Source organism: Anastrepha ludens, chromosome 4, assembly GCF_028408465.1.
Source record: "Anastrepha ludens isolate Willacy chromosome 4, idAnaLude1.1, whole genome shotgun sequence".
Taxonomy (NCBI): Eukaryota; Metazoa; Arthropoda; class Insecta; order Diptera; family Tephritidae; genus Anastrepha; species Anastrepha ludens.
The window spans coordinates 328,435-400,523 of record NC_071500.1 but is presented as its reverse complement, the minus strand read 5'-3'; the positions used below and the strand labels follow the sequence as shown (position 1 = coordinate 400,523).

Sequence of the window (72,089 nt, the reverse complement as noted above, 5' to 3'; positions counted from 1 at the left end):
AATTACTTGCTGCAGAATAAAGCAAGGCAATTTGTGCACAAAACCCGCGAAAAAAAATGTGATCGTAGCGAAAACCTTAGAAACATATACTAAAATATTCAGAAAGATTTCTATTTTACAATTGGCAATGAAGGGCAATATTGGCGCACAACTATTACCAAATGCCATCAGTTTCACTAGCATTCGCTACTAAAAGGGTACAGTACAAGGCAGGAAATCAATGATTTGGACGTTTATACGATTTCTTTGTAATTTTAGGAGTCGTATCGTCGGGCGGTGAATAAATGCGAGAACAGTGTGCCCAATGTTGGCGTACTTATTTTTACCAACAACCGGAAATCCCACAAAAAAGGTTTCAAATAGGGATATGATATCCGAAAATAATTTTAATGCCAGTGCCTCATCTTAATAAATTTTAGAATAAATAAATCGCACGAATCCGCTCAACAATAAAACACAAAAGGATGTTTCATTTGTAATGGCAGCGTGATTGATCAGTTATATATTCTATATATGGGCTTAATTATGCCCATTGAAATTGATTTGAAAGTTTTTCATAATTTTTATGTTTTCTGAGCTGTTTATAGCGCGGTCTCATCATTAGCTATACTGAAAATCTTCTGCATTACTGATAAAAAGACACTGTGCGCTAAGTTGGTTGATTATGGCTGTTGCAGCCACATGAGTTTTTGCATGACTACCATTCGGTAGCATCTGCGTTCAAAACCCTCGAAACACAGAGCGATAGAAAGTTTATTCTAATAGTGATCGGGCAATGGGAAGCATCCGAGTGTATTTCTGCTATGGAAAAGCTCCTCATAAAACACCATCTGTTGATCAAAGTTTGTAAAACTGTAGGTCCCACAATGTGTGGAAAAACATAAAGACGTGCACTACAAATTGGAGGAGGAGTTCGGCCAAACACCTAACAAAAGGATGTAAGCGCTAATTATATATATACTATATACTATCTACTATATACTATATAAGTCATATCATAAAGTCGACAATTAATTGAAATCTGAAAATATATTGGCCGACCTCACTAGCTCTCTCCAGGCGCCTCTGCTCCGCGCGCGCCTTCTCCAATTTTGTATACCAAGCGAGCATAAGGTTTCCTCCACCTGGTCTTTCCACCGGAGCAATGGTCTTCCTCTTCGTCGGCTCCCTTGGACTTCGCCCTCGAACACCTTCTTTGCTGGAGCTTCTTCATCCATACGCACGACATGCCCTAGCCAACGCAGGCGTTGGATGGCGATGCGTTGAACTACGTCAATGTCGGCGTAGAGCTCATACAGCTCGTGGTTCATTCTTGAACGGTAGTCTTCGCCAACGCGCACAGGACCGAAGATCTTACGAAGCACTTTTCTCTCGAACACCCCAAGAGCGGCTGCATCGCTTTGTGACACTACCCATGACTCTGCGCCATAAAGCAACACGGGTATGATGAGCGTATTGTAAAGTGTTAGTTTGGTCATGCGAGAGAGGGCTCGACTACTCAATTGCTTACTTAGCCCATAGGAACACCTATTAGCAAGAGTGATTCTCCGTTTGATCTCCAGGCTGATATCGTTGTTGCTGTTAACGGCGGTGCCAAGATAAATAAATTCTGGCACAACTTCGAAAGTATAGTTGTCCGCAATGACGTGCGTGCCTACACGCCGTGTGTTCCGCGTTATAGACAACATATACTTCGTTTTACCCTCGTTCACCGCCAGACCCACTCGTGAGGATTCCTTCTCGATAGCAGAAAACGCAGCGGTGACATCTCGCTTACAGCGGCCGATAATGTCAATGTCATCGGCGTACGCAAGGAGCTGGACACATTTGTAGAAAATAGTGCCATTACGATGCACACCTGCTTTTCGGAGCACCCCTTCCATCACGAAGTTGAAGAGGTTGCATGACAGTGGATCGCCTTGTCTGAAACCTCGAACGGTACTGAATGGCTCGGAGAGGTTATTTCCTACCTTGACGGAGCTGGTTGTGTTGCTCAACGTCATTCTGCAAAGCCGTATGAGCTTCGCTGGTATACCGAACTCCGACATGGTGGCGTACAGGCAATCCCTTATCGGGCTATCGAACGCAGCTTTATAGTCGACAAAGAGATGATGGGTGTCGACTTGCTTTTCATGGGTCTTTTCCAGGATTTGGCGTAATGTGAAAATCTGGTCGATGGAGGACTTACTTACTCTGAAAATATATATAATACTTAAATATATAGGTACATATGTATGCATACATGCACAAAAGTTAGTTAAGGCATATTAAAGAGTAGTCAAACAACTTAAGCGTTATCGTTTAAACTATTATGGCTGTTTACTTTTTTTTTAGTTATGTATGTATACTTTAAGAGGGAACAACTTTTGGGAATTCTAGCATTTGCAAAAATAAGGAACGAAGTATTTAAAAAGGACATACCTTCATAGATAATATACTGCTACTTTTATTTTACAAGGATACTAAACAAGAATTTTAACAAGTCAATTGATATGAATGTTTGTATAAACTCGTTTTACTTTAATGTTATGACTGGTTAGCTTTACACATACTTCCATGTTCTACAGCACCAACTTGATCGGAAAGTTCCCGGAATTTATTCACACAAGTCAAAATACAAGTTTGTTTGTGTGATATTATTACCTTCAAAGTACTCCCAATCAACTGCAACGCACTTATGACAGCCGTATTAGGTGAATTCGATGGCTGTTGGATGGTATTCGTTTCGTTCTTAGTAAAAAATTCACGGTTCATAATAATAATTACATTCACGGATAATAATGACTGTCTAACCTTCTGGAAAGAAATCGCGGTGTACATAATCGTTGTAATCCATAAAATTCATGAGCATCGTCTTGAGTAATGATACATTTGATGAATGTGGAGTCGGATTCAGCTTTGGAAATCATGTCTCTGGCGATATCAACACGATCCCTTTTTTGAAATTCAGGTCCTTTGGGACCCTTTTTGATTTTTGAAGCAACACGTCGCAAGTCTAAATCATTAACTACAATGCCCTGAACTAATCCATAAGCAACGTTCACGTCCTCTGCCAGCGGTCCTCTCTGATGGTAAATTTGCGATTATCAATCAACTTTTTTCAATTCATTGTTATTTTCATCAGTTTTTGGAGCATTCATTTCACTCGTAAACGGCTGTTTTCCTTAGATTATCATTACCGAAGCACCATCCAAATACATTTTTCTAACTGTAAAAATTCAAAATTTCATCAAGACGGGTTAACTTTTACAAATGATGCTTTCCATTTCAATTCAACCGGGCTATTCGGGTCATGTTCTTCGATTTCGATGTAACTTAAATATGTTGCTCTCTGGTCGAAATAATGAGACACGTATTTTTTTGTTCGCCCGAAAAAAATTTTTTTTAAGAGTTATCGGCAATTTTGTTTTTCGCCTCAAACTCGATTTTTTTTAATTATATAAGAATATAAATGCCCATAACTTAGTCAAAAATGAACCGATTTTAATAATTCTGGGTTCAAAATGATCGTAATTACTTACACGAGTGATTTCATGTAGAAATAGTTGCAAAAAAGTAGTTGAAATTTTTTTATTTTGCAAAAAACAAAAAGTGCGAAACAGGGTGTTTACTCAAAAATTCATTACTCAAAAACAACTCATTTTAGCTACTAGGCATGCAGCTCAATTAAAGTTTGAGATGTTTTTTTGATTTGGAAAAAGTTATAAAAAAAAAAAAATACACTTTTTGAAATATTGAATTTTGAAAAAATTTAAATTTTTTTTCTTTTTTGCTAAATAAAAACTTTTCAACTACTTTTTTGCAACTATTTCTACATGAAATCACTCGTGTAAGTAATTACGATCATTTTGAACCCAGAATTATTAAAATCGGTTCATTTTTGACTAAGTTATGGGCATTTAAAAAAAATTGTTTCTTATATAATTAAAAAAAATCGAGTTTGAGGCGAAAAACAAAATTGCCGATAACTCTTGAAAAAAATTTTTTTCGGGCGAACAAAAAAATACGTGTCTCATTATTTTGACCAGAGAGCAACATATTTAAGTTACATCGAAATCGAAGAACATGACCCGAATAGCCCGGTTGAATTGAAATGGAAAGCATCAAATGCAAGAGCAATACAATTTTGGTAGGAATGTTAATCACAGTTGTAGCAACATGAACAGATTTTGGGCATCATAACGTATCGCTAATTAATTAGAAATGCAGTCGTCGACTACACTTCGTACCGAATAGTTGTGTTAATTATCGCTGCGTTATTTCTCTCTCAGAGTGTTCTTACTCTCCACGTGCTTAGTGCAATTGACTTTCTTATAATTTTCTTGTTGTGAAGTGCAAAAATACAAATAAAAGTCCCCCACGGGGAACCGATTTGACATACTATCTGATAGTATGTCAATTCCCCCCAAATCGAAACGAAAAAAAAACAACCAGTGCAAATAAAGACCTTTACCCATCCTTACCATCGCCAGTCACCAAAACTGTTAACCAAAATGATCCAAAATTCATCATTATAAAATCCTCTGACGAAAACAACAAAATTTCTAAGTATAGTGTGTTCGCTAAAAAGAAAGCCCTTGACGGAATAAGAAAAGTTCATGAAATGTAAAAATCTTGGTGGTTTATGCCCAATATCTGTGTCCCTCCACGAATCTCTCAACACGTGTAAAGGTACCATTTATGACAAAAACCTAGCCGAAACCGATGAAAAAGAAATTATTGAAGGCCTTAAATCGCAAGGAGTCGTAGATGTCTACAAGTTTACCAAAAAAGTGAATGGAAATCCAATGCCAACAGGACGAATGGTTCTTACATTTGACCTTTATAAAGACCCCCAAGATATCGACGTTGCATGGTATTCCCTAAAAGTAATAGGACTATGAATAAGTTCGTGCGGTTTTACAACAGATGGCGTAACTTGATTATTATTCCATCGATCCACATTTCCAAACATTCATTGGAGAGCTACTGTCGTAAGGCACAAACGTCAGTATAAGTTTTTTATTTGAAGCGTAAACAACAATATTTTTACCACACTTGAAAATGTCGAATTTCGTGCCAAATAATGTGTTTTTGCGGGGAATTCTTCTTCATTATTTTAATATGAAGAAAAAAGCAGCCGAAAGTCATCGTATCTTGGTGGAAGTTTATGGTGAGCATGCTCTATCTGAGCGAACGTGCCAGAAGTGGTTTGCACGCTTTAAAAGTGGTGATTTTGGCTTGGAAGACGAAGAACGCGAGGGTGCGCCGCCAAAGTTCATGGATACCGAATTGGAGGAATTGCTCGAACAAGATCCGGCTCAAACGCAAGAAGAGGTTGCAAAAACTTTGGGAGTTGATCAATCAACCATTTCCAAACGTTTAAAAGCCATGGGAATGATCCGAAAGGTAGGCCATTGGGTGCCGTATGAATTGAAGCCAAGAGACGTTGAACGCCGTTTTATGGCATGCGAACAACTGCTTCAACGGCACAAAAGAAAGGGTTTTTTGCATCGAATTGTGACTGGCGATGAAAAGTGGGTCCATTACGACAATCCAAAACGTCGGGCAACGTATGGATACCCTGGCCATGCTTCAACATCGACGTCGGCGCAGAATATTCATGGCCTGAAGGTTATGCTGTGTATCTGGTGGGACCAGCTGGGTGTTGTGTATTATGAGCTACTGAAACCGAATGAAACGATTACGGGGGATGTCTACCGACGACAATTGATGCGTTTGAGCCGAGCACTGCGAGAAAAACGGCCGCAATACGCCGATAGACACGACAAAGTTATTTTGCAACATGACAATGCTCGGCCACATGTTGCACAAGTGGTCAAAACATACTTAGAAACGCTCAAATGGGATGTCCTACCCCACCCGCCGTATAGTCCAGACCTTGCGCCATCCGATTACTATCTCTTCCGATCGATGCAACATGGCCTGGCTGACCAGCACTTCCGTAATTACGATGAAGTCAAAAAATGGATCGATTCGTGGATTGCGGCAAAACCGACCGAATTTTTCACAAAGGGAATCCGTGAATTGCCAGAAAGATGGGAAAAAGTAGTAGTAAGCGATGGACAATATTTTGAATATTAAATTTGTAACCATTTTACGTCAATAAAGTTTCAAATTTCGAAAAAAAACCGCACGAACTTATTCATAGTCCTATTAGAAGAACATTTCCCAACACCAATGCGTTGTCGTAATTGTCAGCTTCCCGGTCACACTACTAAAAAATGCGACAACAACACCACCTGTGAGGTCTGCAATCTCCCCCCTCATACCTCTGAACTATGCCAACGCAAAATGTGCGCCAACTGCTTTGGTCCACACCCCGCTTCAGCTAGAGACTGTCCTAAATACCTTGAGCAAAAACAAATATTGAAAATTAAAACACAAAATAAGTGTAACTTCAACGAAGCCAAGCGGCTATTCAAGCTACAAAACCCGTTTTCTCTCAATGGAAAACAAACGTATGCATCCGCAATAACCGAACCTTCCCCTGTCCTACTAACCAGTACAACCGCCGAAAATTCACCATCTCATCCTATCTCAAAAACAACAACTTCTGACACTTCTCAAAATACAGCAAATAACATAAACACGAATAAGCCACCCGCACTCCCTTTACCCAAGCACTCACTCAACTCAGAAGATAATACCACAACACACTTCGCATCTCTCTCCCCCAACTTTCTTAAAAATAACAAAAGCACTACAGTACAAGAATCATCATCTCTCGTAACACAGCCGAACACAACTAGCTCACTTACTCCAACATCTCACAGCATACCATCACATAACTTGAGCTCGTTTACAATAAACAACTCAAACATGAGTGCCCGGGCACTCACAGTGCATACGCCTCACCTCAGTGCAAACTCTTTTAATAACTCAATCGAAAATCCAATTGATCACACGATTACAAATACTATCAATTCCTCAGAAACTCTCCCTAATTACCAACTGCCTGATGACTGCATGAATTATGTACATTATCAACTCCACTCTACATCAGTCTCTCAGGTTCAAGTTGATGATATAGACATAGATCACGACGAGCCTACACTATGAGCTGTTTTCATTTAACAGCTTTTATAGTGAATTATAATTAATAATATACATTATGGTACTTAATATTCTACAATGGAATATTAAAGGATATCACAACAACTACCAAGATTTAGAACTCTTAATAAAAGATCGTAGACCCCACGTTATATGAATCCAGGAAACTCACCTTAAACACAATTACCTTCCACATCCACCAAAACAATACTCAGCGCATTTTCATAATTTCCCTCATATAACTAACGCTAAGCAAGGCTGTGGCATACTAGTGCACAATAGTATCGCACATAAAATCTTAAATATCACCTCTAACATCTCAGCAGTCGCCGTAGAAGTTAATCTTCAATATCCGGTAACCATTGTATCTATATACATTCCACCACTCCAAAAGTTTTCGGTCTCCCACTTGGAGGCAATCACCTCTTCAATTAACACACCTGTAGTTCTAGCCGGAGATTACAATAGCTGGAGCCCCCTATGGGGCTCACCTAAAGCCAATCCCAGAGGTATAGTAATAGAAGACTTTATACTGAGTTCAAACCTATGTGTACTTAACAACAATAGCCCAACACACTTCTCTACACACAATACTTTCACACACGTAGACATAACTTTGTCGTCACCCCAATTACTCCCACTTACAACTTGGTACACGCTAAAAGATTTACACAACAGCAACCATTACCCAAGGTTAGGTTAGGTTAGGTGAAGTGGCTGTCCTACGACGCACCTAGGCCAGTTAGAGGCCCCTTGTGATACCACCGGAACTGTCCTATCCTACTCAACTTGGTCCTCTCTAAACCATTGTGTGGCCTTTAAAAAGCTAGCTATACTAGATAGTTTGAGATTTGCAACATCTGCAATGCTGTCCAGAAAAGCGAAACCGAGCAATCTCCACCGCCTTCTATACAGAGCCATGCACCCGCATAGAAGGTGTTCGATTGTCTCTACCTCCTCTATATCTTGACAGCTTCTACAGTAGTCATTAGATGGTGCCCCTAATCTACTGGCATGTCTTCCTATTAGACAGTGCCCAGATAGGACACCTACTACAATCCTTAGATCCCTCCTGCCTAACTTAAGTAGACTCTTAGTGCGACCCATGTTCCATTCGGGCCACGCTAGCCTACTTATAGCGCAGGTGTTTAACTGCCTCCCGTTGGAGTTAGCAGCACTAATGATGTATCTGTCTATCAAAAGTTTACATGTTGCCAAGGGCATAGGTATGTCAAGCCTGTCCTGACTAATTTGGAGCGAGGAGCCTAATCTAGCTAACTCATCTGCCTTACAGTTACCTATAATGTTACTGTGTCCTGGCACCCAGAGTAGATTAATAGAAAAGTACTGTGCAAGTGTTGTTAATAATTTGTAACACTCCTTTACTGTCTTAGACGAGTGTTTGCTTGATAGCAGCGATTTCAGAGCTGCCTGACTATCGGAATAAATGAAGATATCTCTAACAGTGACTACGCTTTTATTTAGCATTAAAAGGCTTTCTGAGATTGCCAGGATTTCGGCCTGGAATACGCTACAATGATCAGGTAAGCGAAAGGATAAATTGGCGAAAATAGTTTCCGAATATACACCACCTCCCACTTGATCATTGAGTTTTGAGCCGTCCGTATATATACTAACCCCGTTTTCGTTGTTTGTTAACCCATTCACCCATTCCTCTCTGGATGGAAAATGGACTGTATAAGGCCTGTCTAGGTATGTATTCACCGAGTCACAAAAGTCGGTGGTATTAGGAATACCTGGAAACATCCCAAGTATGCGCGAGTGTCCCCATTTGTTTGTCTTGAGCATCGATGATTCCCTCAATCTTAGAGCCGCTTTGGCGGCCAGTTGTCTACAATATAGGTCAATTGGTAATAGATGCAACATAACGCTTAGAGCCGAAGTTGGCGTTGTTTTGAGCGCCCCAGTAATACTGAGGCTTGCCGCCCTCTGAATACTATCTAGTTTCTTAATGGAAGTTTTCTTATCAAGGGATGGCCACCAGACCAGGACTCCGTAGGTCATAATTGGTCTGACAATGGCCGTATATAGCCAGTGAACTATTTTGGGGGCTAATCCCCATTTTAAGCCTACAGTTCTCTTACAGGAATAAAGCGCCGTAGCAGCCTTCTTTATTCTTTCCTGAACATTCAGCTCCCATAAAAGCTTCCTGTCAAGGGTTAAACCTAAGTACCTGGCCTTTTCACCGACCAGCAAAAGAGTTCCGTTGAGTGTCAGAGGCCGACAGTCGGGAATTTTATATTTCCTTGTAAACAACACTAGTTCCGTTTTGGCCGCATTCAGGCTCAAACCACATGTTTTGGCCCAAGTATCCACATATTTGAAGTTTCTATGCATTAGACTGCAGAGGGTGTCTGGAAACTTCCCCCTTATTAATATAGCTACATCGTCCGCGTAGGCCACAACCTTAATTCTCCTCTCCTCCAGATCCAACAACAACTTGTTCATTGCTAGATTCCACAGAAGAGGAGAAAGTACCCCGCCTTGAGGAGTGCCTCTACAGACAGATCTGCGCATCACCGAAGAACCCAACGTCGAGTTCACGAACCTGCTCGTAAGCAACTGCTCAATGAAATTCACAAAGGTTCCGGAAATGCGCAGGTCTGACAGCGTGTTCGTTATGACCTTAGGCAGGATATTGTTAAAAGCTCCTTCGATATCTAAAAAGGCTGCCAGTGTATAATCTTTAACTTCAAATGAGCTTTCGATTGATGTGACCAGTGAGTTTAGGGCCGTCTCTGTAGATTTTCCTTTACAGTAGGCATGTTGCGATTTGGACAGACGTGAGTGGGGTATGCTGTTCCTGATAACCGAGTCAATCAGCTTTTCTAATGTTTTCAGTAGAAAAGATGATAGACTAATCGGTCTGAAGTCCTTAGGTTTGGTATGCGAGCTTCTACCTGCCTTCGGGATAAAAATGACCTTAACCTCCCTTCATGCTGAGGGAGTGTGATTTAACTAAAGAGTACTTTTGAAAATGGTTACTAACCACCTTGTGATATGAGCCAGAGGCTGCTGAAGTTGTGCCGGTATTATCCCATCAGGGCCTGGCGATTTATACGGCTTAAAATTTCCTATAGCCCAAGTAATATTAGTTCCATTGATTATGTCTGAGATATCTGAGCTAATCACAAATTCTGATACTCTGGGGTTGCAAGTTCGGGTAGGACCCGAGTTATAGACTTCAGAGCTCCCCGGAAAGTGGGTATCTAATAGTAAACTTAGCGACTCCTTGGTAGAAGTCGTCCAGCCGTTGTCTGGCTTCTGTAAAAAGCCAATAGATGTCGTTGATCTAGCCAAGACCTTTCTTAAGCGAGAAGCTTCCGCTGTAGTTTCTATATCCTCACAGAACGACCTCCATGAAGATCTTTTTGCTTTCCTCAACTCTTTTTTATAGACTTTGAGTTGCTCATAATAGAAGTCCCAATCGTCTTCCAAATTAGAGTATTTCGCCTTATTAAATAGTGTTCTACATACACTCTTATGAAGGCTAAGTTCTGAGGACCACCATGGGGGTTTTGTCTTCCCCTTGTGCCTGACAAGAGGGCAAGACTTATTTAGCGCTTTACAACATGTTCCGGTAAACAAATTGACTAGCTTATCTAATTCTTCCTCGTTTTCTGGATAATAAGGGGGAATTTCGGGAAGATTTCTCTCCAACTCGTAATTATACACCTGCCAGTTGGTCCTCCTGTAATTCCTAAAACTAGTTGGTTGAGGGATTTCTTCTTCTAATATTAATTCAATATAGCGATGGTCTGAGAAGGAGTGCTTCTCTAATACTCTCCATTGAACCACCTTATCTATTAAACAATCTGAGACTAGGGTGATGTCAAGAACTTCCTGACGATTCCTGATTATAAAAGTAGGATCGTTCCCACGATTACATAACAGCAATTTAGTACATAAAATGTAATTGAAAAGTAACTCACCACGTTCGTTGATATCCGAACTTCCCCATACAGAGTGGTGTGCATTCACGTCACCACCCAGTATTAATCTGCATTTGGAGGCTTCGCTGTCCGATATTAAATCCACCAACAGTTGTGGTGGAACGGGTTCTTCGTGGGCCAAGTACATCGATGCCATACGAAATTCGATGTCAACTGCTTCCCAGCTTACCGTCGTGAAGTCTTCATTGCTATATTTTGGGATTAAGAAAACGTTAAGTTTAGATTTAGCTAATACGCATGTCCTACTTTTACCTGCACAGCTGGCAGCGTAAAGCTTATAGTGCGGAGCCCTCAATCCGCATATGCGCCCTTGTCTTACCCATGGCTCCTGAATGAGGACAATATCAGGATTTTCTGCCGCCATTAGTTCAACAAGGGCTGCTGTAGCTGCTTTACTGTGGTGCAGATTTATTTGAAGGAGCCTCATTGGTTACATCTGCGTCTACCTCACCCAGGAGCTCTTTCTCCGATAATAGGTTGGCAAAGTCTTCTGTCAAATCCGCCCCAGAAGAAGCGTGTCCAATACTGTCGACATCGCCTATAGACTCTTTTTCGTGCACGTCCATCTCGCTAGACAAATCTTCATCATCAGCAAGCTGGCCTAACGTGTCGCTTCTGTATGTCCTGATTTTAATCTTACAGAAGCCATAATTGACTTCGCCATCGTTCTTCGCCAATGGCTCTAGTGAGTCCTCAGTCAGCAGTAACATGACTTGCATAGTGGCTCTTTTCGACTCCACCTCGGTGGTTGACTTCTCCTCCCCAATAATTTGCTCGATTTCATTCCCTTCAAACAATTCTTACAAAAACCCTAAGCCAGCTAGATTCAATACAGCTAAGGCTAACTGGGATAAGTACCAAGTCGCTCTTATCTCCAACCATCTACCGGAATTTACGCAAAGGAACACTAATAAAGAAGTAGCGATTATCTCAAAAGCAATTAGAAATGCAGCAAATGTAGCTATACCCACATCCTTCCACCCATATAAATCAAGGCAAGTCCCATGGTGGAGTCCCGCTTTAAGCGATCTCCATAAAGAAAAAGTTAAAGCCTGGAGGGAATATCAACAAATAAGAACTCTCGATTCTTTGATTAATTTTAAAAAAAAGAACGCCCTTTTCAATAGGGAAAAGAAATCGGCCAAACGTAGAAGCTTTGAAAATTTTACGAAAGAAATTAGCCCCAACTCCGCAACAGCAACTATTTGGAAAAGAACAAAAACTCTCACAGGTACATATAACCCCACTAGCATTTCATCTATAAATATAAATAGTTCAAATATAACAAATAGAAGCGACATATCTTTCGAATTCGCCCAACATTTTTCAAAATCTTCTGAAAATTCCAACTTCCCACCGCAATTCATCGCTTCTGCCAGAAACGTTACCACCATGCGCGCAAACGATAATACCGACAATCTAGCAAAACATCTCGAGACCGATATCAATTTCAGTGAACTGGAGTATGCTCTAAAATCGGTGAAAGGTACCACTCCGGGATTTGACAAAATCAATTACGAAATGCTAAAAAAAAATACCGAAACCCACAAAGCTAAGACTACTCCAGCTCTACAATTCCATTTTCGACTCCGGAGTGATTCCACAAAGTTTTAAGACTGCCACAGTCATCCCAATACTCAAACCAAATAAAGAACCAAACGACTTAAGAAACTATAGGCCCATTTCACTAATTCCGTGCATGAGCAAAACCATGGAAAAAATAATCGCTACAAGGTTGATGTGGTATTTAAATACCAAAAAGCTTCTATCTCCATTCCAAGTAGGATTTCAGCCCGGGAAAAGCACCTTAGATGCACTTCTCTTTCTCGATCACCACATATGTAAAAATCTCTCAAAAAAGAATCACATTTCTATCCTTTCCGTAGATTTTGCCAAAGCATTTGACAACATCGGTTGTCACGTGGTCTTGCAAAAACTACAGGAATGGCAAATCGGCCCGAAAATTTTTTAATATGTGAAATCATTTCTGACAAAGAGAAAATTTCGTTGTAAAACAAATGACACCTTTTCCAAAACATTCCCCCTCCACAACGGAATTCCCCAAGGCTCGCCATTGTCGGTCACACTTTTCTTGGTGGCATTCGGCGACATAAGCAGACTTACGAGTAAACACCGTAACATCAAGCACTGCTTATATGCCGACGACCTTTACTTCATTTCCACCCAAACAAAAACCTCAGACATTGAAGAGTCGTTCAATAACGCCTTAAATGCCATACACAACCGGTCACTACCATCGGGCGCCCTAATCTCCTTAAATAAATGCAAACATTTGCATATTTGCAAAAAACGAAATTGTAGGGAAATAAATCTCAAAAATAACAACTATACTATACCTAATGATAATAATATGAAAATATTAGGTGTAACATTTGATTCTAAATATAACTTTAAGTATCATTGTTCTAATATAAGAAACGCACTAGCTACCAGGCTGAATATTATAAAATATCTATCCTCAAAAAAAAGTTATGTGCATACTAACACCTTAATCGATATCACCAAACTAACAATTCTGAGCAAAATTGACTATGGATTACAAATCTATGGCTCCACCTCTAAAAATCACCTCAAGATGATCAAAGGCCCTTACCATTCTGCTGTGAGAAGAAGCCTAAGAGCATTTAGAACTACACCAATAAAGAACTTGCTAACCGAAGGGGGCTTTCAGACAATCGAATCCAGAATAAAATATCTCAGAAGCCGTATAATTTACAAACTCTACTCCTACTCACCAAACGTACTAAGTCGTGAAATCCAACTACTTAACAAACGAAAAACGGCCATAAAAAGAAAATCCGCCTTGTGTGAGATAAAAGAACTTGCAGAATTTCTCAAATTAAGTTTTTCCCCACCAAAACTTACGCCAGCAAAAATCCCACCATGGAAACTTGACAGCAAGATATTTATCAATGAGTTGACACTCCACCATAAAGACAAGACATGTCAATCTAATTTTCAAAAGCTATACTCTAGCATCGTTACTCCACTAAAGCAGGAAGGATGGAGCTTTCTGTTTACCGACGGGTCAAAACAAAAAGACGGTGTATCATTTGCTGTTACAGACGAGAATGGTCTAACACAGTCCCACGGATTACTACCACAATATGCAAACATATTTGACGCAGAACTACAGGGATTAATCTCGGCACTACAAATGGCCGAAGAAACCAACAAATGCTACGTTATATGTACAGACAGTAAATCGGTATTCCTAGCTTCCCAAAAATTTCACATAAGAGACAGCCCATTACAATCGGTGCAACAACTACTTATGAGCGCATCACCAAAAATAAAACTGATGTGGATCCCATCTCACTCAGGCATCTTGGGCAATGAACAAGCAGACCTAGCTGCAAAATCCTCGTTAAAAGACTGTCTTCATGCCATTTGATGTGAAGTCACTAGAAACCTATTACTCTAACGCTCTACGTAAACATCTTAATGAGGAATGGTCAACTTACACACATCCATACAAAGATATAAACCCTCTCGGTGCACAGATCAAACTTCCAACCAACACTTCAACATGGGCCAACAGATGCTTCATACGCCTCAGATTGGGGTACACACTTATAACGCATGAATATATTTTGCAATCGAAATCTCAACCCAAGTGTCACTTCTGCAACAATAACAACCTAACAATTCAGCATATTTTATCAGATTGCCCAAATCTTCACGCTCAACGCTCTCAAGCATTTCAAACACAGAACACACTCCCGCCAATCCTACGACACCCCTCAGAATCTAATATAAGACTAATTGTTAACTTTCTTAAAGATATTGAAATGTTTCACTTAATTTAAACCTTTAGAAATAAGTATTATAACCCCCTCAGAATCTAATATAAGGCAAATTGTTAACTTCCTTAAAGATATTGAAATGTTTCACTTAATTTAAACCTTTAGAAATAAGTATTATAACCATATGACTAAGCCGATAGCCTTGGTAGCTTGTGCTAAAAAGTTATTTTGTAATTTTAATTATAGATAACAAATAAATAATAATAATAATAATTAGAAATGACCTACATAATACTGTAACACGGTTTACTGATTCTTTGAACGTGGTATCCAACATATCACATATGAATGCCATCAAAACATTGCAGATAAGTAAAATAGCGTTTTTAAGGGTACAGGCCAAATTTATCCTAAATAAAATATTTCAAATTAAATTATATAAGAATATATTAAACTTAATTGTAAATTTCGAATATAGTATACTCGTATAAGTTAACATACCACAGCAGTAAGAAACAACAAACATAAATAAAATCAAACAGAGCGGCTCAGGTGCAGGCGTAACAGAAGCACTTGCAGTAGCAAATGCGAGCAGTCCAGAATCGGGGGGTTTCACTGATTTAGCCGAGAAGATGGTCACACGGCAGTCCACGTGATGTGCAGGCAGTTATGAGGCTAATACAATATTTACGTTTTGATATATGTATGTATTGTTAGTTTGCGTTTTCTTATATAAAACTGATCACTTCTGTTTCTTATCAAAGGTTATTTTTAATTCATATGCCCTGTTTTGTGAATTTAGGGCATAAGTAAGGCGTTTTTCAATAGGTGCGCTTCAACTTTTTTCCGATAGGGAGGGCGAACGACGCAATATTTTTTATTTTTCGCTTGTCATTTGTAAACTTCATTAGTATACATTTCATCATGGAACGCTACACACTTGAGCAGTGATTGCAAATCGTGCAAATTTTTTATGAAAATAATCGTTCTGGTGCTGCTACTTTAAGAGCATTACGGCCATTTTACGGTCCATTTAACAAGCCATCCCGTTCGACAATCGACCGTCTAGTGAAAAAATTTGTATCTACGTTTTCGCTACAAAATGTTCCGGTGCCAGTGAGAGCAAGAAGTGCACGAAGTGTTGAAAATATTGCTGCCGCCAGGGCTTCAGTTCAAGAAGACGGAAATGTGTCGCTCACACGACGTTCTCAACAATTGGGCCTTTCTGTGTCGTCATTGTGGCGAATTTTGCGAAAAGATCTTGGCCTACATCCGTACAAGATCAAGCTGACACAAGAACTGAAGCCGTTTGACCATTTGAAGCAACGTCGATTCGTAAATTGGGCTGAAGATCAACTCGAAAATGATCCAGATTTTTTCCAAAAAATCATCTTCAGTGATGAAGCTCACTTTTGGCTCAATGGCTTTGTCAACAAGCAAAATATGCGTTACTGGGCAGAAAGCAATCCACACGTGATTCATGAGGCACCGTTGCATCCCGAAAAAATCACTGTTTGGTGCGGTTTACATGCCGGCGGCGTAATTGGCCCATATTTTTTCGTTGACGAGAACGATCGCCACGTTACTGAGAATGGAAATCGATACCGCGACATGATAAACGATTATTTCTGGCCGCAATTGAATGGTATGGACTTAGACGACATGTGGTTTCAACAGGACGGGGCCACAAGCCACACAGCACACGCTACAATTGATTTGTTGAAGAGTAAGTTCGATAAGCGCATTATTTCCAGAAATGGACCGGTCGAATGGCCGCCGCGCTCGTGTGATTTGACGCCTCTAGACTATTTTCTTTGGGGTTATGTGAAGTCATTGGTCTACAGTAGCAAGCCGGCGACGATTTGTGAGCTCAGGGCCAATATTGAACGCGAAATTGCTGGAATTTCGGCCGATTTATGCAAAAGAGTGGTCGAAAATTGGGTTCAACGATTGGACTTCGTAAAACGTGCACGCGGTGGTCATGCAAAAGAAATCGAATTTCATACTTAAATGTATATGTTCAAACTCGATAATAAAAAAAAATTAAAAAAGTCAAACCGTTTGTGTTTTATTCAAAAAAAAAAGTTGAAGCGCTCTTACCGAAAAACGCTTTATAAATTGCCTGTGATCTCGCAGACATTTTAAGAATAATCTTAGCATAAACAGAATGCACAACTTAGTATGTTTCGTAGATTTAGTGCTTACTGTTAAATTTTTCATTTTCATAGTGTATTTAAAAAAAATTTTCATTTTAAGATTCTCGTGCGACTGTCAAAATACATATTAATTAAGAGATCTAATATTGAATGAAACTATACTAAATGGAAGCTAAATAATTCGCTATTTTTTAAGTAATTACTTTGGACGTTATAAAAAACTAGTCAGGAAAAATTTTCCGTTTTACCTACATAAGGCCTGCGATATTTGGGGACTAGTTTCTTATTTGTCCCAATGATAATGTCGACATATTTCATGACAAAACAGTCTCCGACCTCGTAGTTCTCTGCTATTGCACTGTGCTTCATAAAATATTCAAAACTGTACTCCTCAGATTTTTTGATATGCCGAAAGGCTTTTTCACGAAATTGCTCAAGTTCGCAAGCCTCCCAAAATTCTACCACCAAGTAACAAATGGCACGGAGATCTCTTGGTTGAAGACTGCAAAGAGTTGTTAATAGCATACGAGTATTTAATATTATCGAGATTACTTGCCTGACAGGAGTGGTTGATTGATTCTGCTAGCTTCCGCAAAATGTCTAGCAGTGGATCACACTAAAAAAATATTTCTTTAGCACTCGTGGTTCTAGCATGTCTATAACAACTGTAACGTAATTCTTGGCAGATCTTACCGATTTCTTATAATTTTTTTTACTTTCTTCCTCTATATCAATAATTTCTTCTTAGTGTTCCACCTCGATATAATGATTAACCCAATTACATTTATCTCCATTTCTCTAGGAACATACTAGCTTAAATGCCCTCACCTTTCTTAAAAATTAACCCATCTTTCAGTTCATCCTCCTATAAATGTGGTTGCACGATGCTTTGCTTTATAGTTGTAATTTTCAAATGTGGACACTCACCCAGCAATACCTGGATTAACCTTCTTCTTTACCGGCACTTGAGCCAAAGGATTACAGTTTGCACAATAGTAAACGGAGTTCCCATAAATTGTGTTTTAAATCTTTTCAAAGCATATACAGTAGCCGAAGTTTCGAGTTCAAAACTCTGCAACGCAGCTTCAATTAGTGATGTTGTTGTCGAAGTGTTCGATGCAGAATGCAATCTGCCATCGCGTTGCTTTACTGATAATATTGGAATAAACCCAATGTACTGGTAGTGTCAGCCACTTTGTTCATTTAAGAATGCTAAAGGAAATTGAGCGATATAGGTACGTAGTTAATACCAAATGTTTCAGAATCAAGAGAATTTCATTTTATTAATTCTATATTTCCGTGAACACATTCATGACGAGGAATATTTACGTAGTTACACGAAATTGTTGCAAGAACTACCACTGCCTTTTCTGCCATGAAAAGCTCCTCATAAACGCTATCTGCCGTTCGGAAGCGGCATAAAACTTTGCGTCCCTCCATTTGTGGAACAACATCCTGATATTATAATGACAATGTGCATATATGCATATATTATACTAACAAAGTATCCGACGTCACTCGGTGTGATGAAATAAAAATCTAAAATCAACAAAACAAACCTTATCTTCAGCATAAATTTAAAGAGATATACTTATAATATATTTAGAACTATTTTTATCTTATTTACTTCTTCTTCTTGAACACTTCCAGCAATAATTGTTGCTTAAATTATATTAGCAATCATTTTCTTTACTACTAGTCTTTGTACAAGAGCAGTGGAATGCACATTAAACGCTTTTAGAACGAGTTGTCCTAATATATTCAAAAAATAGCAAATACTTAATGCTCTTCATTTCTTAATACACACATGGGCAAATATTAATGGCAGTATAAGAGTAAAATCTTGAAAGTAGTTCCATTAAAAACTTGCAGCTTCTAGCAGTTATTGATCAAATTTAATGGCAATCTTATCATCACTACTCCTTTAAATATTCAAGTTTTCTGAATGTAGGTACCAAATCTGTCAGATGTTCCAGGCACCCTTTACAAACTCATTTATATGGCCGTCAAGAAGCCAATGCGTCTTCAGAGAGTGACAAATTAAAGCAGATTTTGGAACGTCGACATCGTTGGCCCATTTTTATTTGAACAGTAACCGATGTTTTGTGACTTTTCGATGATGTCAATTGACTACCTCGGCGCTGCGATTTGACGCCGTTAAATTGTTTTGTGTGGTGCCGTGAAGAACCGGTGTTATCTGAACAAGCGATTAACGATTCAAACCCCTAAGACGAGTATCGAGCAATCCATTCGTGAAACAGAGCCAGAAACCGTAATCAGTAAATAGTATTCCTTAAATAATGGGAATGTTTCCCCTTAAGAATAAACTGAAAAAATAGCTTGTTGTTAAGTTTTTGAATTTTCTGAACTAAATCACTATATATGTAATAGGACTATGAATAAGTTCGTGCGGTTTTTTTTCGAAATTTGAAACTTTATTGACGTAAAATGGTTACAAATTTAATATTCAAAATATTGTCCATCGCTTACTACTACTTTTTCCCATCTTTCTGGCAATTCACGGATTCCCTTTGTGAAAAATTCGGTCGGTTTTGCCGCAATCCACGAATCGATCCATTTTTTGACTTCATCGTAATTACGGAAGTGCTGGTCAGCCAGGCCATGTTGCATCGATCGGAAGAGATAGTAATCGGATGGCGCAAGGTCTGGACTATACGGCGGGTGGGGTAGGACATCCCATTTGAGCGTTTCTAAGTATGTTTTGACCACTTGTGCAACATGTGGCCGAGCATTGTCATGTTGCAAAATAACTTTGTCGTGTCTATCGGCGTATTGCGGCCGTTTTTCTCGCAGTGCTCGGCTCAAACGCATCAATTGTCGTCGGTAGACATCCCCCGTAATCGTTTCATTCGGTTTCAGTAGCTCATAATACACAACACCCAGCTGGTCCCACCAGATACACAGCATAACCTTCAGGCCATGAATATTCTGCGCCGACGTCGATGTTGAAGCATGGCCAGGGTATCCATACGTTGCCCGACGTTTTGGATTGTCGTAATGGACCCACTTTTCATCGCCAGTCACAATTCGATGCAAAAAACCCTTTCTTTTGTGCCGTTGAAGCAGTTGTTCGCATGCCATAAAACGGCGTTCAACGTCTCTTGGCTTCAATTCATACGGCATCCAATGGCCTACCTTTCGGATCATTCCCATGGCTTTTAAACGTTTGGAAATGGTTGATTGATCAACTCCCAAAGTTTTTGCAACCTCTTCTTGCGTTTGAGCCGGATCTTGATCGAGCAATTCCTCCAATTCGGTATCTATGAACTTTGGCGGCGCACCCTCGCGTTCTTCGTCTTCCAAGCCAAAATCACCACTTTTAAAGCGTGCAAACCACTTCTGGCACGTTCGCCAGCATGCTCACCATAAACTTCCACCAAGATACGATGACTTTCGGCTGCTTTTTTCTTCATATTAAAATAATGAAGAAGAATTCCCCGCAAAAACACATTATTTGGCACGAAATTCGACATTTTCAAGTGTGGTAAAAATATTGTTGTTTACGCTTCAAATAAAAAACTTATACTGACGTTTGTGCCTTACGACAGTAGCTCTCCAATGAATGTTTGGAAATGTGGATCGATGGAATAATAATCAAGTTACGCCATCTGTTGTAAAACCGCACGAACTTATAAATAGACCTATTATAAAGACCACCCTATACATATAAGCGTTACAAAATAATTTATTTTGGATATTCCAACAAACCAAACCTCGCCATATTTATGACCGGTACGTTTATTTATTTATAATTCCATAACCATATTTTCAAACGTTTTTATTGCAAGTTTTTAACAATCCCCTGGTTTCCTACGAACATATATTTCAAATATATATAATATTATATATAAGTCGGCTAAACACGTTAAAAAGTTTTCGATAATTAGTTCATTGTATAAAAATGGATATACAAGCTGACTACTCTGGGTATAATAGGTATTATGATATTTGTTGTATAAACTCGTCAGTTTAGCAACGCTGCTAGCATTTGAACAACTTTACGTCTATTAACCGATAAATTATGGGCACAACATTTTTTTTTAATTCTTGGATATACAGTCACTCACACCTAACTTTACACAAATCGCTTTTTTTTAAGTATTCTAAATCTCACAATATTTTGCAAAATATGCAGATATTTTATTTATTTTGTTTTATTTCATTTCTCAGTATAAAACACAAACAAGTTTAACATGTATTTTCTAATTTTTAAAATTTTTCTTTTGTTATCAATTACCGCTTGAAGTCTATAGTTCTTATGTATTTGGAACTAGTTTGATCCCACTCTTTAAGAATCATTTTTTTAAGATGAGATTTGTTATGGATGTAATATTATCTTATATTATATTTGTCTTCAAAGCCGACCACGTATTTTCGTTAGCATTCAAATCCGATGATTATGCAGGGTTTCAACTATGTTTGATTATTTGTGACTTATGCTTAGAGTCGTTTTCTTGATAAAAGCGAAAGTCATCTTCAATTTGTAATTTTCTAGCGCTTTGAACCAAATTTTCTTGTAGAAGTTTTAAATAAATATATTTGTTCATTATTTCTTCGATAAAGGTCAAATTTCCAACTCCATTTGATGACGTGCATGCCCAAACCATAATGATGCCTTTTTGGTCACTTCAGTTAACTGTATAGTCCCTGTTGCAGGATTTTTCTTCACTTGGCGCACTAACTACTAAAACTCTTTCTCTGTGGAGCCTGTGGTCCCTTATTTACCACCCGATTGTTATGCATAAAGTGTTGAATAATGTGCTGAACTGTTGACGAACTTAAATGTAAAATTTCAGCTATTTCACGATGCGACACTCCTTTTTTGAAATGCTCGAGAGCTAACTCATACTCATACGTATGTACATACATACAATATAAAAACATACGTATATGATATACTCCATACAGTAGCATATTAATTATAAGTATAAAAATAAAAGATGCTCTCACAGGAAAAAGGTAACAAAAAAAACATATTTTTAGTGGGAATGATATCTCATGGCATTTACAATTCATTGAAGTACATTCTCCGCAATCGTGTGTACCTGGGGTTTTTGAAATGAAATTATTATTAGTTGTTTAATTATACGAAAACTAAATAGTAACAACAATGCTGCTCACAAATAGAAATGCCTACGTTATTTCCCTTCCATTCTTAGTTGCCCTATACTACACTAAATTATTTCAAAACTATTGTATAATATTCCATGCATACATTTCCAAGACCAGTTTTGGCATGTGACTCAACCTAAAATTCGGATTTTTGATCTCAACTGTTTTACTGTGACCGATAATAGAGTCCCACACGAAACCTCTTATGCCGCTTTTGTTATGAAAAACCGACATTTTTATTTAAAAATAAAGGTAGGCAATTTTGTGTCTGATTGTGTAATAAATTTAAAGTTAGCAGAAATCATTATTAGTTATGATTCAAATGATTCTGACTAACGGAAATTAAAGTATACCATACTTATCAATAATTTTTAAAAACTCAATTATAATTCTGATTATAAAAGAGTATAATGAAAATAAGTAATTCATTTAACGAAGTTATAAATATATTCAGAATAATAGAATTCGTTCGACTAATTTGAATACATATAATTGTGTAGCTTACTTATTTTAATACTTGAAAAAACTGAATTATTGGAAATATTTAGGAATAAGGAAAAACCATTTAGTTATTTGACAACTCTGATACTTTTGTATTTGTATACTGTATAAATATATATGTGTGTACTTATGCATAAGTATAAAATATACAGATAGTTTTTGGCAGGCATGCACTCGGAGGCTTGGCATTGATTCTTGATGAATTTATCCACGATATATATTAGAAAATACAAAAGTGCTACCCCAATACCTACATTTTTTTTAAAGAAGCGACTGTTTTGAGTGACTTCAGTACAGAAAATAAACAGACCTATGTGTGCAAAGTTACCTTTTGTGAATCTTCTCTTCATAATTGGCGCGATAACCGCTTAAGCGATTTTGGCCGAGTTTAACAAAGCGTGCCAGTCGTTTCTTTCTCGTGCTAACCGGAGCCAGTTGGACACACCAAGTGAAGTCAATTCCTTATCCACTGATCTTTCCAACGCAAAGGAGGCCTTCCTCTTCCTCTGCTACCGCATCGAATACTTTCAGAGCCGGAGCGTGTGTATCCATTCGGACGACATGACCAGCCAACGTAGCCGCTGGATCTTTATTCGCTGCGCTATGTCTATGTCGTCGTAAAGCTCATACAGCTCATCGTTCAAATCCTGCGATATTCGCCGTTGCCAACGTGCAAAGGTCCAAAAATGTTCCGCATAATCTTTCTCTCAAACACTCCAAGCGTCGCTTTATCGGATGTTGTCATCGTCCACGTTTCTGCGCCATACGTTAGAACGGGCATGATGAGAGCCTTGTAGAGTGTTAGTTTTGTTCGTCGAGAGAGGACTTTACTGCTCAGTTGCCTACTTAGTCCAAAGTAGCGCTTGTTGGCAAGAGAGATTCTACGTTGGATTTCCAGGCTGACATTGTTATCGGTGTTAACGCTGGTTCCGAAATAAACGAAGTCTTTTACGACCTCGAAATCATAACTGTCAACAGTGACGTGGGTGCCGATATGCGATTGCGCCGACTGCTTGTTTGATTACAGGAGGTACTTCGTTTTGTCCTCGTTCACCACAATTTTGTAAATCAATCAGTGAATATTTTGATTTTTAAGGTACAAAAAAAAATAATAAAGATTAAATGACGCGTGTTGCCTTGTAAAAAATGATAATAAAACCTGCGGATGCAGTTCTTTCCTTCCTTTGCACTTGCTTTCGCCTATTCTGACGTCACTGCTTAGGTTGGCGCAATCTTATATTCTATCATTATTGAATGTTATCCGCAGTGCAGACGTACCGCTTTTTATTTAATAAACATGACTGTTAATGTAACGGTATTATATGTTTTATGCATTTATCAGAGTCACATTTGTGTATGTAAGCATTATTTTTCTCATCTCGCTGAAGAATTTTTGTAAATACAATCCTTTCAGTAAGAACTTCATTCATTCACTTACATAAATTAATCAATAAATAAACATGTTCGCCCTCATTTCTTTTTTTTTGTTTGCCTTCAGCTATGAATTGAATTTCAATTTTTTTGCTAATGAAGCGGGAATCCGGACTTGTAGTTAGTATTATATTATATAAAACTCGGTGCTTTACGTCTGATACATACATGTATCGGCATATCAACATATGTAACTTCTTCAATGTGAAACATCACATCAAAAATTATAAACTCAATGCAAGCCCTTATACTACTTCTCATAAAAACTTCAAACAACGCTCCACAAATTGATGGATAAATTTATATTTAATCTTTATTTCATTATATTATATTATATTATTCTTAATTGAAACCAAATTTTTCTAGGGTGGCCATTCTTAAGTTGTGAGAGAGATAAAACATAAAGGTATACGTAAACACATTGGTATGCTAATTTTTTATTCACTATTTTTAGGCTTCTTATTCAAGTTTAAATGAGCATATTCATCCCACCATAATTTGTTGTAGCGAATAATACTACGGGTTTGTGATCTTGCTGTCACCATTACGAAATCTTCTTTTAGTATTATCTAATTTGATTTTTATTTCCCTAAAGTAAAATATGAAAACAAGACAGTAAAGAAATAACGTCACAGAATTACCAGTCGATAGTATTCAGGTTTAATTAACATCCAAGCCAAAATTCAAAATAGAAATAGAATATAAGCAAAACAAACGTATTTTTATTATGTTATTTGTGCTGAAATATATCGTTTAAGAATTTTTTATGGGAGTCGTTCGGCAAAGCCGGTTAGATTAGTTCTTTACAAACCCAATCCAATCCCCCTCCGCCTGTTGCTCGACTCGCTTGTCATGTTGCCCATCAATGCTGTTGCCATAATGAAGGCATACATAAGCATTTGGACAGAGGTGAGACCGTAACCACAAACCATTTAAATCCTTATTCAAAGGTGAGTTCGACTTCATATAAATAATTTCCACGCTTAGAAAGTAGTCACAGTCAATCGTCTACATCCAACGTGTGGATTAGAATTAGACAATAAGCAATGGTAAGTCTCATTCTGTGTTTTTCAAATGTTTGAATACATACATATAATACATATTGTAGGCGTTCAAATTTTTACGGTTAGTTGTGTGTTTTCTTTGCAGAGATTATTTTTAGCGCTAACTTTCGTGGCGGCAGTCACGGCTGATGTGTCACACCTTTTCGCACATAGTGATAATCTGCAGGATGATGGGTATCACTACAATAGGCCAAGTGGCGGAGCAGTTGTAGACGTCCCTGCTGGCCATAGGCATGCCGCCTCGGCTCCATCTCCATCATACTCTTCAGGTTCATTTGGTGGTTCATCTTATCAAAGTGGGTCAGCTCCAGCCAGTTATTTTTCAGGAGGCTCGTCTTATCAAGCTGCTTCAGCTCCTGCTGCTTCTTATTCGCATGGAGTGTCTCACCAAGCCGCCTCAGGTGGTTCATCCTACCACGCTGCTTCAGCTCCGTCTGCTTCTTATGCACCTGATTCGTCTCACGTAGCTGCCTCAGCTCCTGCTGCATCTTATTCAAGTGGCTCATCTTATGGCTCTGCACCAGCCCCTGCTGCTTCGTATTCTTCAGGTGCAATTGGTGGTTCGTCTTATCAAGCTGCTTCAGCTCCTGCTGCTTCTTATTCGCATGGAGTATCTCACCAAGCCGCCTCAGCTCCTGCTGCATCTTATTCAAGTGGCTCATCTTATGGCTCTGCATCCGCTCCTGCTGCTTCGTATTCTTCAGGTGCAATTGGTGGCTCGTCTTATCAAGCTGCTTCAGCTCCTGCTGCTTCTTATTCACATGGAGTATCTCACCAAGTCGCCTCAGCTCCTGCTGCATCTTATTCAAGTGGCTCATCTCATGGCTCTGCATCCGCTCCTGCTGCTTCGTATTCTTCAGGTGCAATTGGTGGCTCGTCTTATCAAGCTGCTTCAGCTCCTGCTGCTTCTTATTCACATGGAGTATCTCACCAAGTCGCCTCAGCTCCTGCTGCATCTTATTCAAGTGGCTCATCTCATGGCTCTGCATCCGCTCCTGCTGCTTCGTATTCTTCAGGTGCAATTGGTGGCTCGTCTTATCAAGCTGCTTCAGCTCCTGCTGCTTCCTATTCGCATGGAGCTGCCTCATCCCCTTCGGCATCTTATTCAGGTAGCTCATCGTACCACGCTGCTCCAGCTTCAGCTGCCTCAGCTCCTGCTGGATCTTATTCAGGTAGCTCTTACCATGCTGCCTCAGCCCCTACCACGTCTTACTCTCATGGTTCCTCTCACCAAGCTGCCTCAGCTCCAGCTGCATCTTACTCAAGCAGTTCATCTCGCTTTTCCGCTTCTGCTCCAGCTGGTTCGTTCGGAGGCTCGTCTTACAATGCCGCTCCAGCTGCCTCTGCCCCAGCTCCAGTTCACCGTTCTCCAGCTCCTGCCCGACAAGCAGCCGGCGCCAAAGACGAAAATGGTTATCATTATGAAGCTCCAAAAACTCCTTTTGAAAGCCGCCCGGAGCCAGTAAAAGAATACTTACCCCCACCACCAACAAAACGACCACCACCCCCACCACCTCCACCAAAGCCAGCACCCAAACGCCCTTCTCCACCTCCACCACCACCAAAGGAATACTTGCCTCCACCACCAACCAATAAACCTGCTCCGCCGGCTCGCCCTCCACCTCCTCCACCAGCGCCAAAACGTCCACCCCCACCACCACCAAAGGAATATCTGCCTCCTCCCCCAACCAATAAACCAGCTCCACCCGCACCAAAACGCCCCGCACCGCCACCACCACCACCACCACCACCCTCCCCACCAAAGGAATACCTCCCACCATCATCTGGACCAAAAGGATACTCCTACCCTAATGACCCTCAGCCACCCTTCAGCTCCTAAGTGACTAGCAAACGAGACTTTTTCTAGTATTAGCCAACTGCAATAGATGCTTTTTCGTTCAAGATTTTTTTCCTTGTCTTTTCTATGCAAAGACCTGAGAAAACAATGGCGATTGAAATTAATAAAGATTATAAACCATGTAAAACTGTCTAGTATATTTATTTCAAATATGTAATATTCATCAGGGAATATTTATGTAAATCCTGGCAATGTCTTCATTTTTGAATGACTTATTTGAAACATTTATTTTTTGAGTGCCGCCCATGGTCGAAAACTTGACCAGTAACAATTTCTAATTTAATTAATTATTTTTACCTCAATTCACTGCAAGGGTATTTTTTTCTTTATTTAACGCTTTTGCATGATAACAAATTTAAGAAGTGAATGATGTGAAACGCTTGGATTGTTTATATAATATAAAGCTTTCTTGTAAATATATCTTGTTCCCACGTTTGTTGAAGAATGTTTAGAAAATTCAGATATGACACAGTCATATGGGATTGTACACGTCAAACTCAATTCATAAAATGTCATGTAATGCGTGGTTCCAAATTTGGCTTTCTCTGGTCATGTCGTCACAGGGTGATACAATTTTAATTTCACAATTTCAATCACAAAAACTTATGTCTGAGCTCTCACTTGCTTTCATTTCGAAATGGTCTGCTTTTACTTTTTCAAAACAAAAAAAAATATATAAATGGATTAAAAATTAGCTAAGTTAGAAGTCATTGTTCACATTAACTTAATCTAAAGTGATGTTTTGGCTATAAAATGATATTTCGGATCTAAGCGCATTGTATACAAAATATTTAACAAAACCATTTCTGAAAAAATTATTTCTCTTCGTGTGAGAAAATAGCTAAACCGATTTCAAAGGCATAACACGGCCATATACATAAGTGATGAGGATATCTAAAGATTAAATTAAAATGAATGTAGGCTTTCTCTGGTCATGTCGTCACAGGGTGATACAATTTTAATTTCACAATTTCAATCACAAAAACTTATGTCTGAGCCTTCACTTGCTTTCATTTCGAAATGGTCTGCTTTTACTTTTTCAAAACAAAAAAAAATATATAAATGGATTAAAAATTAGCTAAGTTAGAAGTCATTGTTCACATTAACTTAATCTAAAGTGATGTTTTGGCTATAAAATGATATTTCGGATCTAAGCGCATTGTATACAAAATATTTAACAAAACCATTTCTGAAAAAATTATTTCTCTTCGTGTGAGAAAATAGCTAAACCGATTTCAAAGGCATAACACGGCCATATACATAAGTGATGAGGATATCTAAAGATTAAATTAAAATGAATGTAGGCTTGATCCATTTACGAATTATTAAAATCGGTTTTTATAGTTTTCTGAATTCGTTGTGAGTTTATGTTTTCCAATCGAGATCTTGGTTTTCTAGTAAAATGTGCAGATATTGTTTGTATATCTAATTTCTTTCGGTGGTTTATTAGAAATATTTATAATCATTATTCAGTGTGTCGGAAGTATTTTAAAAACCCGTGAAAAAATGTGAACAATATTTGGTTCATATATTTTGGAACAAAATATGTCCATAGATCCGCTGAGAGGCGTTGTGGTCACGATATCCAGAAAAATCATATTTATGGTCAGATTTGGTTTATACTTTTAATATGTATTTATTTCAGTCCCATATTATTAAAAAACCTTAGGTGATGGTAAATTCACGTTCAGCCCAAAAATTTCTTCGGAGACACTATGTCGCATTTATTTGGCAAAATCGATGTAGGCTTGCGTTTTCATGTAAACTGGGTGTATATTTTCTGAGATTTAAATATGTTGACAATCGTAAAAGTTATTATTATTATTAGTTAATCGATGCTATTTCATTAAATAATGAAAGTACTTTCCTAAATTGCATCTAAAGATTGTTAAAGAACCGATCCAAGGCAACAAAATTCGAGTAGGATAAAAATATTGGAGAAAATATTTATCATATCCAATAGAAATTATATTGTCGAAAAAATGGCATTACCATAAGAGTACCAGACTATTTCTCTAATTTAATTTTAAGTAAATATGTTTTACATAAAATAAACGGGAAAAAGAAACTAATTGAAAAGAAGTATTTTCTTGTACTTGTAATCGAATGTTGATTCTCACTTAAAAAGGGTGGTGGTTCTCACTGATGGCGTTGGCGAATGAGTTATTAGGTCACAAGACTGTCTACGCGTCATCCTTCGGAATTTTATTATACAATATTAACGGAAGAAATTTCTATTTACAGCTTAAACATTTATTATTTCTACACGTTCTTGTAAAATTCCTATGTTTAAATTTTGTAGATGACATTAATCAATTTGACCTTTATGGGTGATGTATGTGTCATATAAAGATGCGTCTTTACTGCGTTGCTTTAGACGAGAACATGCCACCATCAATGCACCTGATAGCACACACATCACTACTGAAAATGTGACAGTTAGCGCTGAAAATATCGTCGTTTTTAGGCAGGTTTGATGCTTAGATGGCTCTAGATGGCGCGCATATGAGTAAACATCGTCGCCCTCAGATTCGCCTTCTTGCAACACTCGAAGCGATTGAAAGAGGTTTACATTTTCTGATAAGGAGCTAACAGGATTTCCTGTGCCTGTGGATGTCATTACTTCCTCGCCTGCTATGGTTGTGGAATCAAAAGAGGAATCTTTAAGCATGATAGTTCCTTCCTTGTTTGCTGGTGTTGTTGGCTCCAGGGTTGATTGAAATTTCGATGCCGTCGAATTTGAGATATCACGTTTGGTCACAGCTTTCAAATTTCGCCAGTGGCACGGCTGACTCTGAAAAAAAGTTATTTTTAAATAAAACGGAGCAAGGGCCAGAGTGTATGCAGATCCTACAGGGCATCGACCATGACACATTCGTACGTCACATTCAATGTAAAGTGCTGGAGATCCGGTGAATCGAAACGTCTTCATATATGCGTACACCTGAGTTTCAAAAACGCCAGAATCAGACCAAGACCCACGGAATCGTGAAATTAGCTTATCATCTACCGGACAACCATATTCATCTATAAGCTGAATTCTCTTGTTAGCACCATTGTGAGCATAGCAATCGTTCACTACAATGTCGAAACCGTCTATAAAGCGATAACATACATGTATATTAATTAATATCCTACCCAAAAACCATCGGTTGTATTTTAGCATAGGATACACAGTAAGAAAATAATATATATTAATTCTAAAACTCATTTTTAAGACGTACATTTAAAATATGAGAGAGAGAAAAAGTCAAATTATAAGGGTGAAAGAGTTTATCTGGAGTTAAGCACTTATTGTTGCCCACTACTAGGCCTTTATTTGATCTAATCAATTGAATCTACGGGGCAACTAAAATACAATTGGATGCCATCGGCATATAAGCTAAACTCATAGTGTTTAAGTACCTCAATAAGTCATTAATATATATTATGTAAAATATAAATAACAGAGGAGCAAGCACGGAGCCTTTCGGAAAACCTTTACCTGCGGACATAAAACTGGACAAAGAACTATTAACACAAACAGCCTTCGAACCTTCCCAAAGATACGACTTAATTAGATTTAATGCTGAAGGGAAAAAATTAACAATTTTTCCAACTTTAAACTTAAAATGGCCAAGAAAAGTTGGAAAATTCATGAAATATTTATTCATCTTAAGCCTAATACCGTCAGTAATTTTTAAGTTAGAAAGAATTTTTCATCAAAATAGCGTTGATTTGGCGATGTGTTCCAGCATATTGTAAGATCATTAACTATTAGACCTTACAGGTCCGTTGTGATACCACTGTGCTACACGGCCTACCCCATTTATCTTCCTTCGTAGAACCATTTTTAAAAAGTAGTATTGATCCCAACCCCACGCCAGACAGTTCTGTAAGAGAATTAAAAAAGTATTTACCTAGACAACCTGCTCTAATTTTAGCTAGGGCTGGACAATTGCAAAGGATGTGCTCAACTGTTTCTTCCTCCTCCTCATCTCTGCAACTTCTGCAATATTAATGGGAGAAAACTCCTAGTCTCGAGGAATGCCTGCCAAATAGCCAGTGACCGGTTAAACAAGCCACGACATTCGAGATATTGTATCTTGAGAGACTAAGCAATTCCTTTGCTCTTTTCTTGTTTATTTTCGGCCATAGTAGCCTAGCTGTTAGACACGTATCTTCATTTCTCCATGACCTATTGGCCTCTTGGATAATGTGGTTTTTTATTATTAGTTTACTCGTGGCCATGGGTATTCCAATGCTACTTTTATCACTGAGCAATTGAAGAGCAGTATCTTTTCTGGCTAGCTCATCAGCTTAACAGTTTCCCTCAATATCTCTATGCTCCGGAACCCAAATAAGGCTGACCTTAAATACGTCATTAATATCATTTAGAGCCACCCGGCATTCCTGTGCAACCTTCGATCTTAGTAAAGCCGCATTTAATGATTTGATGGTCACCTGGCTATCTGAGAATATATTTATAGTCGTTTTTGTTACGGCGTGCGTATTTAGATATGTAATCACCTCTTTTATATCTAGAACCTCTGCCTGATAGACGCTGCAGTAGTCTGGTAGTCGAACGGATAGTTCCAGTCCTAATTCCTTCGAGACAACTTCATAGTCAACCTTATCGTCTAGCTTGGAACCATTTGTATAAAAATTTGATTCCCCCCCCCCTTCCCCATGGCTTTAGGGTCTGCCACCCCCTTCTTGACGGTATACTCGTCTTAAAGAGCCTTTCAAAGGGGAGTCTAGGGACAGAGTAGTATATTTCTTGTTTGTGACTATTCAGAGAGTGCAAAATAGAAGCGTGGCCAAACATTGCATTACAAATTCAAAAGTAGATTATTCAAACCGTATTTGCTGCGCATGTAAATGATTAAAGTAAGCGGGTCGCCAACACGCACAGGTCCGGTAACACGTGGACCTCCAATGCCGTAACCATTTTGTATTTCCATGTAGCACTCAGGTGGGCTTAGAGTAAAGACGACAGGGTTGCCAGTAGCCACTCTGTTTTTTAAGTTAAATTCAAATAATCAGATAATATCTGCAATATTAACTTTGAGCTGTGTAAAGACTTACTCTACATCCAAAAATGGAAAAGTCACCGTTTTCCAAAAATCATAGCCGTACTCGCAAGTTACTTTGAAATGTTCATCATATTCTTCTTCAATAAGTGGGTTATATTGAACCGTCACAGTATTCCACATAAAATTCTGTCTCAAAACATAATTAGTAAATATTTTTTAAAGAAATTTTCTTACATATATCTTACAGTTGGATTTTTCCGTTTTTCATCATGAAGTGCATTTTTTCCTAGAGTTCCGCAGCGATTCAACTGAATGTAGAACTCATAATAGTCTCTTCCTGAGCCATTAATATACATGCAATCGGGGTCATACGCATAGCCTGCTGAATACACTAGTCCACTGAAAGTCGCATTAAATCCAATTCTAATCTTCATGTAGTCATCTTGACACTCTGCCTCAATATCTGTAGAAATCTTAAGAGATCAGGATTTAGTTGAGTACAATTATTTTGATAGAGACATACGCTGAACTCGGGTGGTGTTGAAGGAAAAATGTTTGTTATAGTCCCGTTCCCAGTAATCGTTTGGCCACTTATCCGCCTCATAAGATACTGTTTGGTAAGTGTCACCGCCATCATTAGAAATCGAACTAACACCAGTGGAATCGTACTCTGGTGATGCTAAATGTGGTCGACCTATCCGATACGGTATATGCCCCGATGAGTCCGGAATATGGTCCTAAAAGCAGAATAAGAGCTGTCCTAAAGCTGTTCAAATAATTTTAATTTGTAACTAAATTATCTCACTGCCTCTTGACGAAGTTTGCTGCGTGCTGCCGTGTCTCCAGTTCGATTTGTGTTCTCTTTGCTAATTTTCTAAATTATTAAATTTAAACAAAATTAAAAAAAAGTTGTAAAGTGCTTAGATGTACTTATGAACCTTTTGTTTGATCTCAGCGGTAGAACCAGCACGCTTTGCAAGCTTAGCCGGCGTGGGTGCTGTTGTTGAGTTTGGCTTACTAATATACGATTTAGATGACATTTTCGCAAGTAACTGCTTTGAAGGTTCTTCGCGTTTCTCAGCCCCTCTGTTATCGAAGCTATCCATTCTTACTGCAGCTTTCGGTGGCATTGAGTTCTTTAAAAGTTTAGAGCCTCGGTTGTTAATAGCAGTTGATTTGCTTTCAAGAGTGTATTCAGTGGTTAAATCAATTGTTTTAACTGCTCTCATCAACGGTATCTGTGAAGATAGATGAGTAATAAATAAATATTCGAAAGCTGAATGGCAAAAGGAGTCAATACGGAAGAAGTACATATCAGAATTAGTCCAGGAGAAGTGTTAGATCAAAAATCTTTTGGTGTGCATTTTACATAGCACTTTTTGCTATTTTTTATGGTTTTTATTAGGAAAATTGGGACTAAGATTTTTACTAATTTTAAGACTGAGAAATCCATTTCATATTCACATTATATTTCGTTGTAAAAATTGCAAAAAAAAATGGAACTATCATGAAAATGTTTATGTTAAATGTTTTATGAGAAAAAATATGCAATAATGCACATTTCATCGAATTTTACTAAATTTTTCCTACGTGATGAATTTTAAAAATCACCTATTTTAAATACGTGTAAAAAACAGATTTTTGTTTTTACAAAAACTCTTTTGGGGATTTTGTTATCGGATGTGTAAACTTTCATTTCAACTTTTGTGGAAAACGCACCGAAATACCTTTCCTTCCATCTTTACTGTTCAAATTTTGAGGCTTGAATGAATGTTTCAAAATGAAGCTAGATAATGTGGCAGCTTCATAAAACACATTTCACCATTTGTAGTACCGCATAATATGATTCAAAATTTTTCGAAATATTGAGAAAAGCAAAAAATAAAGCTATCAGCAAAGTCTATATACCTATATGTCTGGCTATCATGCATACGAACATGTTTGCATGAATCTTAACACGTTCGCGGACGTGAATGCTATAGCATTCATTTTTATAGTGATGCAAAATGACGTGGTTGCTACAGCATTCAAATTTTAAAGCCAAGTTTTGTTCATTTAATTTCTGCTCAAATATGAACGAGACGTTATCAATAAAACGGTCCGCGGATGACATATGGCAAAAATAAATTTTTTGTGTTTTGGTAGGACTGTTATAAGCTTACATGGCAAATTTCAGCGTGATATGTCACATAGTTTGTTTTCTGTGCTACTGTAAACAAGTCAAGCTCGAGTGTGTTCTTCGAATTTAACGATGGAAATTCAAGTTGAACAAAGAATTTGTTTGAAATTTTGTTATTCCAACAAAATTTCGGCTTCAGACGCCTTAAAAATGGTGCAGACAAACTATGGGGACTCTGCTCTATCGCGTGCACGTGTTTTCCAGTGGTACAAATCGTTCAAAGAGGGCCGTACATCGGTTGAAAACTTGCCTCATGAACGTCGTCCAGCAACATCAGTAAACGACGAAAACATCGGAAAAGTAAAGGAAATTGTGCATGAAAATCGCACAAATCGCAAAATCGGTTAACGCTGAATATTATTTAGATTAAAGCGTTTGCGCGAGAACATTCGTCTTAAAAGGAAAGAATTGTGGGACAACAAGTCATGGTTCCTGCATCACGATAATGCACCAGCTCACACATCACGTCTTGTTCGCGACTATTTGAACAAAAATAATGTTAATATTGTTCCGCAAGCACCGTATTCGCCTGATATGGCTCCATGTGACTTTTTCCTGTTTCCCAAGCTCAAGTTGCCGCTCCGTGGAAAACATTTTGAGACAATTGAAGTCATAAAAGAGAATTCGAAGAACACACTCGAGCTTGACTTGTTTACAGTAGCACAGAAAACAAACTATGTGACATATCACGCTGAAATTTGCCATGTAAGCTTATAACAGTCCTACCAAAAAACAAAAAAATTAGTTTTGCCATATGTCATCCGCGGACCGTTTTATTGATAACGTCTCGTTCATATTTGAGCAGAATGTATATGTATAATCAGATTTTGGATATTACAACTAGTTTCAAAAATAATTGTCTGTCTATTTTTGCAGCTCCCTGAAATGTTTAGTGTCCACTAACGTGTTAATGTACTGGCCCAATGCAGGCTTGCTTTAATGGCTTTGCGTTGCTTTACTTTGAAAGCTTAGCGCTGTCAAATAAAATAGAGCGCTATTCAAAGATCTAAAGCGCTTCAAGCTAGTGAAGCAAAGCGGCTATTTAGGCAACTATAAAACATACATCTCTTTTATTTTTTGACAGTTGTCGACGCAAAGAAGCATGCATTGGGTCAGCACCTTAAGAGTATGCAAATACAACGCAAATTTGTAAACATATGTATGTATATATGTATAAGCGAAACCATTAAAAAATGGAATGCACATATATAAGTGCATCTGTGCGTATGTACATAAATGTTACGCAGGTGCATATTCCAGTACATTATTCAGTGATTCTCTCAGCAGCTATTCAAAGAAAACAAAAACATTTGCAGATTCTCGGCAGTAGAAATGCAATCGATATTGCATACGCAATATTGCATCCGTTAATTGCGGATTGGCCAATATTAGTTACGGTTCGAGTACAATGAGCTGACTACACTACCTCAGCCACCTTTTGTGCTAAGCGCTCATTTTTGACCTCGGCTCCAAGATAAGCGGAAAACTGAATGAGGAAGTATGATACTTCTATTTCAATTGAATACAACTGAACCAATTAGAAACTTTGATATTCATAAGAAATCAAACGGTAAAGTGAATTAGATTGTTAGGAGTTATGCAGCTGCCTGTGATGAAACGGATTTCTACACTCTTTATTACACACACATACATATAATATGTATGCATAAGTTCATAGTAATGTATATTAATATTATAACATGAATTGGTTTTATTTAGTCCATACTGTTATATTATACCACTGACAAATAATTGATAGGAATATATATTAATAAAAATAAAGCTACTAAAATTTCGTACTCACATGCACCACGAGCAGAAGAATGGCGCTGATAATCTCCGAATACTTTAATCTTTGTCGATAATATGACATTTTGAATATCGTATGTTGATAGTTCCGTTTTTTGCAGGTGATGTATCTGAAAGTCAAACAAATTTGAAATTTGAAATCGACGAAAAACCCTTCCTGCAACTTCTGATAAAAAGTTGTTTTAATATTTTTCTTTATATATTATACAATTCTTTTTCAATTTCAGTAGTTGTATAAATCTGTATAAACGCATGAAAAAGTTACCCATTATTCTACCCATTACCCATTAATTACTCTAAACAAATTTCAGTATGAAATCACTCTCAATGGCACTGGAGAGGATTTATACTACAAGCATGGATACAAGTTTCCGTTAATAAAAATCCTCAGAAAAAAAACAGTTATCACAAAGATCCTCTTAAACAATAATTTTACATGCCGTTGTAATATTAGAGTAAAAGTCTTATGGTATACAGCATAATAATTAATAAAAAAAATTTTGTGTAATTTTAGTCTAAATTAATATAAGTCACAACCACTCATAAAACACATTTTATAGCTTCGTCAGTGCGAAGTCATCAAATGCTAGACTGCCTTAATTGGTAGCAAACATTTTCAAAATAATAGGAAGGCGAAAAATCACTCCAAGTTCGTAGTAGTATTAAAGAAATAGAAACTATGTTAATTTAATTTATATTAAATAATTTTAGTGGAAACAGGCAACAACCGATTTACTCTCCCTATAACAACAATCATGGGAAAAATTATATAAATTATAATTTTACATGCCGTTGTAATATTAGAGTAAAAGTCTTATGGTATACAGCATAATAATTAATAAAGAAATTTTTGTGTAATTTTAATCTAAATTAATATAAGTCACAACCACTCATAAAACACATTTTATATTGTAGCTTCGTCAGTGCGAAGTCACCAAATGCTAGACTGCCTTAATTGGTAGCAAACATTTTCAAAATACTAGGAAGGCGAAAAATCACCCCAAGTTCGTAGTAGTATTAAAGAAATAGAAACTATGTTAATTTAATTTATATTAAATAATTTTAATGGAAACAGGCAACTACCGATTTACTTTCCCTATAACAATAATCATGGGAAAAATTATATATTTTACATTTGTACAATATTCTATGAGTCTAATTTAACATTTACTTATATTTACAATATTGGATATAAAATAACTATTTTTAGAGGTTATAGTCTTTTATAAAGATGTATAGATCCATGCAGAATTGCTTGTGCAAAATCCTTTTTGTCAATAGTCACCATTTTGATAAGTTTTTTACCCAAAGCCATTCGAGTATTCTTAACCCGTAGTTGAATTTTTTACTTATCTAGAAAGCGAAAAAATGGCTGCATCCGACTCTCTTAGTAAATCTGTAAATACATAATTTTTTATAGAGTACAACAAAAATACTTAACCACAATATTTAATTATAATTCACACTTATCTTTATAATTCATTCAATGACAATTTAAAAGTTTGTTTATAGACCGATAAATGTTTTTGTTATGGTTACGCCGAAAAAAAGACACTTGTAAAACCAAAGTATTTCACATTTTCCACAAATAAGTTCTACTTTTTCGAAAATGATAGCGTCAATTTCAACACAGGACGAAACGGTACATTCAATACGCAATTCTTACTGCAAATACTTTTTCACAAGTAAAGGCCAACCTCTTGAAACAAATATTTTTACATTTGCCAATAATTTTGCCATGGAAACAAATACTTTTCTTTTAATGCAATATAGCATTTTATTTAATCTCATTTCTTTCAGATTTATTTTTTTTTCAGAGCAGTGTTTGTTTTTCAGTACTAAATGTAAGCGTATTCACAAAATTAATATGAATTTGAATAAAAAATAATTAAATATCTGTTCTTATTTGATTTTGGTAGGCTCCACATTGACTTTGGATTTCGAAGAAGTTGGTTCCTTAAACGATGGATTTTCAAAGCTAATTACTTGAAAATTGTATAAAAACTGTTCGAATGACAGCTTGACAGCAAAAAATTTACCCGAGACTTTCCACGGATATATTTTAAAATAGTTAATTTATACGACTTAATTATTTGCATATTGGGAAATATATCCAAAAGTCATTTTTAATCTATATATGTATAAAAAAATTAATTAATTGCTCCAGTAATAATAAAAAAGAGTCATGCTAATTTCCAAATAGGTTTGTTATTTGTGAAAAATGTGATTAGCAGGCACAAAATATTTTGGTAGAAGTTCTAGGCCACACGCCTTGTTCCAATTGGACCTTCTTCCTTCATAAAAAAAATAAATAATTGGCGCGTACACTTCTGTTAGGTGCTTGGCCGAGCTCCTCCTCCTATTTGTGGTGTGCGTGTTGACGTTGTTCCACAAATGGAGGGACCTACAGTTTCAAGCCGACTCCGAACGGCAGATATTTTTATGAGGAGCTTTTTCATGGCAGAAATACACTCGGAGACTTGCCATTGCCTACCGAGGGAGACCGCTATTAGAAAAATGTTTTTTTTTAATTTTGCTTTCACCGAGATTCGAACCGACGTCTCTCTGTGAATTCCGAATGGTAAACACGCACCAACCCATTCAGCTACGGCGGCCGCATTCTTCCTTCATATGTACACCAAAACACCTCTTCCCGTATTGCAATACTTTATTTTAAACGTCAAAATCATAAAATATTATTATATTTGTAAACGAAAATAATGGAATACGTATATACAATCTTCGACCGTTGCATTTCGATTATTCGAAAACTACGAACTCTTGTTTTAACTACATCCATTCAAAATAATAATTATAATAACTCGTAAATTTGCTAGTATGAACATAATTAGATATATATATTTATCATTAAAAAATTAAATGCGCTACATATTTAATACATTTTTTAAGGGTTGAAGGAAAACACTCGTTATATTATTATTTTATATTAGTAAAAATATGCATAGAAAATTCATACGTATTTTCATAAAGTTTAATCTAAAATACGTGAATATCTTTTATAAAACGTCGGTTTAATATAAAAATGTAAGTAAGCAAGTAAGTGAAACAACATTAAGACGCACGTATTTGAGGCCGCTTTTTCTTTTCATTCATGACCTGGATTTTTCCCCGTTTGCGCTCTTCGGAAATTTATACACTATGGATTTTTGTTAGAATTAGATTTTGTTAGATTTTGATAGAAGCTTCTTTATGGATTCGCAAAGAATGATTATTTACTTATAGTGGTGATGGACAGGAGCCATAACTCAACATCCCATCACATACGTAGCATGTCACTCGCTTTTAGCTTTAAAAAAATCCCAGACCCAACTTCGTTTGCATACCCAAGTCATATAAAGCCAAGTCGTATATAAGGCAAACAAAATTTAAAACAACGGTTTAATTCGTGTAAACGGTGGTGAAATTGTGGTTGGCAATTTTTAGAAAATACGTTAATGCTCTAATGAAAATGCAAATGTTATGCTCGTCCTTGCAAAACGCCAAAGTTCATTGTTTTCAGCTTTCAAAATGTAGAATCGGTTCATGTGGTAAAAACGCAAGAAAAATACTTTCAAACATCTGAATTGCAATAACAATCAATTCGGGAGCATTGTAAAAAATGAAGGTAACACTTCATCACTTTCATTAAGTAGTTTACTTCAATATATACTTAAGTACATAATTTCACAAGATTTAAATGTATACTAAATTTAATCACCACTTTACAAATATGATCCAGACAATTTTTCACCCGATGGTTGGTTAAAGTGGTGATTCGTCCAGAATCCAACTAGCGCTTCCGCATCATTTTGTAGCCACATCGTTATCAACTTGTTTAATATTATTTACAGCATGACTATATCCAGTTTGTGCGGTTTAATAACCGTATTAGATTGTTGACGTTACCGCTTGAGTTTGTAAGTAGGCCTTAACGTTCTGCTAATTTTGCATTTCGTTTGGTCTTTCCATCTACAATCCGCGATTCGGAGGTATTTTTGGGAAATTATATCCTTAACTGCACCTAATGGTATGAATACCGATTCTGCAAAAGCGTTATTCATAGCAGATCCCCCTCTTGCCAGTTCATCTGCCTTTTCTTTACCTTCAATGTTCCGGTGACCCGGGACCCAGATTAAGGTAACTGCATGCTTTTCACTCAAGGTTTTAAGATTAAGGTAACTGCATGCTTTTCACTCAAGGTTTTAAGGCTATTCCTACTTTGTTGCACCACCACAGAGGTTGTTGTAGCTGAATCCAGTGCATGGATTGCAGTTTGGCTATCCGAAAGAATAGCGATATGCACTTCAAAGAGAAATCTCCGATTAGTAGCCTATAGGCGTCCCCAATTGCCAGTACTTCCGCCTGAAAAACACTGCTGGTATTAGGGAGACGCACAGATCTCTCAATTTTAAGTCTGTGAGAATATGTACCAGCTCCAACACCACAGCCCATTTTACTGCCATCTGTATAGACAGTAGTGTCGAAGTATTTTAGAGAGAATCCCTTATTCCATTCTTCCTTATATGGAAAGGGAGTGGCAAAATTCCTATTGAATGTTACCGTCGAGACGATGTAGTCAGTCCTCACCGAGGTTAACTGAGTTTGTCGCAATAATAGACTGGCATGACAACAAGTTTTTTCTTTCCAGCGACCCGCTTCATTCAACCTAAATGCACACATGGCTGCCTTCTTCTTAATATGTAGATCTATTGGAACAACGTATTGATTGCACCGACCGTTATTGCACAGGCTGATCTTTGTATTCTGCCGAGTGATTTGGTATTGTACTCTCTCCCTAGAGCTTTCCGCCAAACTACCGAACCATACGGTAAAATAGGTCGTATAACCGTCTTATACAGCCATAATGTATGCTTAGGTTAAAGACCGCATATTCTTCCAAGCATAGAAACTCTATTAAGTTTTGTTAAGTTTGCTAATAACGCATAACCACAGAAGTGGAGATAATACTCCCCCCTGTGGAGAGCCCTGCGGACCTTCTTGGTTATGTTGATATTACCCATATTAGCTTTGATTATCCTGGCTTCTAGCATAGAGATGACCCAATTACTGATGCAGCCTCTAAGTCTATAAACGCCCGTTGGATGGCATCTGTACTTTAACCCGATAGTTGGATCAAAAAAATGAAATCTTCTAGGCTATGATATCAAGTTTGACAACCGATATTGAAACCAATATTTGAACCGACACTGCGTCGAACTCGACTTGAATTTTTGAAGGTGTGCGATTATTTGGGCATTGATTAAACTAAAATATCCGCGGTTATTAGCGTTAGCTTCTGGAAACAAATACCATATAATGTTTTTTGCACACACGTTGAAATTGGAAGCCAAAATTAAAGCCGCTGTTTAATGGTTCAAACAAATTTGTGTTCCACGTGAGCAATTACGGGCAGAGGTCGACTGAGAAAAAAGTGTGGCTCTATCTATACCATAGTAAATAAGTACGTAACGACTCCAGAAATTCCCCCCATTAGAAGATGTGACATAGGAGGTATCGGGGGATGCGTATGCAATAACAGTAAAGTTATACCTTTAGCCCGCCGTCTCACCTCTAAAATAAAAGATATGTATGGTCGAAATGGCTTAGCGAAGGAAATACAAAATAATTTATTTGAAGAAATAAATGAAGAGATGAGGGCAGTAAATAGATATTTTTTCCGACGAGATCACATATATAAATGCGATTAAAAAATACAAGATAATATAAGATTAAGAGCTATTGTAGATAGGTTTGAAAAAACTCAAAACTGTTTCAATAATTTAGTCAACAAGAATTGGAAAGCGCATTTTACATCGAAATCATTAACAAAATTCCAGAATTTTTTTTATTTTCGATAACTTTTAATCAATTTGGAATTTTATTTAGTGTAAGATCTTTTCTTTAAACTGTTTTTACAACTGAAGAACACAATTCCGAAAATGTTTTAATATCATAAATAAAATTTCTGTAATATATATTTACAAATCTCAAAACGTACAGAAATGCGTTTATTTATGTAATAAATACGTTCATGCCCGGTTTCACTAATCAATTCTAAAATTTCAAGTTATACAATTTCAATACGAAATTTCGATATTTTAAATTTTAACAGTCCAATAAATTTAAAATGAATTGCTGAAACCGGGCATACATTTATCAAGCATTTTCTTAACATTTTTTTTTCTTTTATTATAAATATTATAAAATCAAAAATGCGGTATGGAGTTTCATCTTAACTTTTACAAGGCCGATAAAATACGCTATCGCCTCACCATTTTGGAGTGTAAATTGCCATAACACTTTTATACATGGTCGTCGGTTAAAAATCGTTATTACATTACCCTATGCTTAAGTGCTTAGCTTAATAAAGCGGAAGGAAAGAAGGGCAGCGAAAACGGAAACCAATATGGTCAAGCGAAGGGCGGGAAGCACACACACATACTGTATATTACTAACTATATGCATATGTACATACTAATAAATGAAGCTGAGCGTGAAAAAAATATAGCAGCAAGGTCAAAGCCATAAACTGCTTGTTTGTATAGATAGCAAACTTCAAGTGAAAAATATGTTTATACTTCAGGCTAAAGACTCTTAGCGCGTTAGTGTAGTGTGGTAATTGTACCACGCACCCATAACAAAACAGTCAAAAAGACAGTTCATTATATTGAATAGAATCAAGCAAGCGACACGTTTATCGTATGTACTTTTTATACAACATAACAGTTTCATCTTCTTGCTATAGCACTCATAGCGGCTGGAACAATACCGTAACCAACCGTTAAAGACTTTTTACTCTCCAATAATTCGTTAAATGAGTTTACTTACACAGGTTTTGCAGATTTGAGAAATGAAATAATCATATACGAGTACATACATTTACTTAAATGAATACATCCATGAGCAACTACCTACGTATGTGCATGTGTACATACGATTTTGTACATAAATTTCGTTCATTACCACATTGTTTGCATCGTTTTTTCGTATTTCTTGTTTTACATTTTCAAACTGCTATTGTTTTCTATCCGAACATGGGGTTATCATGAATTGTGTTGACGTTAACCGTTGCTCTTATACACCTGTATCAGAGTGATTCTTTTCTTTATGAGTGCAAAACTGAATTATCCATCTCTCGTCGCTGTAATGCAATGGTCTTGTAAAAATGAAAAAATGGTCACTATTATTTGTTTCTGATTTCGGGGGGACCAACTATTTAATGTCCCAAACATTTAAATTAATATAACAAGCTTCTCGAGGGGCATTTTTAAAGCTGTGGCATATAGTGCACGGTTACATGTTATTATTATTAATATAGATTTTGGGAATATTATTGGATTTGAAATGCAAACATATGTGCATACATACATATATCGTTGATCTTTCAAGAGAGTAACTAAAACGTTAAAATTTTTGTTTCCATATTTTTAAAACTTTTCTTAATCAGTGCTTTACGCTGAATATACCAATGCTTTTAGAGTCTGTAAAATGCTTTTCTAAGTGTTTTAGATATTATATATATTATTTTTCGCCTGGTAGTAAATCCGTTTATGCCTTATAACTTCATAAAAGTAAATATTAAAGCAGCTTATGCTTAATACCACTAGCTTTGAAATTTCCTGACCTTGAGCTAACTTTTCTTCATGCCCTAGTGGTAATGTGAGTAAGACTTTAAATAACCATAAATGTTGTATATATAAGTATATACTTATATGTTACGTCTTTGTGATGAAGCTGTTACATATCAATGTTTTAAAAATAAACGTAGTAGTAATTATTGTGGTATAACTTATTTTCTTTTATCGTTATATAATTCTACCTTAGATATTCGCTTTTTAGATACGAGTATACACTTACAACTTTTCGTGATATAAGTATATATGATGGCGTTCGGAACACTCATTTCTATCTTTTTACAAGTAAACATTGCACATATCTATGCGCAGATTTCGTTTCCACATCGCTCAAGATTATATGCGTAACCTGTCAATTCGTAATCTTATTTTCACTTAATGCAAAAATTTTCATCTACTACATCTGTCAACGTTTTTCAATAAATTTAATTTCACCAAATGCTACTAAATAGCAACCCAAATCCAACCAATAGTCTCCGATGCTGGCGCTACATGACAACTCCAGTTGATGTATATTTTTTATTTACAATGAAAAAAATGAACCCACATAAATATTTGATATTTTCTTAGAGAATTTATTCAAAACTACTTAATTTTGGTAAATAAATGCGTGGTTCCTCCAATTAATTTTAAATTTATCAGACTGTTCATCCAAAATTCAAAATACGGGCATAAGTGATTTACAGTTTATTTATGGTGAAGTTTTATGAGGACAACTTAACTTAAGAATAGCTTAACTATATGGAGTACTTAAGAGCGCATATGTAATATTTTTAAGTTGATACTTTAGTGAATATTCTTATTTAGTAGAGATTATTAGCATATTACATTATCTAAATAAAAAAATGTTTAAAAGTGTAATTTCTTTAAAGGACATCAACTTGTACACCTCTCAGTTATACGATGTGTTTTCAAAAAAACAACTTCCTGGATTAGCCCAAGTATCGTCTGGGTAGTTTCCGAACACCCGTTCGAGACTGACATCACTGCCATTCAAGAGATGCAATGGACGGGGCAAGGCAGGAAAATCTTAGGACCTTGCCACGTCTACTACAGCTAAGATATAAAGGAGCGCAGTGTTGGACTTGTTGTGGGAGAGAGACTTCGTCGCCAACTACTGTCGTTCACATCGGTGGACGAGCGTCTCGCAATAGTCCGCATCAAAGCGCGATTTTTCGACATCTCGCTCATTTGCCCCTCGCCCCGACCGATGAGACCAAAGATTCTTGGAAAACCCCCATGAAAGTAAAATCGACAACCACCATCTTTACGTCGACTTCAAAGCTGCATTCGACAGTACGAAAAGGAGTTACCTATGTACATATATGCCGCGATGTCTGAATTTGATTTCCCCACAAAACTGATGCAAGATGACGTTGCTCAATACCAGCAGCGCCATCAGAATTATCAAGGATCTCTCCGAGCTCTTTGATACCAAACGAGGTTTCAGACAGGGTAACTCGCTATCGGGTGACTTTTTTAACCTGATTTTGGAAAGCATTGTACGAGCCGCAGAGCTTAACCGCTCAGGCACAACATTTTATATGAGCGTACAGTTGTTGGCGTATGCCGATGATATTGGCATCATCGGCCTTAATAACCGCGCTGTTAGTTCTGCCTTTTCCAAACTCGATAAAGAGGCAAGCGAATGGATCTGGTGGTGGACGAGGGCAAAATAAAAAACCTCCTTGCATCAAACAAACAGTCGGTGCTCTGGCGTACCGACACCTATGTCACTGTTGACAGTTATGATTTCGAGGTTGTAGGTCTTCGTCTATTTAGGAACCAGCATTAACACCTATAACAGTGTCAGCCTGGAAATCCAACGTAGAATCTCTCTTGCCAACAAGCGCTACTTTGGACTAAGTAGGCAATTTAGTAGTAAACCCCTCTCTCGATGAACAAAACTAAGACTCTACAAGGCTCTCATCATACCCGTCCTAACGTATGACGCAGAAACGTGGACGATGACAACATCCGATAAAGCGACGCTTGGAGTGTTTGAGAGAAAGATTATGCGGAACATTTTTGGACCTTTGCACGTTGGCAACGGCGAATATCGCAGGATTTGAACGATGAGCTGTATGAGCTTTACGACGACATAGACATAACGCAGCGAATAAAGATCCAGCGGCTACGCTGGCTGGGACATGTTGTCCGAATGGATACAAACGCTCCGGCTCTGAAAATATTCGATGCGGTACCAGCAGAGGAAGAGGAGGGCCTTCTTTGCGTTGGAAAGATCAGTGGATAAGGACTTGACTTCACTTGGTGTGTCCAACTGACGCTTTGTTAAACTCGGCCAAAATGGCGTAAGCGGTTATCGCGTCAATTAAGAAAAAGAAGAATATTATTTCAGCAGGTTTATTATTATTTCTATATCTACTTATAGATAGTAATCTAATTCTACCCAGCGCCAGGGCCGTCAAATTTTCGTTTTCATTTCTCCTATATGCGTGTTCTCTTCTCAAGCTATTGCATTCTGACCAGGCAAGAGTGCCATATTTTCTAAACTCTACGAAAAGTGAAGGTGCAACGGCTGATTTTATGTACCGTAAGGTACGTACATAAGTTCTTCAAAATATTATTGCTTTATATCCAATAAATGACATTGTTAATGAGTTGATAGATTAAAGATGGATAAAATCGAGTCATTAGCGTTTGAAAGGAACTTACGTCCCCGAATAAATGCATTAATTGAGAATGTTGTCAATTCCTCCCAGAGGTAAGAGGTAAACATGTGTTAAATAAAAAGTAAACTTTCGTTATATTTATGCAATTATTGAAAACTTCTGCAGTAATCATAGTCTTACAAATTAAATCACAGCAAAATATTCCTCAAGTACGAGAGTATTCCTCAAGTGCGTCAAGAGGAAGGCTGCAAACGCCAGCAAAAACTCAGTTACTGTCGTTTTAATGATATTATCTACTAATCGCCTTTCTAAAATCAATATTTGGGAAACAGCTCGGTAACTACGCACACATGTATAGATGCCAATCACAAGCATTGGCAATACATAGTTAAGTTAAAAATATAAATTATTAAGTATAATTCTCCGTGTGAAGTTGCCAGTCCCCCATCGGAAAACTCTAAACCCTTTGGAAGGCAACTCGAAACTACTAAAGTCAGCTTTCACGAAAATCATACAATAGAGATTAGTAAATTTTATGGAAGAATTGCAAAAACGTCCCTCATCATCAGACTTCGCGATGTGAAGTTACCAGTCCCCCATCGGAAAACTCTAAACCCTTTAGAAGGCAACTCGAAACTACTAAAGTAAGCTTTCACGAAAATCATACAATAGAGATTAGTAAATTTTATGGAAGTACAATTGCAAAAACGTCCCTCATCATCAGACTTCGCAAGTCCAAAACTGCAATAATAGAAGTGAACAGCTTGAAGATAGGTATGTAGGTGTTAACGAAAAATGGTGGATGGATAGTGGCGAGTTCATGTCAGATGATGTGAAAATTCACTACTCTGATAGATCAGTGCTGATAAAATTAGAAGAAATCATTGAATATCAACATTTTAGAAGTTAATGCGCCTACAGTTAACAAAACCAATGCGGAACTTGAAGCCTTCTCTACTGAAGTAGAAGAACTTTTGAAGTTTACTAAATCGACCGAAATTACTAACATCCAAAGCGATTTTAATGCTCAAATAGGATCCTTATATGTTGATGGAAAAGCAGGAGGTTTCAGATTCGGTACTAGAAATAAAAGGGGTGACAGACTCATACAATTTTCCCAAGAGAAAAGTCTAAAAATATCCAATACCGAGTTTAGCTTTAGTAAAATCGACGGTGGCATTTCAAAATATCAGCAGCATCAAAGAAATTCCGTCAAAGACTACAGAACTACCTGAAGTGTGGAAAAAGTAACCGAATGGATGACAGGCGAAATAATAAAATTTATAAATGGAAGGAGAACTCAAAACAAGAAGAAAACACCTCTGCTACTAAAATAATATGGCCATAACAGATACGTATCAGAAGAAACTTCTATAGGGACGCTATATCTGTAATCTATTCAGTAACAATCGACCACCTTTTAACCAATCAAATGACAATACCGGTTACAGCATAACATTAGACGAAATAGAAAATGCTGTACGTTCCTCAAAGAATAACAAAGCAACTGCTCCTGACGAAAATCCTGTAGAAATTTTAAAACTAATTGACGAAGAAGGTTTTCAGATATTTCTACGCATTCTTAATTGCATTTATGATACCGGGCAGCTTCCACAGGATTGGCTAAAAGCTGTTTTCATTACATTACTTCTTCTCCAAAATTGCAAAGATGTGCAAAAGGATGTAGTCATGTGATTTCTAGATTATCAAAAAGCATTCGACAGTGTAACATGACAAGTTTTTGGACATCCTAGCATCACTCGACAATAACACAAAAGAGTTACGATGTTTAAAAAATCTTTATAGGAACCAGATGGGCGAAATTAATGTTGACAACGAAAAATCGCAAGAAGTCCCCATTCTTAAAGGCGTTAGGCAAGGCCGCTTATTATCACTTCTCCTTTTCAACATCTGTTCTACGAAAATCTGTCCAGATCTCTTTGGGATTCACATGAAGGTATAAAAGTTAATGGAGTGGTTATAAATAAAATTAGATACGACGACGATACCACACTTTTAGCAGAGAGCTTGAATTATTTGAACGTTACTAAATAAAGTTGTTCATCACGGCGAAAACTACGGTCTTAAAACTAACATTAATAAAACGAAATTCATGCAGTCAGTAGGCGTCATGCCGATGAAGGCACTCATTAAACGCTGATGGTTCACAATTTACAGATAGAAAAAGTTTCACATTCCAAATACCTTGGATGCTGGCTTAGTGAAAATAAGGATACATCAGCCGAATATAAGGCGTTGGACGGGCATCTGCAAAAAATTATAAAATTATTCTATGATTTACATTAAAATTTTATAATTTTTTTACTACCTTCGCAAAAAGGGGATAAACGTATGCCCCCTTTTCTCTCACTTCCAAATTGCATCAACGGATTGGAAAATAAAAAAAAATCAAAAGAATTTGTGGTAAAATATATTTTCTCTATATTAAATTTTAAATTGGGATACATTTTTTGCCCACATGCCAATTTTGACAAAAAAATCTTGCGTCCGAGGTTGCTGTCTAGTGACAAACGGCAGATGAAAATTCTAAAAATGGCCCAAAGTCATTCTACTACATTCCTTGCATCACCTTCGGTCATTATTTTAAAGAAATTTTCAATGTAGACGGTTTTTCTACAGTTTTATTATGGCATAGAATTTTTCCTGTTGCTTAAAATGTACATCCACCATTTCTTTATGTTAACAGCAGTTCTTGGTTTGCATCAGGAATGAACAAATAAGTACAGTTGTACCTTTTCCGGACCTTTTCGAACCAAAAATACATTATGCACATTACTCCAAAATAAGACATTTTGGTGTCATTCGACAAAATTTTATGCAGTGTTTTAATACGAAGTTATGCAAATTTTGTACATTTTGTACATTTGAGCAACCGTGAGTCGGTTACAATTATGAATAAACATGGAATAAGAAGAGTGCGCAAATTTTCACTTTATGTGTGTGTTTTTAATAGCGGTCGCCCCTCGCCAGGCAATGGCAAATCTCCGAATGTATTTCTGCCATGGAAAAGCTCATCATTAAAAATATCTGCCGTTCGGAGTCGGCTTAAAATTGTAGGTCCCTCCATTTGTGAAATAACATCAATAACCAATAAGGGGAGGAGGTCGGCCAAACACTAAAAATAGTGTGTACGCGCCAATTTTATATAATTGCTTTTCATCCGTCACCACCTAGTAAGCCGTTATATTTCGGAAAAACATTTGTTCTCATCTAGCCAATATATAAGTATAAACCAAACCGGGCTATAAATATTTTCAGAATAAGAAACTCCTTTTTCTATCTGTGAAAACCCAGTGGCATTCGATTCATCCTACAGTGATTGCAGTTGTATGGAGCAATGGTCAAAACTCTTTTTATCTTACACTAAATGAGATTTCGCAATGAAACTTAGTACAGGCTAGCTTGGTAAGGAAACTGGGGAGTGAGATCGGATAAAACTGCACATGTTTCCATATAACGGTACCTTTTGAAAATACAATTTGAAGTAACTACTGGAAACAAAATGTAAAAAAGCTATACTTAATATATATGTAGAGTGAGTGTTAAGCAAAAAATTGAGCTTTTATAAATTCTGGAAAATTATCACGGTCAAGCCGACTTTTGATGAAATACTCGTATGCTTATGTATATAAAGAACCGTTCAATCAATTTCCCCTAAACTCCCCGTACAATAACCATGGCCACTTTCCATATAAAAGTATTTTCGAAGGAGGCAAATGTGCTATATTTCGCTGTGTAATTATGCTAAATTCCTCACACTTTTATTCAGAGCAATATTTTAGGAGAAAATTTGATTTTTATAAAATAAAAAGACTGATAGTAGAAAAGCGTGTGATGGTAATATATATTTGCTATTTTTGTTAAAATAAGCAAAATGTTCAAGTTTTTGGAAAAATGGCGACAGCTTTCCTAAATTATTGGAAAATATGTATAGTACTTCACTTACTCTTAAAATGGTAATTTTGGCTTCAAAGCCAAATTCTGGGACTCATTTTATTTTTGTAATACTCTCAAGCAAAGTAAAATCATTTCTGAATCCAAGTAGTAAAACTCAAAAATATTAAGGAACAAATTTACATCAAGTATTTACCATCTAATAATAACATCAAAGGACATGAACAGGACGAATATAAACCACATACCTTTTACAAAGATATCCACTGCAATATATTTAAATTTCACACTTATGGCGATGTCGTTTTTTCAAAAAAATAAATCGTGTCCGATTCTAAAATAAAAGTAGTCCTGTATTTGGTCCTAAAAATGTCGCATGCAACGAAGGCACATTGTAATGTAAAGCACTGCGCGCAAGCCAATTTTGGCGTCAAATTGCTATATTTTCATAAAAGTTATACATTTTACATATCATTAGTAATGACAAAACAAAAAAGAAAAATGATTTTTTTTTTTTGATATTTTTTGCAATTACATTTTTATTATATTATATATATTATATTATATTATATAAGTATACATAAATAAAATATCAATGTATGATTTTACCGTTTTAATTTTATCGATAACGTCCATTTACTTTTTGATCAGAAGTTTTTTATTATATTTATTGAATGTCATTTCATAATTATTGATGATATCCAATTCATTCAAAGTTAAAGCCTCTAACTTACGTAATTTTGCTCACTTTGAATTTCCTGATGGTCCAACGAAAGCTTCAAAATTTAATTTTTTCATTTATTTCTCAGGTTGCTAAGTATGTAGCAATTTGCCTTGGGCCACAAAATTGTTAGAAACATTTTAGCCGAAATTTTCACTTATAATTAAACATCACTCTACAAATGTCATTGACCTCGAACATTTTTTTAAATAAAAAATTGACGCCCATATACTATACATTAAAAATGTAATATTGGCATGTCGTGCTAGTTTTAAGTAATCAGTAAATACTCACAAATATAAGGGAGAGCACAAATTATTAATTTTTGAACACTTCACCACTATGATTTGTTTGTTACTTTTTTCTTAATATACAACAGTTAACAATTTGTTAAAACGATTTTAAAGTTTTATTTTATCTTTCGCCTTGTTGGTGTCGGCTCGTGGATTGTACTTTGCCACTTCTTCTTGGCGATGTATGTTGGTATACAAATGCTAAAGGTTTGGTACCGCTATTATAGTCTGATGTTTGGAAAAGCTAAGAATCACTCAAGTGCAAATATACAAAAAAAAACATCAGCCCAAAACACATGAGAATTAATGGCTGCTATACACTAACACACTTGCTTTATTTTCGTAATTCGTATACTTAATATTACATAATGCAAACTGCTTTATTTTGTTTGCGCCTATTGAAGACCACATACATCGAAGAGCAAGTAGAGATTTAAAATGTTTTGAATCCGTTTACGTACGGCACAGGTGTGAAGCGAAGCACAAAACATGCACGTTTTTATAAAATCATGAGCTAGACTGCAAAAATAATGGAAGCAATGGAAAAGCTAAAGCTATAAAGGCCTTTGTTTATGCATTAAAAAGAGTATGGCGAAGTAAGAAACAAAACTGAAGAGAATAAATTCGTACTCCCGACTTGCCGGCTCTGTAATAATTGCTGCAAGTTCTCCCTTGGAAATCTTAAACAGCATGCGGAATTATACATATGTATATATATATAAATGCGATGTAGCATTCAGAACAATTTGTTATTAAAACTTCAGTACAACTTCCAGGCTTATAAATCATTAGGATGGTCATGTATATATGTATGTATGTGTCTGAACATATGCTATAAACAAGATCAATAGAAACACTCGTGAGCAAGTTCGACTGCTGAAAACTTTACTGCGGACCTGACCCCGGAAACTAAAGCCGGAATTAGTAACAGACTATTGTCCAATTACGAGGGTATTTGCTCGATTTAAATTTTATATACAATAGAAACGTACATGCTCTTTCCCGTCCAGTAAAGTTAATTTGAAAATTGTAAATGAAGCTGTAGGTATATAGGTGAAATGGTGAAGTAGCAGACAGGCGCTTCCGAAGTAGCACTAAAGTGCCGATTTGATACCACCATGGGGTTTAGGTTTGAGCACAACCCTATATTATCGAAGAAAGGAGAAGCCAGTAACCTTAATCGCCTGGTTGTGAAACCCGGACATTTATAGAGAAAGGTCTCAATAGTTTCCTTCGCTGAAAGGCTCCATAGGCTCATAAATGAAGCTGTATACATTAAAGAATTAAATAAATTGGAAGCAAAATCACTTAAACGTAAGGTAATTTTAGTCCTGAAAAAGCAAGGGTTCTATTGTTATATTCTCTTATAATAATCTTACAGAAGAACCTTGATCACTTGAACCAAAGATATTGTACCTATATCTATGTACTTTGCTATACAAGTATGTCTGAGTATAATGATATTTGCGCAATAAACAGGGAAGTTGTACTGCGTTGCTGATGTTTATTAATTATTTATACGATATCGAGGTTTCAAAATTTGAACCAATATTAGTTTTCCGAACTTTTTTTAATTACCAAAGATTATTATTAACGCAGTTTTAAAACAAGCTTTTTCAACTGGTGTTTCTTTGAGCGCAGGCATACTCGCTTGTGTACAAGCATATTATATTTATGCACACATAAAGGTTTTATGTAGCAGCATAAAGAAATCGACATAAATAGATACATATACAACTCTGTTAATAGAAATGTCATATTGTCGAAATTTCTGCGCAAGGAAAAATATTTCAGGACGTTATTTCATAAATGATTTTGATTTTGTTTTATTTGATGATATTTGAATTTATAAAAAATACACTTATCAAAGAAATAAGCGGGACTCCCGTTTATTGGTTATTGGATTGTTTTGGTGCTAATGCTGATCTTTCCTGCAATCATTGAGGAAGCTTCGGTTACCACCTCCACCTTATTGGTTTGAATTTACAAGCTATTAAGCAAGCTTTTAAATAATTACTATGTGTATTACGCGACTTCAATTTAAGTAGCGTGCCTTGGTTTGATCCCTTTTCAAACTTCGGCTCTACGCCGTTAAATATTTCTACCGCCTGTGAGTTTAATTTCATTCGTAGTCTCTTAAGCTCTAAATTAATAAAAAATAATAAATATGTCAACAAAATATTAATTTTTTAGATGAATGATATTATCTCAATCGGATATGCATCGTTTCTTCGATCCTTAGATTCGAATTTTTAACACACGCTTTGAATAAAAAAATTGAGTTCAACTATCATGCTTGCAAATTTTCTAATTTAAATACCCATATTTCCAATTTAAATTGGGATGAGTTACTTTTGTGTCATGATGTTTTTAAATGTTTTAATGCTTTTAAAATATTTATTTTCGAATTTTGAATAAATATTCCAGTTTTCAAATCAAAGACTTATAAGCCATGGTGTAACGTTGAATAACTTCAGATTTAAGTTGTGTTATGGGTTTCTTCATTGATGAATAGAATATTACTTACATGACAGAGTGACTATATCAAAATTATCGACAGTTTTCGCACTTTTCGAAAGCATAATTAAGGATAACAAGTACTTCACAACAAAAAGTTTAATTTCGCGAAATCATCGTAGTTTTATTTCTAACCGATCCTCAGATTCTAACCTTGATGTTTTTGTTAATGAATACACGTACTGCATTGCATCTTTCTCTGTGCGTTCAGGTCGACAGCATATACTTGGACTTTTCTCAGGCACTCGATCTTAGTTAATAAGTTATGAAATTTGAGCTTCCATTCAGTTTTTTAGCAGTGGATAAAGTCCTCTGCTTTTCGGTTATAAACGGTATTATTTACTTACTTTACGGCATTATTACTAGCTTTTCTTTAGATAACTTCCTGCTATATGCAGATTATGCAATATTTGCAATCTAATCTTCCATTAAATATAAAAAATATATTATATTAAAGTTAATTATACGAAAATACACAAAGTCATATTGACGTGTTATTTTTTCTTCGAATTTTTATTTTAATAGTCATACGGATCATGTATAAATACGTATCCCTCTACTTCTAAATTATAACTTCTTTGTCTTAAAGGAAGTATATTAGGAAAAATCAATTTTAGAAATTAAAAGCGTATACAGTTTTCATTAATAGAATTCGTTTCTATTGAAAGAATACGAATACGTCATAATCACTCACAGTTGAGTAATCAAAAGTGTTATCTGTTTTAAATTGTATGGTCAAACGCCGCAGCCGAATGGATTGGTAACTACCGTGACGTCAAATGGTTTATTAATGTTAAAAGTTTGTACTGTATTTCTGCTCGTCGTAAAACACCATCTGCCGATCGGAGTCGGCTTAAAGCCGTAGGTAAGAGGCGGAGCTCCAAACACCCAATAAAGAGTGTAAGCGCCAATTATAAATATACATATTCAAGTTTGAACTCTTTATTGCATTGTATTTACATCTAAATTACACTCCAGTTACATGTAGTGCCACAAACGTTGGATTATTCCATAGTGTTTTGCTTGCTAAATTTATATTTAGTTTGGCTCGATAGTGCTGCCTTTTTGGATTTTTCGTAGTACGAGCGGCGCGATTGCGGGCAATACGATATACTTCCCAATTTTCATATGTTGGTTTGGGAGTGTATAAGTACAGCTATCTAATTCATGTGTATATCCGCGCTCCAAGAGTTTGAAGAAAATCCACGAGTTACGAGCCCCGAATTAAAAACAGAAATTAAAGTGCTAAAAAATAAAAAGTCACTGGCTTCGATTTAATCACTGCAGAAATACTCAAACAACTTCCCCCTAAAGGCATCCAAATTCCCACTAACATAATAAATACATTTCTATACATTTCCATTACGTTCCAATTTTCTGAAAAACTGCGGAGGTTATTATGCTTCAAAAACCAAGAAAACCTGAGAAGAATTGGACACAAAACTTAAAAGCATGCAATGGCTAATGGGTAGCAGATAAGCTCTAACTATAGATAACAAACTATTAATCTACAAGCAGATACTAAAACCAATATGGAGTTATGGTACAGAGCTATGGGGATGCGTTAGTTAAACCAAATCCAACGGTTCCAAAATAAGGTCCTTAGGTGCATTGTCAAAACACCATGGTACCTAAAAGAGCGACCTTAAAATAAATTCCGTCAACACTGAAATCGCATAGATTGCAGTGGCTCATAAATAAACCACATCAATGAAGAAGCACATAATTTAATTGAAACCGACGGATTAATACAAAGACCCAGACGCACTAATCTAGCGATCTCACATTTTCATAGTAGAGTGTTATGTAGAGTAAAAATTGTATAATGTTGTCATATTTAAGTCGCTTGGACTAGTTGCATGAACTAGTCGCAAAAACAAAAAAGAGAAATTTTGCGTTCTACTTGTAGTTATATAAGTGGTTAGTAGAACTTCTCGGGAACCATGGCATTTATTTGATCCATTTACCGTTTTGAGGAAATCAAAATTTTTTCGGAGGAAGTAAACATACTGTATTCTATCAAGATGTGAGTTCTGGATGAACCTTCATTGATGCCGTGGGGTATAAATAATTGTATCACCTTTTCCGCCGTATCTTCTAAGCGTGCCTTCCAGAAATGTTATATTTAAGACTTGTCCATAATTTCTGGTAAGTGGTTCTATTAGCAGGTCTATGCCATTTTGGAGTAACACCAGGTGGTTTTAGCGGTTAGAAGCTGTTTATCCCCCACTTCTTACTTGATGTCTTAAATATTTCATTGGGAATAATCCATTCAATCCTGTGAACTCTTCTCAGGGTTTCAATATGTTCTGTTCCTGTCCCTACCGTTGTAGTGGAGCATGGAAAGTGCGTCTTTAGAAGTAGTCCAACTTTCTCGTCTTCACTTTTAGTGAAGATAACGTCTCCTTTTTTTGGGGTAGGTCAAGTGCATATATACAGCTCTCCTCAGTTCAAATTTTAAGAGTCTAACCTTGTGATATGCATATGTATGAATATGTAAATATTAACCTTGATCACATTGTAACTAACCTGGGTTTCAGAATAAATAAACTTTGTTGTAAACAATATTGCGTATTGCAGTGTCTACTTGTTGCCACAAAAAATAAATTGGAACTTGTTAGATTGCTCATTGTTCCGCATATATCGCATATAGGGTTAGAATGTTGTAGTCTTGATAATAATTCCAAGTACAATATAAATTGCAAATTGTTTTATATAATGCAGCGCGTTTCGTGTTTGAAAAAAGGAAATATGACCATATATCTCTTTATTCTTAGTCATGATCTGGGCTCTTATATTCCTACATAAATTAATATACACACAAGATCCATTGTACCCGTATAAAAACATGAATCTATGTCAGATTATCCGAACATTGAGTTTCATTGTGCCGACATATTCATACCTGGACTCAAAGGGCATGTTCTTTGTTAGTGCTATAAAACTATATAACTCTATATCGACTACAATAAGTCTTATAAAAAAGCAAGGTGTTTTAAAACTGCAGTTTCTAACTACTTCTAGCCTATGAACTTCCCCTCGTCTCGTTCCCCTAAGTGGCATTTTATGTATTATACTTATATACTATGTACAAAACAAAACAAATAAATTGAATAGAATATCTTAATGAGAGCGGGGGTTCTTAAGTTAAGGGGATTAATAAATCATAAGTTTCGTTAACGCATCCCAATGTGGTGCGTCTAGACACCTTTGGAAAAATTTATCGACCCTTGTGGCTCGTGGAAAGAGTCGGTTTTATTTGACGATCTTGTTGAGCTCCAGTCATGCTTTAAATTTACCATTCCATAACTCTTTGAGAAATTTATCAATCCATTCAGCAAATGAAATGATAAACAAAAACGAAACTTGCTGCATACTTACAGGCTGCATACAGGTAATTTAAGCGGAAGTCGCTTAAACACTAAGAATAAATAGCTGCTTTCAATTCACCACTTTTCTGCCCACTTCTCTGTTACCAACATTTTAGGGATGTTCAAGCGACTTTGCTCTTAACCGCTTGGTTCACTTGCAACTTTGGCCAGTACTTCCAGTAATAAGAAGGGATACATACATATATTGTATTATATATATTTTGCATGATGGTTTTGGAAACAAATAGAAAATTGTACAATACTGTCGAATCATATGCGACTTGGGATTCAAGAGCAATTCTTTTTTTTAATTTACTACTCCCTGGGTGGTTAGTGAATCGAAAGCGACTAATAAAACAACTATTCTTCAAAGAATAATATTTGTTTTCATGACAACTATTATGAATATGCATACATTTTGAATCAAAAACTAAACTAATTTCTAAAAGCAGTACGGGAGAGAGAAAAAGACTAAATAGTAACGATGAAAAAGTTATGCCAATGGAAAATAGAAGTGAAGAGGCGGAAACTAGGACTTATCAATTGGTAAAATGCTTCCGAAGATCGTTTTTCATAGGCAATGAGTTTTTAATACAAAATTTATCTCATTCGAGTTTTTAAAATATATAATACAACGAATATAACCACGAATGATTTATTCGTCAACCAATTGTTCATGAATGAACTATTCCCGAAGTATTATATCATAGACAATGTTTCGTTCTAATAAAGTCCAAATGAAAGTTTAATTCCAACGAAAAATGGGAAGAAGTCAAAAAGAGAAAGTTATTTCGCCATTGTCTAGTAAAACGTGATTTTAAAAGTGTAATCGTAAGCTGTGTGATCAAAACAGATGCCCGTATAAGCATCATCCACTTCTGCATAACAAGAAGAAAACTGGTGTGAAGCAAACGAATCGACTGTAATAGCGCCACACGCGTCCTTTAAACGTATTATTTAGAATTCTACTTATTTTAATTTATGGAAACAATCAAAATATCAATGTATTCGCATTTTTAGACGATTGGTGTGGACCGACATTAACAGAAGAAGGCATACTTTATATAGATGGTCACAAGAAGAATTGTGTGGTTAAGGAGATGGAACAACACTAAAGAAAATAGCTCCACAAATCGTTAACTTGAATGTACCACAAGATGATAAGCCTAATCGTAAATATGTGCTTCTCGACGTACGCTCAGGTAAAACTTTGGACTTACCAAGCGTGATCTTACAACTTGAAAAACTTTTCGAAAAATACAAACAACTCAGTGATTTCAAAAATAGTAGAAGGTGTTCAACAAAAATTTTCTTATGTCATTGAAATTAAGAGAATGCGCAGCTAACGAGGTAGAAAAAACAAAAACAAGGCTAAGTTGTTTACTCCGCCTCTACAGCTAAATGTGTCTTACCACCTGCCAAATTTCTGTTTTGACTTTATCCAGTTTTCTTTAGGCAAATGGTGAGGTGTAAAACTTCGAAATAACTGTTGGTGTTAAGACAGTGTTGACTACTCATTAAACTTTAGTTAAGTAAAGTCAATGCAAAAATAACTCATGCGAATATATTTTATACTAATTGGAGGACTATTTCAGTTGTATCTAAAATTTTTTCTAGACAAAATTAAAATTTTTATGTTAAGTTTAGGGAAATATAAATCGAAAAATTTTCATATTTTTGTAAAAAAACTTATTTGTTAACCTTATTTTTTATCCTTGATATGTCTCTTATTTTCGGTTAACGGATTCTCCGTTTATTACATATTGTAGAATATAAAAATGTCGACTTTTGAACTCAGCGATCGATTTTACATGGGACTTGGATGGTCTAGTTTTTGGGTAAGGAAAATATCATCCATTATTTGGAAAGCTGTGTAGTAAGGATATATAATAATAATAAGAATAATAATTATAATAATTGTACTTTCTTCTTCAGAAGCAATGTTGAAGTAATCTGAATAAATATTTTTGCTTGTAGAAAAGGAACACCGAAGACAATTCGAAATTATTTTCAACTTTTTGCTATGTATTATAATTGTACTTTATTTTTTATGAAATGGTATCAAGTTCCAGGTGAAAAGTCCGGCAACATCACTTGAAAAATAAATTCACTTGAAAAGTAAAATCGGTCCGGACTGAACTTTATGTATTCGAGCACATTTTAATAAAATTCAATTTGGGCTTCTTGTTAATTTTTTGAATCAATCAAATTCATAGATAAAAAGAGTACCAGCTTGTAACATCAGGCGGACGGACGGAAATTTAGTCTTAACATATAAAAATTAGGCGTTGCTTTTCTCCGATCTTAATAATTTTTATGTCAGATCTAAATAATACGTATACAATATCTATCTCGATACCGTTATACTGTTACATACAACCGTTATATGAATAAAATTGCAATGCGAACTGGGAAAATCAAAACTTATGTTCTTGATCTTAATCTCATAACTCCAAAGAAAATTTTTAAACACGATGCCTTATACATTGGCACCGATTTGCCATTCGTCACTTTGTATCTTCATTATTTCATCAATTTTAAGTAGGTTGAAGTTTCCGTACTTATAAGCAAAATAACTTCTGCAACGCACCCTATATTTCAACAACTTAATTTAAATCACTACACCAGTTTTATTATTGTGTTTTAATTTTTATTTCTCTATAGTTCATTACAGGAGTACAAGAGTAGTTTATATTTTAAACATAATTCAAAATCTAATATTAATTCAAATATTAATTAAGAGAAACAAAATCTAAGAAACTCGAAGATAATCCAAATAATTGAGTTTGCTCTTCTACTTAATTAAGTTTACAATATTTTTGTGCATTTCGAAGTTAAATGGTAAATTTTTGAGATATACTTTTTTTAAGTTTTTTCAGAATTATATTTTTTTATTATTTTTTTTATTATTGTTTATTTATGTACTCGTTTATATAAGTTTTTACATATTCTAGTTCAATAATTTTTTTTCATTCAATTACTTCCAATCCGTCGACTTTTAGTGGTTGTTAAAATTTGTTGGTGTTGTTATGGTCCTTGTTGTGCGTTGAGGTTATAAAAATTAGTTGTAACTTTTCTTTACAAACTTGAAAGACTTATCACAGCTTTCCAACATCTTCTAACAACATTTCCTATTATTGTTGACGCCGCTAATAAGCCGGCAATGCTGGAAGTCAGCGCGGCGCCAATTATAAATATACATATTCAAGTTTGAACTCTTTATTGCATTGTATTTACATCTAAATTACACTCCAGTTACATGTAGTGCCACAAACGTTGGATTATTCCATAGTGTTTTGCTTGCTAAATTTATATTTAGTTTGGCTCGATAGTGCTGCCTTTTTGGATTTTTCGTAGTACGAGCGGCGCGATTGCGGGCAATACGATATACTTCCCAATTTTCATATGTTGGTTTGGGAGTGTATAAGTACAGCTATCTAATTCATGTGTATATCCGCGCTCCAAGAGTTTGAAGAAAATCCACGAGTTACGAGCCCCGAATTAAAAACAGAAATTAAAGTGCTAAAAAATAAAAAGTCACTGGCTTCGATTTAATCACTGCAGAAATACTCAAACAACTTCCCCCTAAAGGCATCCAAATTCCCACTAACATAATAAATACATTTCTATACATTTCCATTACGTTCCAATTTTCTGAAAAACTGCGGAGGTTATTATGCTTCAAAAACCAAGAAAACCTGAGAAGAATTGGACACAAAACTTAAAAGCATGCAATGGCTAATGGGTAGCAGATAAGCTCTAACTATAGATAACAAACTATTAATCTACAAGCAGATACTAAAACCAATATGGAGTTATGGTACAGAGCTATGGGGATGCGTTAGTTAAACCAAATCCAACGGTTCCAAAATAAGGTCCTTAGGTGCATTGTCAAAACACCATGGTACCTAAAAGAGCGACCTTAAAATAAATTCCGTCAACACTGAAATCGCATAGATTGCAGTGGCTCATAAATAAACCACATCAATGAAGAAGCACATAATTTAATTGAAACCGACGGATTAATACAAAGACCCAGACGCACTAATCTAGCGATCTCACATTTTCATAGTAGAGTGTTATGTAGAGTAAAAATTGTATAATGTTGTCATATTTAAGTCGCTTGGACTAGTTGCATGAACTAGTCGCAAAAACAAAAAAGAGAAATTTTGCGTTCTACTTGTAGTTATATAAGTGGTTAGTAGAACTTCTCGGGAACCATGGCATTTATTTGATCCATTTACCGTTTTGAGGAAATCAAAATTTTTTCGGAGGAAGTAAACATACTGTATTCTATCAAGATGTGAGTTCTGGATGAACCTTCATTGATGCCGTGGGGTATAAATAATTGTATCACCTTTTCCGCCGTATCTTCTAAGCGTGCCTTCCAGAAATGTTATATTTAAGACTTGTCCATAATTTCTGGTAAGTGGTTCTATTAGCAGGTCTATGCCATTTTGGAGTAACACCAGGTGGTTTTAGCGGTTAGAAGCTGTTTATCCCCCACTTCTTACTTGATGTCTTAAATATTTCATTGGGAATAATCCATTCAATCCTGTGAACTCTTCTCAGGGTTTCAATATGTTCTGTTCCTGTCCCTACCGTTGTAGTGGAGCATGGAAAGTGCGTCTTTAGAAGTAGTCCAACTTTCTCGTCTTCACTTTTAGTGAAGATAACGTCTCCTTTTTTTGGGGTAGGTCAAGTGCATATATACAGCTCTCCTCAGTTCAAATTTTAAGAGTCTAACCTTGTGATATGCATATGTATGAATATGTAAATATTAACCTTGATCACATTGTAACTAACCTGGGTTTCAGAATAAATAAACTTTGTTGTAAACAATATTGCGTATTGCAGTGTCTACTTGTTGCCACAAAAAATAAATTGGAACTTGTTAGATTGCTCATTGTTCCGCATATATCGCATATAGGGTTAGAATGTTGTAGTCTTGATAATAATTCCAAGTACAATATAAATTGCAAATTGTTTTATATAATGCAGCGCGTTTCGTGTTTGAAAAAAGGAAATATGACCATATATCTCTTTATTCTTAGTCATGATCTGGGCTCTTATATTCCTACATAAATTAATATACACACAAGATCCATTGTACCCGTATAAAAACATGAATCTATGTCAGATTATCCGAACATTGAGTTTCATTGTGCCGACATATTCATACCTGGACTCAAAGGGCATGTTCTTTGTTAGTGCTATAAAACTATATAACTCTATATCGACTACAATAAGTCTTATAAAAAAGCAAGGTGTTTTAAAACTGCAGTTTCTAACTACTTCTAGCCTATGAACTTCCCCTCGTCTCGTTCCCCTAAGTGGCATTTTATGTATTATACTTATATACTATGTACAAAACAAAACAAATAAATTGAATAGAATATCTTAATGAGAGCGGGGGTTCTTAAGTTAAGGGGATTAATAAATCATAAGTTTCGTTAACGCATCCCAATGTGGTGCGTCTAGACACCTTTGGAAAAATTTATCGACCCTTGTGGCTCGTGGAAAGAGTCGGTTTTATTTGACGATCTTGTTGAGCTCCAGTCATGCTTTAAATTTACCATTCCATAACTCTTTGAGAAATTTATCAATCCATTCAGCAAATGAAATGATAAACAAAAACGAAACTTGCTGCATACTTACAGGCTGCATACAGGTAATTTAAGCGGAAGTCGCTTAAACACTAAGAATAAATAGCTGCTTTCAATTCACCACTTTTCTGCCCACTTCTCTGTTACCAACATTTTAGGGATGTTCAAGCGACTTTGCTCTTAACCGCTTGGTTCACTTGCAACTTTGGCCAGTACTTCCAGTAATAAGAAGGGATACATACATATATTGTATTATATATATTTTGCATGATGGTTTTGGAAACAAATAGAAAATTGTACAATACTGTCGAATCATATGCGACTTGGGATTCAAGAGCAATTCTTTTTTTTAATTTACTACTCCCTGGGTGGTTAGTGAATCGAAAGCGACTAATAAAACAACTATTCTTCAAAGAATAATATTTGTTTTCATGACAACTATTATGAATATGCATACATTTTGAATCAAAAACTAAACTAATTTCTAAAAGCAGTACGGGAGAGAGAAAAAGACTAAATAGTAACGATGAAAAAGTTATGCCAATGGAAAATAGAAGTGAAGAGGCGGAAACTAGGACTTATCAATTGGTAAAATGCTTCCGAAGATCGTTTTTCATAGGCAATGAGTTTTTAATACAAAATTTATCTCATTCGAGTTTTTAAAATATATAATACAACGAATATAACCACGAATGATTTATTCGTCAACCAATTGTTCATGAATGAACTATTCCCGAAGTATTATATCATAGACAATGTTTCGTTCTAATAAAGTCCAAATGAAAGTTTAATTCCAACGAAAAATGGGAAGAAGTCAAAAAGAGAAAGTTATTTCGCCATTGTCTAGTAAAACGTGATTTTAAAAGTGTAATCGTAAGCTGTGTGATCAAAACAGATGCCCGTATAAGCATCATCCACTTCTGCATAACAAGAAGAAAACTGGTGTGAAGCAAACGAATCGACTGTAATAGCGCCACACGCGTCCTTTAAACGTATTATTTAGAATTCTACTTATTTTAATTTATGGAAACAATCAAAATATCAATGTATTCGCATTTTTAGACGATTGGTGTGGACCGACATTAACAGAAGAAGGCATACTTTATATAGATGGTCACAAGAAGAATTGTGTGGTTAAGGAGATGGAACAACACTAAAGAAAATAGCTCCACAAATCGTTAACTTGAATGTACCACAAGATGATAAGCCTAATCGTAAATATGTGCTTCTCGACGTACGCTCAGGTAAAACTTTGGACTTACCAAGCGTGATCTTACAACTTGAAAAACTTTTCGAAAAATACAAACAACTCAGTGATTTCAAAAATAGTAGAAGGTGTTCAACAAAAATTTTCTTATGTCATTGAAATTAAGAGAATGCGCAGCTAACGAGGTAGAAAAAACAAAAACAAGGCTAAGTTGTTTACTCCGCCTCTACAGCTAAATGTGTCTTACCACCTGCCAAATTTCTGTTTTGACTTTATCCAGTTTTCTTTAGGCAAATGGTGAGGTGTAAAACTTCGAAATAACTGTTGGTGTTAAGACAGTGTTGACTACTCATTAAACTTTAGTTAAGTAAAGTCAATGCAAAAATAACTCATGCGAATATATTTTATACTAATTGGAGGACTATTTCAGTTGTATCTAAAATTTTTTCTAGACAAAATTAAAATTTTTATGTTAAGTTTAGGGAAATATAAATCGAAAAATTTTCATATTTTTGTAAAAAAACTTATTTGTTAACCTTATTTTTTATCCTTGATATGTCTCTTATTTTCGGTTAACGGATTCTCCGTTTATTACATATTGTAGAATATAAAAATGTCGACTTTTGAACTCAGCGATCGATTTTACATGGGACTTGGATGGTCTAGTTTTTGGGTAAGGAAAATATCATCCATTATTTGGAAAGCTGTGTAGTAAGGATATATAATAATAATAAGAATAATAATTATAATAATTGTACTTTCTTCTTCAGAAGCAATGTTGAAGTAATCTGAATAAATATTTTTGCTTGTAGAAAAGGAACACCGAAGACAATTCGAAATTATTTTCAACTTTTTGCTATGTATTATAATTGTACTTTATTTTTTATGAAATGGTATCAAGTTCCAGGTGAAAAGTCCGGCAACATCACTTGAAAAATAAATTCACTTGAAAAGTAAAATCGGTCCGGACTGAACTTTATGTATTCGAGCACATTTTAATAAAATTCAATTTGGGCTTCTTGTTAATTTTTTGAATCAATCAAATTCATAGATAAAAAGAGTACCAGCTTGTAACATCAGGCGGACGGACGGAAATTTAGTCTTAACATATAAAAATTAGGCGTTGCTTTTCTCCGATCTTAATAATTTTTATGTCAGATCTAAATAATACGTATACAATATCTATCTCGATACCGTTATACTGTTACATACAACCGTTATATGAATAAAATTGCAATGCGAACTGGGAAAATCAAAACTTATGTTCTTGATCTTAATCTCATAACTCCAAAGAAAATTTTTAAACACGATGCCTTATACATTGGCACCGATTTGCCATTCGTCACTTTGTATCTTCATTATTTCATCAATTTTAAGTAGGTTGAAGTTTCCGTACTTATAAGCAAAATAACTTCTGCAACGCACCCTATATTTCAACAACTTAATTTAAATCACTACACCAGTTTTATTATTGTGTTTTAATTTTTATTTCTCTATAGTTCATTACAGGAGTACAAGAGTAGTTTATATTTTAAACATAATTCAAAATCTAATATTAATTCAAATATTAATTAAGAGAAACAAAATCTAAGAAACTCGAAGATAATCCAAATAATTGAGTTTGCTCTTCTACTTAATTAAGTTTACAATATTTTTGTGCATTTCGAAGTTAAATGGTAAATTTTTGAGATATACTTTTTTTAAGTTTTTTCAGAATTATATTTTTTTATTATTTTTTTTATTATTGTTTATTTATGTACTCGTTTATATAAGTTTTTACATATTCTAGTTCAATAATTTTTTTTCATTCAATTACTTCCAATCCGTCGACTTTTAGTGGTTGTTAAAATTTGTTGGTGTTGTTATGGTCCTTGTTGTGCGTTGAGGTTATAAAAATTAGTTGTAACTTTTCTTTACAAACTTGAAAGACTTATCACAGCTTTCCAACATCTTCTAACAACATTTCCTATTATTGTTGACGCCGCTAATAAGCCGGCAATGCTGGAAGTCAGCGCGGCGCTGGCGGTTTCCTCTACCGTCGATTTCACGTACTTGGTTGGTACGCAAAATGGCATTGCGCCGAAGATTTCTCCTATCATGAATCGCCATACACTGTTAATTTGGAAGAAAAAAAAAATTATGGATATCATACGTATAAATATAATATATGTATCTTATTTTAATATCGGCATATATTTTTAAGAAATTAAAATTTTTTGTTAATTTCTCTGATTTATGTATTTCCATTTACAAAATTCTTCTTTAACCATCATCCTTAGTACCGTTTTATTCAATTTGAGATCAGGCTAATGTTTTGCTTATACCGTGTTCATACATTACGACGAGAAAAGTTGCAACGGGCAACTCGCTTTATGTTTTCGTTTACAATTTTGACATTCTATCATTCTTCTCTAGTAGTCTTGTCCTGCAGTAGGAGTAGCGGTGAAAACCGTTAACCGGCTCTCAGCAATTTTGAAGGAATCAGTTGATTTTCTAACGTAACCGGGGTTATAACAACGGATGGTTTACGACAAAAGTCGACACAAACTGAGATTATGTTGGTCATATACGAAAACATCAATGCAACCATTACATAGATAACTATAAGTAGATGCGAAGCTCTCTAATTTTGTATAAGAGCGCGCCCAGGAACGTGTTTCAATACTTTCCAGCATTGCCAATCCCTGGGCTAATGAAGAGCTGATAGTCGTATGTGTCCATATGTAATCGACTAGATGTTGATTTATCTTCGTTGATCGTTAATCGTTAACCGTTATTTTTATTCAAATTTTGTTTAAACTTATTCTGTTTGTTGTTTTTAATTAAATTTTAATATTTTACGTGTTGTGCCTTATAAATTTGGTTTTCGTCTTCATTATTTTAGGATCTCAATTTTGGATAATTTAATTTAAATTTTGTATGCCTCTCCATGTGTTTTACACTGTTTGTTCTTATTTTTATTGTATATATGTATATATAGGTGATATAGGCCTACTGAGGAACCGACCACCCAAAACTAACTTTGGTAACGCACCCTTTTCATACCTCAATGGTAAGCTGCAAAATTTCCAATTTTCGTTTAAATGTTTCCTCTGATGTGGCATCACTGCCACGAGAAAAATAGTTTCGCATCTAGTCATTTATGTCCGAATTCCCGATGACTTGGCAACCGAAGTTACTCTCACAATTTTGCTTCAGCTGTCCAAACTTAGAAGTCTCATCAACCTTAGTAGGAGTTTGAACGTGAACGTCATGGACAATACAAAAAACAGTTCAAAGTAGCGCTGCCAAAAATTGAGCGCTATCGTAGGAAATAAGTACGACTACAGTCTGTCTAACAGAAGCGTGACATAACTTAGAAACTACTTGACCAATTCGATTTTAACAACTGCATTGTATGTGGGCCATGTAAAATTTGCTTTTTGAATCGGCTATAAAAAAAAAACTAATCAATATTTTATCAAACTTTTTTTTTTTTTTTTAAGATTAAACATTGTCATTTATGTATAAAAATAATATCGATCAAATGACTGCCACGACTGGCTTTACAGTAGGCCATTCGATCAACCCAATTTTTAAGCACATTTTCGATTGTTTGGGCTCCAATTTCATGAATGGCAACTTCGATTTCGTGTTTTAAAGCATCCATTGTCTCTGGATGGTTCGCATAGCGTTTGTCCTTAACGGCTCCCCACAAAAAATAGTCCAACGGGCTTAAATCACAGCTCCGAGGCGGCCAATTGATATCGGAATTCAAAAACGGTAGCCAAAAGTTCGAGTGTAACTTTGGTAGTGTGACAAGTTGCACCGCCCTGTTGAAACCAAATGTCGTCCATGTCATCCTCTTAAATTTTTGGAAACAAAAACTCGTTGAGCATGTCACGGTAACGCTCGCCATTTACTGTAACCGCGGAAGAAGAAGAAGACTTACCACTTTGGAAATAGGTTTTCAAAATTTCCCAATTTTGTTCAAGCGTATAGCGTCCCATTTCGTAAATGTCAAACCTTTAAGTAAATTATGAACACATTTGACATCTCATTTGTGTTACCGTTCTCAAAAAAATAGATGGTTCGAAAAGCAAACGCTATATGGCCCACCCTGGCTATATTACAAGCAATCTATATATATAAAAATTAAGCCGAAAAAAAGTGTGCATTTGTCCGGGGTAATCGCAGCAACGCGGGTAAGGAAAACAATGAAAGTTTCACACATTTTTGGTGTTGCTTTGGCAAAGGTTTCTGTAAAGTTTGATTGAAATCCGATAACGCGTGTGTGTGCGGTGCGTCGGTTAAGTGAGTGTGTTTTTGCTATTTGCCGCACGTATTTTTTGTACCGCACATAGCATTCATTAGAATTGAATACATTTTGGTCGTGTGTGTCTGGCCCGATTATTTTGAAATTTGGTATATATATATTTTTTTCCACGGTGAAGGTTAGTATAATATGCTTATTGATTCCACTCGCCACCAGGTGGCGCTGCCGAAGGCCAAAACGAGGACCCGGGTAACTCTAGGATGTGTTTTTACATTGTGGGTATCAAATCAAAGCTACTGATGAGTGCTTTAATACAGAGTATTTTTTAGATCTCTGAGTGACCAGGGTCTCGAGATATAGCCGAAAAGGTGGACCAAGGTACCCTTGGATGTGTTTGTACAATATGGGTATCAGATGGAAGCTGTTGATGAAAGCTTTTAAGTGAAGTAATTTTTACTGCCCGTTTCCGGGATAAAAAAAGGAGATGGAGCTGGAGATGGAAGAGGAAGAGGAAAAGGAATAGCTACAGGAAGAGGAAGAGAAAGACCACTTATTATTAAAAATTAAAAAAAAAATTCTAAAAAAATTTTAGAAAAGAGATGGATCTGGAGATGGAAGAGGAAAAGGAATAGCTACAGGAAGAGGAAGACCACTTATTATTAAAAATTAAAAAAAAAATTCTAAAAAAATTTTAAAATGTTACATATACGCTTATTATATAAACGTTAATCTGAAGTAATATAAGTTATAGTGAAAAATTCATTGTATCATTGCCGCCGTGATTGGTGATCGTTTCCTTAATTTTTTGCAGAAAGGTTATGCTAATATGAGATATTACCTATATCATTCATATATTTACGTATTACCTGTGTACTCACAAATATACGGTTGAAGCAAATATATGTCAGTTTTTTTACTTCGCCTGGAAAAGTTTATATAAATTTAAGAAGAGTAAATAGAACTTATTTTATATCAGACTTCACGCAAAAAAGTAATTTGCACCTGAACACATAGCTGGGTTAAAGCTGGGGGGAATAGCACAGTTCTCTTCTCTTTCTCCGCTTCTCCATACACGTAATTGTATGGGATGAGTGCACGATGACACATAAAAAGTCACTGGAAGCGCTTGATAGGACATTACGAGATTTACGTAGTAAAAATGAAATGTTTGGTCGTGCCTTAGTGCTGATGGCAGGTGATTTTAGACAAACACTGCCTGTTATTCCTCGAGCAACTGTAGCAGATGAATTGGTTGCATGTTTGAAATCATCATATTTGTGGAGACATGTTCAAACACTCAAACTAACTACAAATGTACGCATTCTTATGCAAAATGATCCAACAGCTGCTGAATTTTCACAGCAGTTATTGGATATTGGAAATGGCAAAGTTCCTGTCGATAATTTAACTGGCTTAACAACTTTACAACCAAACTTTTGTCAAATAAGTCAAACGAAAGAACAGTTAATTCAAAGTATTTTCCCAAATTTGCCTCAAAATTACAAAAATCACAATTGGCTTACTGAACGAGCCATCATGGCTGGCAAAAATAAAGATGTGAATGAAATGAATGCGGCTATTTTGGCTAACATACCAAGTCCAGAACAAACATATCGATCCGTTGACACTGTTACAAATCAACATGATATTGTAAATTATCCCACTGAATTTTTGAATACCTTTGATTTACCTGGATTATCGCCACACATGCTAAACTTAAAAATAGGAACACCGATTATTATGTTGAGAAACATAAATCAACCACGACTATGTAATGGCACTCGATTAGTAGTTAAGCGATTGATGAATAACGTCATTGAAGCAACAATTTTGAATGGAAAATACTCTGGTGAAGACGTTTTGATACCGCGAATACCAATGATACCATCGGATATGCCGTTTGAATTCAAACGTCTTCAATTTCCTGTTCGCCTTACATTCGCGATTACTATTAATAAGTCACAAGTCCAAACTTTATCAATTTATGGTATTGATTTAGAATACCCATGTTTTTCTCATAGCCAACTTTATGTTTCATGCTCAAGAGTTGGTAAGCTATCGGTATTGTTCATTTATTCAACAACGCATGAAAAAACGAAGAATATTGTATACCAAAGAGCATTACAATAAAAAAAGTAATAAAGTAAATCACATCAAACGTTTTTTAATTGCTTACTACTATTTAAAACTTCTTTCATTACTATTCATGAGCGAGAATTTTTATAAAATACACACAGTATTTTTCGGCTTAATTTAACTAATTAATCTAGATTTTTTTAAAGGCGACCAGCGGAACGAGCAGTTTTCGCTAGTATTCAATAAAACCTTCAGCTATAATGGCTTCACAAACTCGGGTCATACTTAGTGTTATTACTGCGCAAGTTGTGAAGGTAATCGGCTACAAATCTGATGAATTTGCCTTGATAACTGTTTGACCGTCTAAATATTATATATATGTTTTCCCTTGAGTTTTTGCTTAGCTTTTGCAAGTGTATGTAAAAAGAGATTATTGTGCATTATAGTCTAATCAACGTGAGTAAAGTGATTAAAGTATTGTGAACATCTGCACTATATAATACATATTTACACAAAAATAAGTTTTATTTTAGCATATGGAGAAGGAGCGCAAATGGATAAGGGGTTTAAAAAATTGCTTATGCTAGAAATAGAAATATAGAAATAAGAATTCAACTTAACTTTAAATCTAAATAGATATGTTAAAATAAGGCGTTGTAGCATACTGTATGATATGGATGATGGATATAAGCTGGAAATTTAGCGTTTAGCAATAGAAAAAGCATGTATTGCCTGGAGAGAACGGTATGAGAGAGCCTGTACTTCATTACTGAAACGCCACATAATATACGTTCGAAATTTGCTCAAAAACTTTAATTTTTAGCCGATAAGTTCTGAAACGTTATTTTTTCTGACGAGAAAAATTTAATTTTGATGGCCTGGTGGATGTCATAAGTACTAGTGGGACGTATGCCTACACCATCAAAATTTCCATAAACGAAAACAAGGTGACGGATCGCTAATGATTTGGGAAGCGTTTAGATATGCTGGAAAATCTCTGCTTTGGTTCATATGCCAATTCACACTGCTCGCATTAAAAAGAGGTTCCTTTCATTCAGAAAGATACCAGTGGATGATCAGCCCGGGCCTAAGCCCAGTGGAAGACATTTAGGGATACTTTCGAGAGAAATTAATAAGAATGACTTCTTATGAGAGATGCTTTTTTATTTGAGTGGAGTCTAAGCCTTTCAACAACAAAAAAGGGCCTCGTGGTCATTAGGATAAATAAAGTATTTTTAATAATAACTTTTACTTAAATAAGCTTATTGAAATTGGCAAATTCGCTTTAATATTCTTTCTTGTATAACGAGGCACTTTATATCGCCTTTTTTAAACCATTGAACGAATTACGACTATTTCCATCCTTATGCCAAAGTTTTAACTCTATTTCCACACGTGATCGCTTAGATCTCGACGCCTAACAAACTCATATCTTTATTGGGGCAGCGCCGCAACAAAAATAGCCCGTAAATCATGCAGGCCTGCATTCCTGGTATGGGTTGAGCAAGAGGGAGTAACCATTGGGTTAAAGCAAAAACAAAAGCTTCGCACCAAAACCGATCTCTTTTTCATGTCAAACTAATATTTAAAGAGCAATTGATCAACAACTTGGTTTCAAAGCAAATAAATATTTTGTGATTTTTTTTTTAATAAACCACCACTTTTCACAGCATAACTCAAACAATTTTAAATATTTTTCATCAGGTTTTTCACTACGTCTGTATAATAACCTTCTTAAGAGAAGAGCGTAGGGGATTTTCGATAGATTAATTTAAACGATTGTTCTAATTATTTAAGTGCCGTTTTTTTAGTCCGAAATAGAGTTTTTTCCTTCAAATGCTTGCTAATTCCACAAAAATAAATATTTTTTAAATCCCCTACGTGTTCCTCTAGCTATTCTTATCTAGATTAAGAAAAA

At 35.9% G+C, this 72,089-nt stretch overlaps 3 protein-coding genes across 7 annotated transcripts in view; 1 reads left to right on the top strand and 2 right to left on the bottom strand.

The window, feature by feature from the left end:
• The first annotated feature begins 25,021 nt into the window (after nt 1-25,021).
• Nucleotides 25,022-27,056, top strand: LOC128860818 (uncharacterized). The gene is made up of 2 exons (XM_054098577.1): nt 25,022-25,067; nt 25,168-27,056. The coding sequence occupies exons 1-2, from the start codon at nt 25,065-25,067 to the stop codon at nt 26,920-26,922; spliced, it is 1,758 nt and encodes a 585-aa protein (XP_053954552.1). The 5' UTR covers nt 25,022-25,064; the 3' UTR covers nt 26,923-27,056.
• A 1,950-nt stretch (nt 27,057-29,006) lies between these two features.
• LOC128860601 (uncharacterized) lies at nt 29,007-51,399 on the bottom strand. The gene is made up of 10 exons (XM_054098220.1): nt 51,141-51,399; nt 35,939-36,053; nt 32,894-33,193; nt 32,761-32,829; nt 32,479-32,692; nt 32,201-32,418; nt 32,008-32,141; nt 31,781-31,935; nt 29,795-30,036; nt 29,007-29,734 (listed from the first exon to the last, which is right to left on the bottom strand). Exons 2-10 carry the CDS (start codon nt 36,005-36,007, stop codon nt 29,249-29,251), a joined length of 1,887 nt encoding a protein of 628 aa, XP_053954195.1. The 5' UTR covers nt 36,008-36,053; nt 51,141-51,399; the 3' UTR covers nt 29,007-29,248.
• A 13,935-nt stretch (nt 51,400-65,334) lies between these two features.
• Nucleotides 65,335-72,089, bottom strand: part of LOC128859649 (uncharacterized) — a 15,129-nt gene continuing 8,374 nt past the window's right edge. For 3 of the 5 annotated variants that reach the window (XM_054096620.1, XM_054096622.1, XM_054096621.1), the window contains one exon: nt 65,337-65,952. In XM_054096620.1, the coding sequence (XP_053952595.1) occupies nt 65,794-65,952 (159 nt within the window). In that variant the 3' untranslated portion in view covers nt 65,337-65,793. Of the gene's footprint in view, nt 65,953-72,089 lie in introns of all 5 variants that reach the window. The other 2 variants (XM_054096624.1, XM_054096623.1) reach the window with 2 other exon arrangements.

Bases quoted from the DNA above. Each gene is read 5' to 3' on its own strand.
- LOC128860601 (XM_054098220.1), bottom strand. From the start codon at position 36,007: ATGTCATATTATCGACAAAGATTAAAGTATTCGGAGATTATCAGCGCC. The intron at 32,830-32,893 runs GTTCATAAGTAC...TTAATAATTTAG, and splicing joins CCGCTGAGATCAAACAAAAG to AAAATTAGCAAAGAGAACAC. The intron at 32,693-32,760 runs GTGAGATAATTT...TTCTGCTTTTAG, and splicing joins GCAAACTTCGTCAAGAGGCA to GACCATATTCCGGACTCATC.